Raw genomic sequence first — 72,089 nt, forward strand, 5'->3', positions numbered from 1 at the left:
CGGAAATATATGCAGTAATCTGGTCTTAGTTTAAAGTCCCCTTAGTTCCAGTACAAGATTCTGCTAAAAACTTTGCTGATTAAGATTTCTATGTTGAAACCTGTTCACGGGTCAACAATGGAAAGGAAGATAACTTGTTGGGTTGGCTGTTTCTGTTGAAACTATTTGTTTGGGGGCAGGACAACATTGTGGATAAATTTCAGTTTCCTGTTTGGAGCTTGTCAAAACTCAGCTGTTGCTCTGCTTATTTGCTTTTTGTGCCCAAATAAGTTTGATTAATTTGAGCGCAAGTCGAACTGTTGGACTGACATTCTTGCTCTATCTCTGTCGCAGATGCCAAGCGGTTGATCGGAAGGCGGTTCACCGACCCGTCCGTGCAGAGCGACATGAAGCTGTGGCCGTTCAAGGTCATCCCAGGCCCTGCTGACAAGCCGATGATCGTCGTCCAGTACAAGGGTGAGGAGAAGCAGTTCGCCGCCGAGGAGATCTCCTCGATGGTGCTCATCAAGATGAAGGAGATCGGTGAGGCCTACCTCGGCACCACCATCAAGAACGCTGTCGTCACGGTGCCGGCCTACTTCAACGACTCGCAGCGGCAGGCCACCAAGGACGCCGGGGTCATTGCCGGCCTCAATGTGATGCGCATCATCAACGAGCCCACTGCCGCCGCCATCGCCTACGGCCTGGACAAGAAGGCCAGCAGCTCCGGCGAGAAGAACGTGCTTATCTTCGACCTTGGTGGCGGCACCTTCGACGTGTCGCTGCTCACCATCGAGGAGGGCATCTTCGAGGTGAAGGCCACCGCCGGCGACACCCACCTCGGCGGCGAGGACTTCGACAACCGCATGGTGAACCACTTCGTCCAGGAGTTCAAGCGCAAGCACAAAAAGGACATCAGCGGCAACCCTCGCGCGCTGCGCCGGCTGCGCACGGCCTGCGAGCGCGCCAAGCGCACCCTTTCGTCCACCGCGCAGACCACCATCGAGATCGACTCGCTGTACGAGGGCGTCGACTTCTACTCGACCATCACCAGGGCCCGGTTCGAGGAGCTCAACATGGACCTGTTCCGGAAGTGCATGGATCCCGTGGAGAAGTGCCTGCGCGACGCCAAGATGGACAAGAGCACCGTGCACGACGTCGTGCTCGTCGGCGGCTCCACCCGCATCCCCAAGGTGCAGCAGCTGCTGCAGGACTTCTTCTACGGCAAGGAGCTGTGCAAGAGCATCAACCCCGACGAGGCCGTGGCCTACGGCGCCGCCGTCCAGGCCGCCATCCTCAGCGGCGAGGGCAACGAGAAGGTGCAGGACCTGCTCCTGCTGGACGTCACGCCGCTGTCCCTCGGCCTGGAGACCGCCGGCGGCGTGATGACGACGCTCATCCCGCGGAACACCACCATCCCGACCAAGAAGGAGCAGATCTTCTCCACCTACTCGGACAACCAGCCGGGCGTGCTGATCCAGGTCTTCGAGGGCGAGCGCGCGCGGACCAAGGACAACAACCTGCTGGGCAAGTTCGAGCTGTCCGGCATCCCCCCGGCCCCCCGAGGCGTGCCCCAGATCACCGTATGCTTCGACATCGACGCCAACGGCATCCTGAACGTGTCGGCCGAGGACAAGACCGCCGGCGTGAAGAACAAGATCACCATCACCAACGACAAGGGGCGGCTGAGCAAGGAGGACATCGAGAAGATGGTGCAGGAGGCGGAGCGGTACAAGGCCGAGGACGAGGAGCTGAAGAAGAAGGTGGAGGCCAAGAACGCGCTGGAGAACTACGCCTACAACATGAGGAACACCGTCAAGGACGACAAGATCGCGTCCAAGCTCCCCGCCGACGACAAGAAGAAGATCGAGGACGCCATCGACGGCGCCATCAGCTGGCTCGACACCAACCAGCTCGCGGAGGCGGACGAGTTCGAGGACAAGATGAAGGAACTGGAGGGCGTCTGCAACCCCATCATCGCCAAGATGTACCAGGGCGCTGGCGCCGACATGGGAGGCATGGGCGGTGCCGCCGGCATGGATGAGGATGCGCCGGCCGGGGGAAGCGGTGCGGGGCCCAAGATCGAGGAGGTCGATTAAGCTGCTGGCCGTGGTGATTTGGCGGCTGGGAGAGTACAAATGTGTGAACTCTGGAGTGTTAAGTTTGTGAAGTGTCGTCGTTTTTAGATTTTGGAGAGGGGGAACTTTGGATGGATGTCAGTGTTGATGTAATCCTGAACTTGGATCGATTTATGTAGCCGGCGTTGTATCGGTGTTTGCTTGGATCATAAGTATTATCTTTCTTTTATTTTTGCGAAATGAGTCACCGGCCGGCGGAAACGTAACACCAACTGCAGACGTGTGCAATCGCTCGCATTATCCTCTACTGCACTGTCATGTGTTGCTATAAATCCAGAAACCCCAGAAAGAAACCTAGATCGGGAGTTCCGCCGCCGCAAACCTTTGTAGCAACGAAAAAACAATCGGAAGCCCGTTCTGGCACCCTGTCGGAGGGGGAAACCATCACCGATGGTCGTCTTCATCATCCCGGCGCTCTCCATGAAGAGGAGGGAGTAGTTCACCCTCGGGGCTGAGGGTATGTACCAGTAGCTATGTGTTTGACCTCTCCCTCTCTCACTCGTATTCTTGATATGGCACGATCTTGATGTACCGGGAGCTTTGTTATTATAGTTGGATCATATGGTGTTTCTCCACCTCTACGTTCTTCTGATGAATTGAGTTTTACCTTTGAGGTTTCACTATTATCGGATTGAATACTATTGCGGATTTGAGAACACTTGATGTATGTCTTGCGTAGGATACCCGTGGTGACAATGGGGTGTTTTATTGATTCACTTGATGTATGTTTTGGCACTCAACTCGCTGATTCTCGAGGTGACATTGACGTAATCTATGCATAGGGGTTGATGCACGTTTTTGTCCTTGTTTCTCTGGTAGGAATCTTGGGGCACTCTTTGAGGTTCTTCGTGTTGGGTTGAATATTATGAATCTGAAGTTGTTTGATGCATATCGTATAATTGACCCACGGTTACTTGTGGTGACATTGGAGTATCTAGGTGATATTAGGGTTGATTGATGTGTATCATATGGTGTTATTTTACTACAAACTCTAGGGTTGTTTGTGACACTTATAGGAATAGCTCAATGGATTAACCCTACAAGCAATTTCATCTTATGTTCTCCGCGATAGGAACTGTGGAGTGACTTTTATCGCACGTTGAGGGTTTGTCATATGATCTAATTATGTTATCATTGTTGAGAAAACTTGCACTAGAGAAAGTATGAAACCTAGGCCTTGTTTTCGAGCATTGCAATACCGTTTTGCTCACTTTTGTTACTTGCTACCTTGCTGTTTTTATATTTTTAGATTACAAAAAACTATATCTACTATCCATATTTGTTGGGGAACGTTGCAGAAAATTAAAATTTTTCCTACGGTTTCATCAAGATCCATCTATGAGTTCATCTAAGCAACAAGTCTAAGGGAGTGAGTTTGCATCTACATACCACTTGTAGATCGCGTACGGAAGCGTTCGAGGGAGCGGTGATGATGGATTCGTACTCGACGTGATTCAGATCATCGATGACCAAGTGCTGAACGGACAGCACCTCCGCGTTCAACACACGTACGGTACGGGCGACGTCTCCTCCGTCTTGATCCAGCAAGAAGGAAGGAGAGGTTGAGGAAGACAGCTCCACCGGCAGCACGACGGCGTGGTATTGGTGGAGAAGCAGCATTCCGACAGGGCTTCGCCAAGCTCGTGATGGAGAAGGAGAGGTGTTGGGAAGGCGAGGGGCTGCGCCTTGGCTTGTGTATGCAGCCCTCCCCTCACCCCTCTATTTATAGGGGAAGGGGCAAGGGGGGCCGGCCCCTCTAGATGGGATCTAGAGGGGGGGCGGCAGCCAGGGAGGGGGAACTTGCCCCCCAAGCAAAGGGGGGCGCCCCCTCTAGGGTTCCCCCCCCCCCCCAACCCTAGGCGCATGGGCCCAAGGGGGGGGCGCCCAGCCCTCCAAGGGCTGGCTCCTGCCCCACGCAGCCCATGTGTCCCCCGGGAGGGGTAGCCCCTCCCGGTGGACCCCCGGAACCCTTCCGGTGGCCCCGGTACAATACCGATATGCCCCCGAAACTTTTCGGTGTCCGTTTGACAACTTTCCATATATAAATCTTTACCTCCGAACCCTTCCGGAACTCCTCGTGACGTCCGGGATCTCATCCGGGACTCCGAACAATATTCGGTATTCACATACAAGTCTTCCTAATAACCCTAGCGTCACCGAACCTTAAGTGTGTAGACCCTACGGGTTCGGGAGACATGCAGACATGACCGAGATGGCTCTCAGGTCAATAACCAACAACAGGATCTGGATACCCATGTTGGCTCCCACATGCTCCTCGATGATGTCATCGGATGAACCACGATGTCGAGGATTCAAGCAACCCCGTATACTATTCCCTTTGTCAATCGGTACGTTACATGCCCGAGACTCGATCGTCGGTATCCCAATACCTCGTTCAATCTCGTTACCGGCAAGTCACTTTACTCGTACCGTAATGCATGATCCCGTGACCAAGCACTTGGTCACTTTGAACTCATTATGATGATGCATTACCGAGTGGGCCCAGAGATACCTCTCCGTCATATGGAGTGACAAATCCCAGTCTCGATCCGTGTCAACCCAACAGACACTTTCGGAGATACATGTAGTGTACCTTTATAGTCACCCAGTTACGTTCTGACGTTTGGTACACCCAAAGCACTCCTACGGTATCTGGGAGTTACACGATCTCATGGTCTAAGGAAGAGATACTTGACATTGAAAAAAACTCTAGCAAAACGAACTACACGATCTTGTGCTATGCTTAGGATTGGGTCTTGTCTATCACATCATTCTCCTAATGATGTGATCCCGTTGTCAATGACATCCAATGTCCATAGTCAGGAAACCATGACTATCTGTTGACCAACGAGCTAGTCAACTAGAGGCTCACCAGGGACGTATTGTGGTCTATGTATTCACACATGTATTACAATTTCCGAATAATACAATTATAGCATGAATAAAAGACAATTATCATGAACAAGGAAATATAATAATGCTTTTATTATTGCCTCTAGGGCATATTTCCAACAGTCTCCCACTTGCACTGGAGTCAATAATCTAGTTACATTGTGATGAATCGAACACCCATAAGAGTTCTGGTGTTGATCATGTTTTGCTTGCGAGAGAGGTTTAGTCAACGAATCTGCGACATTCAGATCCGTATGTACTTTGCAAATATCTATGTCTCCATCTTGAACATTTTCACGGATGGAGTTGAAACGAAACTTGATGTGCCTGGTCTTCTTGTGAAACCTGGGCTCCTTGGCAAGGGCAATAGCTCCAGTGTTGTCACCGAAGAGTTTGATCGGCCCCGACGCATTGGGTATGACTCCTAGGTCGGTGATGAACTCCTTCACCCAAATAGCTACATGCGCTGCCTCCAAGGCTGCCATGTACTCCACTTCACATGTAGATCCCGCCACGACGCTCTGCTTGCAGCTGCACCAGCTTACTGCTCCACCATTCAACATATACACGTATCCGGTTTGTGACTTAGAGTCATCCAGATCTGTGTCGAAGCTAGCGTCGACGTAACCCTTTACGGCGAGCTCTTCGTCACCTCCATAAACGAGAAACATGTCCTTTGTCCTTTTCAGGTACTTCAGGATATTCTTGACCGCTGTCCAGTGTTCCTTGCCGGGATTACTTTGGTATCTTCCTACCAAACTTACGGCAAGGTTTACATCAGGTCTGGTACACAGCATGGCATACATAATAGATCCTATGGCTGAAGCATAGGGGATGACACTCATCTCTTCTTTATATTTTGCCGTGGTCGGGCATTGAGCCGAGCTCAATCTCACACCTTGCAATACAGGCAAGAATCCCTTCTTAGACTGATCCATTTTGAACTTCTTCAAAATCTTATCAAGGTATGTGATTTGTGAAAGACCTATGAGGCGTCTCGATCTATCTCTATAGATCTTGATGCATAATATATAAGTAGCTTCTCCAAGGTCCTTCATTGAAAAACACTTATTCAAGTAGGCCTTAATGTTGTCCAAAAGTTCTATATCATTTCCCATCAAAAGTATGCCATCTACATATAATATGAGAAATGCTACAGAGCTCCCACTCACTTTCTTGTAAACGCAGGCTTCTCCATAAGTTTGCATAAACCCAAACGCTTTGATCATCTCATCAAAGCGAATGTTCCAACTCCAAGATGCTTGCACCAGCCCATAAATGGATCGCTGGAGCTTGCACACTTTGTTAGCATTCTTAGGATCGACAAAACCCTCCGGCTGCATCATATACAGTTCTTCCTTAAGATGCCCGTTAAGGAATGCCGTTTTGACGTCCATCTGCCATATCTCATAATCATAGTATGCGGCAATTACTAACATGATTCGGACGGACTTAAGCTTCGCTACGGGAGAGAAAGTCTCATCGTAGTCAATCCCTTGAACTTGCCGATAACCCTTAGCGACAAGTCGAGCTTTATAGATGGTAACATTACCATCCGCGTCCGTCTTCTTCTTAAAGATCCATTTGTTTTCTATCGCTCGCCGATCATCGGGCAAGTCAGTCAAAGTCCATACTTTGTTTTCATACATGGATTCTATCTCGGATTTCATGGCTTCAAGCCATTTGTTGGAATCTGGGCCCGCCATCGCTTCTTCATAGTTCGAAGGTTCACCGTTGTCTAACAACATGATTTCCAGGACAGGGTTGCCGTACCACTCTGGTGCGGAACGTGTCCTTGTGGACCTACGAAGTTCAGTAGCAACTTGATCAGAAGTACCTTGATCATCATCATTAATTTCCTCTCCAGTTGGAGTAGGCATCACAGGAACATTCTCCTGAGCTGCACTACTGTCCTGTTCAAGAGGTAGTACTTCATCGAGTTCTACTTTCCTCCCACTTACTTCTTTCAAGAGAAACTCTTTTTCTAGAAAGGATCCGTTCTTGGCAACAAAGATCTTGCCTTCGGATCTTAAGTAGAAGGTATACCCAATGGTTTCTTTAGGGTATCCTATGAAGACGCATTTTTCCGACTTGGGTTCGAGCTTTTCAGGTTGAAGTTTCTTGACATAAGCATCGCATCCCCAAACTTTTAGAAACGACAGCTTAGGTTTCTTCCCAAACCATAATTCATATGGTGTCGTCTCAACGGATTTAGACGCTGCCCTATTTAAAGTGAATGTAGCTGTCTCTAGAGCGTATCCCCAAAATGATAGCGGTAAATCGGTAAGAGACATCATAGATCGCACCATATCCAATAAAGTGCGATTACGACGTTCGGACACACCGTTACGCTGAGGTGTTCCAGGCGGCGTGAGTTGTGAAACGATTCCATATTTTCTTAAGTGTGTACCAAATTCGTGACTTAAATATTCTCCTCCACGATCTGATCGTAAGAATTTTATCTTTCGGTCACGTTGATTCTCTACTTCATTCTGGAATTCCTTGAACTTTTCAAAGGTCTCAGATTTGTGTTTCATCAAGTAGACATACCCATATCTACTCAAGTCATCAGTGAGAGTGAGAACATAACGATATCCTCCGCGAGCCTCAACGCTCATTGGACCGCACACATCGGTATGTATGATTTCCAACAAGTTGGTTGCTCGCTCCATTGTTCCGGAGAACGGAGTCTTGGTCATCTTGCCCATGAGGCATGGTTCGCATGTGTCAAATGATTCATAATCGAGAGACTCTAAAAGTCCATCAGCATGGAGCTTCTTCATGCGCTTGACACCAATGTGACCAAGGCGGCAGTGCCACAAATATGTGGGACTATCGTTATCAACTTTACATCTTTTGGTATCCACACTATGAATATGTGTAGTATTACGTCCGAGATTCATTAAGAATAAACCATTGACCATCGGGGCATGACCATAAAACATATCTCTCATATAAATAGAACAACCATTATTCTCGGATTTAAATGAGTAGCCATCTCGCATCAAACGAGATCCAGATACAATGTTCATGCTCAAACTTGGCACTAAATAACAATTATTGAGGTTTAAAACTAATCCCGTAGGTAAATGTAGAGGTAGCGTGTCGACGACGATCACATCGACCTTGGAACCATTCCCGACTGTTGGAAATATGCCCTAGAGGCAATAATAAATTGATTATTATTATATTTCCTTGTTCATGATAATCGTTTATTATCCATGCTAGAATTGTATTGATAGGAAACTCAGATACATGTGTGGATACATAGACAACACCATGTCCCTAGTAAGCCTCTAGTTGACTAGCTCGTTGATCAATAGATGGTTACGGTTTCCTGACCATGGACATTGGATGTCGTTGATAACGGGATCACATCATTAGGAGAATGATGTGATGGACAAGACCCAATCCTAAGCCTAGCACAAGATCATGTAGTTCGTATGCTGAAGCTTTTCTAATGTCAAGTATCATTTCCTTAGACCATGAGATTGTGCAACTCCCGGATACCGTAGGAGTGCTTTGGGTGTGCCAAATGTCAGAACGTAACTGGGTGGCTATAAAGGTACACTACGGGTATCTCTGAAAGTGTCTGTTGGGTTGGCACGAATCGAGATTGGGATTTTGTCACTCCGTGTAAACGGAGAGGTATCTCTGGGCCCACTCGGTAGGACATCATCATAATGTGCACAATGTGACCAAGGAGTTGATCATGGGATGATGTGTTACGGAACGAGTAAAGAGACTTGCCGGTAACGAGATTGAACAAGGTATCGGTATACCGACGATCGAATCTCGGGCAAGTACCATACCGCTAGACAAAGGGAATTGTATACGGGATTGATTGAGTCCTTGACATCGTGGTTCATCCGATGAGATCATCGTGGAACATGTGGGAGCCAACATGGATATCCAGATCCCGCTGTTGGTTATTGACCGGAGAACATCTCGGTCATGACTACATGTCTCCCGAACCCGTAGGGTCTACACACTTAAGGTTCGATGACGCTAGGGTTATAAAGGAAGTTTGTATGTGGTTACCGAATGTTGTTCGGAGTCCCGGATGAGATCCCGGACGTCACGAGGAGTTCCGGAATGGTCCGGAGGTAAAGATTTATATATAGGAAGTCCTGTTTCGGCCATCGGGACAAGTTTCGGGGTCATCGGTATTGTACCGGGACCACCGGAAGGGTCCCGGGGGCCCACCGGGTGGGGCCACCTGCCCCGGGGGGCCACATGGGCTGTAGGGGGTGCGCCTTGTCCTACATGGGCCAAGGGCACCAGACCCAAGAGGCCCATGTGCCTAGGGAACCCTAGAGGGAAGAGTCCTCAAGGGGGAAGGCACCTCCGAGGTGCCTTGGGGAGGACGGACTCCTCCCCCCTCTTGGCCGCACCCCTTTCTTGGAGGAAGGGGCAAGGCTGCGCCTCCCCCCTCTCCCCTGCCCCTATATATAGTGGAGGGAAGGGAGGGCATCCATACCTGAGCCCTTGGCGCCTCCCTCCCTCCCGTGACACCTCCTCCTCTCCCGTAGGTGCTTGGCGAAGCCCTGCAGGATTGCCACGCTCCTCCATCACCACCACGCCATTGTGCTGCTGCTGGATGGAGTCTTCCTCAACCTCTCCCTCTCTCCTTGCTGGATCAAGGCGTGGGAGACATCGTCGAGCTGTACGTGTGTTGAACGCGGAGGTGCCGTCCGTTCGGCACTAGGATCATCGGTGATCTGAATCACGACGAGTACGACTCCATCAACCCCGTTCACTTGAACGCTTCCGCTTAGCGATCTACAAGGGTATGTAGATGCACTCTCTTTCTACTCGTTGCTGGTCTCTCCATAGATAGATCTTGGTGATTCGTAGGAAAATTTTGAATTTCTGCTACGTTCCCCATCAGTGGTATCAGAGCTAGGTCTATTGCGTAGATTCTTTGCACGAGTAGAACACAAAGTAGTTGTGGGCGTCGATATTGTTCAATATGCTTGCCGTTACTAGTCTTATCTTGATTCGGCGGCATCGTGGGATGAAGCGGCCCGGACCAACCTTACACGTACGCTTACGTGAGACCGGTTCCACCGACAAACATGCACTAGTTGCATAAGGTGGCTGGCGGGTGTCTGTCTCTCCCACTTTAGTCGGATCGGATTCGATGAAAAGGGTCCTTATGAAGGGTAAATAGCAATTGGCATATCACGTTGTGGTTCATGCGTAGGTAAGAAACGTTCTTGCTAGAAACCCATAGCAGCCACGTAAAACATGCAAACAACAATTAGAGGACGTCTAACTTGTTTTTGTAGGGTATGCTATGTGATGTGATATGGCCAAAAAGGATGTGATGAATGATATATGTGATGTATGAGATTGATCATGTTCTTGTAATAGGAATCACGACTTGCATGTCGATGAGTATGACAACCGGCAGGAGCCATAGGAGTTGTCTGTATTTATTTGTGACCTGCGTGTCAACTTAAACGTCATGTAATTACTTTACTTTATTGCTAACCGTTAGCCATAGTAGTAGAAGTAATAGTTGGTGAGGCAACTTCATGAAGACACGATGATGGAGATCATGATGATGGAGATCATGGTGTCATGCCGGTGACGATGATGATCATGGAGCCCCGAAGATGGAGATCAAAAGGAGCAAAGTGATGATGGCCATATCATGTCACTATTTGATTGCATGTGATGTTTATCATGTTTATACATCTTATTTGCTTAGAACGACGGTAGTAAATAAGATGATCCCTTACAACAATTTCAAGAAGTGTTCTCCCCTAACTGTGCACCGTTGCGACAGTTCGCTGTTTCAAAACATCACGTGATGATCGGGTGTTTTATTCAGACGTTCAAATACAACGGGTGTTGACGAGCCTAGCATGTACAGACATGGCCTCGGAACACATGCAAAACACTTAGGGTTAACTTGACGAGCCTAGCATGTACAGACATGGCCTCGGAACACGGAGACCGAAAGGTCGAACATGAGTCATATAGAAGATACGATCAACATGAAGATGTTCACCGATGATGACTAGTCCGTCTCACGTGATGATCGGACACGGCCTAGTTTGACTCGGATCATGTAATCACTTAGATGACTAGAGGGATGTCTATCTGAGTGGGAGTTCATAAGATGAACTTAATTATCCTGAACATAGTCAAAAGTTTTTTGCAAATTATGTCGTAGCTCATGCTATAGTTCTACTGTTTAGATATGTTCCTAGAGAAAAATTAGTTGAAAGTTAATAGTAGCAATTATGCGGACTAGGTCCGTAAACTGAGGATTGTCCTCATTGCTTCATAGAAGGCTTATGTCCTTAATGCACCGCTTAGTGTGCTGAACCCCAAACGTCGTTTGTACACGTTTTGATAACTACGTGATAGTTCAGTTAAACGGTTTAGAGTTGAGGCACCAAAGACGTTTTTCGAAATGTCGCGGAACATATGAGATGTTTCGAGGGCTGAAATTGGGATTTCAGGCTCGTGTCCACGTCAAGAGGTAAGAGACCTTCGACGATTTTCTTAACCTGCAAACTAAGGAGAAAAGCTCAATTGTTGAGCTTGTGCTCAGATTGTCTGAGTACAACAATCATTTGAATCAAGTGGGAGTTGATCTTCCAGATAAGACAGTGATGGTTCTCCAAAGTCATTGCCACCAAGCTGTTAGAGCTTCGTGATGAACTATAACATATCAGGGATAGATATGATGATCCTTGAGGTATTCGCGATGTTTGACACCGCGAAAGTAGAAATCAAGAAGGAGCATCAATTGTTGATGGTTGGTGAAACCACTAGTTTCAAGAAGGGCAAGGGCAAGAAGGGATACTTCATGAAACGGCAAATCAGCTGCTGCTCTAGTGAAGAAACCCAAGGTAAAACCCAAACCCGAGACTAAGTGCTTCTGTAATAAGGGGAACAACCACTAGAGCAGAATTACCCTAGATACTTGGTAGATAAGAAGGCTGGCAAGGTCGATAGAAGTATATTGGATATACATTGTGTTAATGTGTACTATGCTAGTACTCCTAGTAGCACCAGGGTATTAGATACCGGTTCGGTTGCTAAGTGTTAGTAACTCAAAACAAAAGGCTACGGAATAAACGGATACTAGCTAAAGGTGAGCTGACGATATGTGTTGGAAGTTTTTCCAAGCTTGATATGATCAAGCATCGCACGCTCCCTCTACCAAAGAGATTGGTGTTAAACCTAAATAATTGTTATTTGGTGTTTGCGTTGAGCATAGACATGATTGGATTACGTCTATCGCAATACGGTTATTCATTTAAGGAGAATAATGGTTACTCTGTTTATTTGAATAATACCTTCAATGGTCTTACACCTAAAATGAATGGTTTATTACATCTCGATCGTAGTGATACACATGTTCATGCCAAAAGATAGTAATGATAGTACCACCTACTTGTGGCACTGCCACGTAAGTCATATCGGTATAAAACGCATGAAGAAGCTCCATATTGATGGATCTTTGGGCTCACTCGTTTTTGAAAAGTTTGATACATGCGAACCATGTCTATTGGTGTACATGCATGAAGAAACTCCATGCAAATGGACCGTTTTGACTCACTTGATTTTGAATCACTTGGGACATGCAAATCATACCACATGGGCAAGATGACTGAAAAGCCTCGTTTTCAGTAAGATGGAACAAGATAGCAACTTGTTGGAAGCAACACATTTTGATGTGTGTAGTCCAATGAGTGCTGAGGCATGCAGTGAATATCGTTATGTTCTTACTTCGCAGATGATTCGAGTAGATGTTGAGAATATTTACTTGATGAAACACAAGTCTGAATTATTGAATGGTTCAAGTAATTTCAGAGTGAAGTAGAAGATCATTGTGACAAGAGGATAAAATGTCTATGATATGATCATAGAGATGAATATCTGAATCACGAGTTTGGCACAGAATTAAGACATTGTGGAAATTGTTTCACAACTGATACAGCCTGGAACACCATAGTGTGATGGTGTGTCCAAACGTCATAGTTGCACCCTATTGGATATGATGCATACCATGATGTCTCTTATCGAATTACCACGATAGTTTATGGGTTAGGCATTAGAGACAACCACATTCACTTTAAATAGGGCACCACTCAATTCCGATGAGATGACACCGTATGAATTATGGTTTAGAGAAACCTAAGTTGTCGTTTCTTAAAAGTTTGGGGCTGCGAAGCTTATGTGGAAAGGTTTCAGGCTGATAAGCTCGAACCCAAAGCGGATAAATGCATCTTCATAGGACACCCATAACAGTTGGATATACCTCCTGTCTCAGATTCGAAAGCAATAAAGGGATTGTTTCTAGAATCGGGTCCTTTCTCGAGGAAAAGTTTCTCCCGAAAAGTTGAGTGGGAGGATGGTGGAGACTTGATGAGGTTAGTGAACCGTCACTTCAACAAGTGTGTAGCAGGGCACAGGAAGTTGTTCCTGTGGCACGTACACCAACTGAAGTGGAAGCTTATGATAGTGATCATGAAACTTCGGATCGAGTCACTACCAAACCTCGTGGGCTGACAAGGATGCGTACTACTTCAGAGTGGTACGTAATCTTGTCTTGGAAGTCATGTTGCTAGACAACAATGAACCTACGAGCTATGGAGAAGCGATGGTGGGCCCGGATTCCGATAAATGGCTCAAGGCCATAAAACCCGAGAGAGGATCCATGTATGAAAACAAAGTGTAGACTTTGGAAGAACTACTTGATGGTCATAAGGCTCTTAGGTACATATGGATTTTGAAAGGAAGACAGACAATGATGGTAAGTGTCACCATTGAGAAAGCTCGACTTGTCGTTAAGATGTTTTTCGACAAGTTCAAGGAGTTGACTACGATGAGACTTTCTCACTCGTAGCGATGCTAAGAGTCTGTTGGAATTATATTAGCAATTACTGCATTATTTATGAAATCTTGCAGATAGGATGTCAAAACATTGTTTCCTCGACGATTCTTGAGGAAAGGTTGTATGTGATACAACCGGAAGGTTTTGTCCATCCTGAAATATGCTAATAAGTATGCAAAGCTCCAGCAATCCTTCTGAGGACTAGAGTGAGCATCTCGGAGTTGGAATGTATGCTTTGATGATGATCAAAGATTTTGGGTGTATACAAAGTTTATAAGAAACTTGTATTTCCAAAGAAGTGAGTGGGAGCACTATAGAATTTCTGATGAGTATATGTTGTTGACATATTAATGATCAGAAATGACGTAGAATTTCTGGAAAGCATATAGGGTTATTTGGAAAGTGTTTTCAATGGAAAACCTGGATTAAGCTACTTGAACATTGAGCATCAAGATCTATAAGGATAGATCAAAACGCTTAATAGTACTTTCAAATGAGCACATGCCTTGACGTGATCTTGAAGGTGTTCAAGATGGATCAGTCAAAGAAGGAGTTCTTGCCTGAGTTGTAAGGTATGAAGTTAAGACTTAAAGCTCGACCATGGCAGAATAGAGAGAAAGGAACGAAGGTCGTCCCCTATGCTTAAGACATAGGCTCTACAGTATGCTATGCTGTGTACCGCACCTGAAGTGTGCTTTACCATGAGTCAGTCAAGGGGTACAAGAGTGATCCAAGAATGGATCACAGGACAGCGGTCAAAGTTATCCTTAGTAACTAGTGGACTAAGGAATTTTTCTCAATTATGGAGGTGGTAAAAGAGTTCGTCGTAAAGGGTTACGTCGATGCAAGCTTAACACCTATCCGGATAGCTCTGAGTAGAGATACCGGATACGTATAATGGAGCAACAATTTAGAATAGCTCCAAGTAGAACAGTTATTTGGAATAGCTCCAAATAGAACGTGGTAGCTGCATCTAGGAGATGACATAGAGATTTGTAAAGCACACACGGATCTGAAAGGTTCAGACCCGTTGACTATAACCTCTATCACAAGCATAACATGATCAAACCCAGAACTCATCGAGTGTTAATCACATGGTAAATGTGAACTAGATTATTGACTCTAGTAAACTCTTTGGGTGTTAGTCACATGGGGATGTGACCTTGAGTGTTAATCACATATCGATGTGAACTAGATTATTGACTCTAGTGCAAGTGGGAGACTGTTGGAAATATGCCCTAGAGGCAATAATAAATTGATTATTATTATATTTCCTTGTTCATGATAATCGTTTATTATCCATGCTAGAATTGTATTGATAGGAAACTCAGATACATGTGTGGATACATAGACAACACCATGTCCCTAGTAAGCCTCTAGTTGACTAGCTCGTTGATCAATAGATGGTTACGGTTTCCTGACCATGGACATTGGATGTCGTTGATAACGGGATCACATCATTAGGAGAATGATGTGATGGACAAGACCCAATCCTAAGCCTAGCAGAAGATCATGTAGTTCGTATGCTGAAGCTTTTCTAATGTCAAGTATCATTTCCTTAGACCATGAGATTGTGCAACTCCCGGATACCGTAGGAGTGCTTTGGGTGTGCCAAACGTCACAACGTAACTGGGTGGCTATAAAGGTACACTACGGGTATCTCTGAAAGTGTCTGTTGGGTTGGCACGAATCGAGATTGGGATTTTGTCACTCCGTGTAAACGGAGAGGTATCTCTGGGCCCACTCGGTAGGACATCATCATAATGTGCACAATGTGACCAAGGAGTTGATCACGGGATGATGTGTTACGGAACGAGTAAAGAGACTTGCCGGTAACGAGATTGAACAAGGTATCGGTATACCGACGATCGAATCTCGGGCAAGTACCATACCGCTAAACAAAGGGAATTGTATACGGGATTGATTGAGTCCTTGACATCGTGGTTCATCCGATGAGATCATCGTGGAACATGTGGGAGCCAACATGGGTATCCAGATCCCGCTGTTGGTTATTGACCGGAGAACATCTCGGTCATGACTACATGTCTCCCGAACCCGTAGGGTCTACACACTTAAGGTTCGATGACGCTAGGGTTATAAAGGAAGTTTGTATGTGGTTACCGAATGTTGTTCGGAGTCCTGGATAAGATGCCGAACGTCACGAGGAGTTCCGGAATGGTCCGGAGGTAAAGATTTATATATAGGAAGTCCTGTTTCGGCCATCGGGGCAAGTTTCGGGGTCATCGGTATTGTACCGGGACCACCGGAAGGGTCCCGGGGGCCCACCGGGTGGGGCCACCTGCCCCGGGGGGCCACATGGGCTGTAGGGGGTGCGCCTTGGCCTACATGGGCCAAGGGCACCAGCCCCAAGAGGCCCATGCGCCTAGGGAACCCTAGAGGGAAGAGTCCTCAAGGGGGAAGGCACCTCCGAGGTGCCTTGGGGAGGATGGACTCCTCCCCCCCTCTTGGCTGCACCCCTTTCTTGGAGGAAGGGGCAAGGCTGCGCCTCCCCCCTCTCCCCTGCCCCTATATATAGTGGAGGGAAGGGAGGGCATCCATACCTGAGCCCTTGGCGCCTCCCTCCCTCCCGTGACACCTCCTCCTCTCCCGTAGGTGCTTGGCGAAGCCCTGCAGGATTGCCACGCTCCTCCATCACCACCACGCCGTTGTGCTGCTGCTGGATGGAGTCTTCCTCAACCTCTCCCTCTCTCCTTGCTGGATCAAGGCGTGGGAGACATCGTCGAGCTGTACGTGTGTTGAACGCGGAGGTGCCGTCCGTTCGGCACTAGGATCATCGGTGATCTGAATCACGACGAGTACGACTCCATCAACCCCGTTCACTTGAACGCTTCCGCTTAGCGATCTACAAGGGTATGTAGGGTATGTAGATGCACTCTCTTTCTACTCGTTGCTGGTCTCTCCATAGATAGATCTTGGTGATTCGTAGGAAAATTTTGAATTTCTGCTACGTTCCCCATCGTCACCTTGTCCTTTGCCAGTCTCCTCTTATTCCGCAGCTCCTGCTGTGAGTTACAAATGTGAGCAACGGCACCGGTATCAAATACCCAGGAGTTACTACGAGTACTGGTAAGGTACACATCAATTACATGTATATCAAATATACCTTTAGTGTTGCCGGCCTTCTTGTCTGCTAAGTATTTGGGGTAGTTCCGCTTCCAGTGACCCTTCCCCTTGCAATAAAAGCACTCAGTTTCAGGCTTGGGTCCATGCTTTGACTTCTTCCCGGCAACTGGCTTACCGGGCGCGGCACCATCTTTGCCGTCCTTCTTGAAGTTCTTCTTACCCTTGCCCTTCTTGAACTTAGTGGTCTTATTGACCATCAACACTTGATGTTCTTTCTTGATTTCAACCTATGCCGACTTCAACATTGAAAATACTTCAGGAATGGTCTTCACCATCCCCTGCATATTGTAGTTCATCACGAAGCTCTTGTAGCTTGGTGGGAGCGACTGAAGGATTCTGTCAATGACCGCCTCATCCGGGAGGTTAATGTCCAGCTGGGACAGGCGGTTGTGCAACCCAGACATTTTGAGTATATGCTCACTGACAGAACTATTTTCCTCCATCTTACAACTATAGAACTTGTCGGAGACTTCATATCTCTCGACCCGGGCATGAGCTTGGAAAACTAGTTTCAGCTCCTCGAACATCTCATATGCTCCGTGTTGCTCAAAACGCTTTTGGAGCCCCGGTTCTAAGTTGTAAAGCATGCCGCACTGAACGAGGGAGTAATCATCAGTACGAGACTGCCAAGCATTCATAATGTCTTGGTTCTCTGGGACGGGAGCGTCACCTAGCGGTCCTTCTAGGACATATTGTTTCCTGGCAGCTATGAGGATGATCCTCAGGTTCCGGACCCAGTCCGTATAGTTGTTGCCATCATCTTTCAACTTGGTTTTCTCTAGGAACGCGTTGAAGTTCATGTTGACATGAGCGTTGGCCATTTGATCTACAAGACATATTATGCAAAAGTTTTAGATTAAGTTCATGATAATTAAGTTCATCTAATTAAATTATTTAATGAACTCCCACTCAGATTTGACATCCCTCTAGTCATCTAAGTGTTACACGATCCGAGTCGACTAGGCCGTGTCCGATCATCACGTGAGACAGACTAGTCATCATCGGTGAACATCTCCATGTTGATCGTATCTTCCATACGACTCATGTTCGACCTTTCGGTCTCTGTGTTCCGAGACCATGTCTGTACATGATAGGCTCGTCAAGTTAACCCTAAGTGTTCTGCATGTGTAAATCTGTCTTACACCCGTTGTATGTGAACGTAAGGATCTATCACACCCGATCATCACATGGTGCTTCGAAACGACGAACTTTAGCAACGGTGCACAGTTAGGGGGAACACTTTATTATAAGGAATCATCTTATTTACTACCGTCATTCTAAGTAAACAAGATGCATAAAACATAATAAACATCACATGCAATTATATAAAGTAGTGACATGATATGGCCAATATCATATAGCTCCTTTGATCTTCATCTTCGGGGCTCCATGATCATCTTGTCACCGGCATGACACCATGATCTCCATCATCATGATCTCCATCATCATGTCTTCATGAAGTTGTCACGCCAACGACTACTTCTACTTCTATGGCTAACGCGTTTAGCAATAAAGTAAAGTAATTTACATGGCGTTCTTCAATGACACGCAGGTCATACAAAAAATAAAGACAACTCCTATGGCTCCTGCCGGTTGTCATACTCATCGACATGCAAGTCGTGATTCCTATTACAAGAACATGATCTCATACATCACAATATATCATTCATCATTCATCACAACTTCTGGCCATATCACATCACATGACAATTGCTGCAAAAACAAGTTAGACGTCCTCTAATTGTTGTTGCATCTTTTACGTGGCTGCAATTGGGTTCTAGCAAGAACGTTTTCTTACCTACGAATAACCACAACGTGATCTTGTCAACTTCTATTTACCCTTCATAAGGACCCTTTTCATCGAATCCGCTCCAACTAAAGTGGGAGAGACAGACACCCGCCAGCCACCTTATGCAACTAGTGCATGTTAGTCGGTGGAACCGGTCTCACGTAAGCGTACGTGTAAGGTTGGTCCGGGCCGCTTCATCCCACAATACCGCTGAAGCAAGATAAGACTAGTAGCGGCAAGCAAGTTGACAAGATCTACGCCCACAACAAAATTGTGTTCTACTCGTGCAATAGAGAACTACGCATAAACCTGGCTCATGATGCCACTGTTGGGGAACGTTGCAGAAAATTAAAAATTTTCCTACGGTTTCACCAAGATCCATCTATGAGTTCATCTAAGCAACGAGTCAAGGGAGTGAGTTTGCATCTACATACCACTTGTAGATCGCGTACGGAAGCGTTCGAGGGAGCGGTGATGATGGAGTTGTACTCGACGTGATTCAGATCACCGATGACCAAGTGCTGAACGAACAGCACCTCCGCGTTCAACACACGTACGGTACGGGCGACGTCTCCTCCGTCTTGATCCAGCAAGGAGGAAGGAGAGGTTGAGGAAGACAGCTCCACCGGCAGCACGACGGCGTGGTGTTGGTGGAGAAGCAGCACTCCGACAGGGCTTCGCCAAGCTCGTGACGGAGAAGGAGAGGTGTTGGGGAGGGGAGGGGCTGCGCCTTGGCTTGTGTATGCAGCCCTCCCCTCACCCCTCTATTTATAGGGGAAGGGGCAAGGGGGGCCGGCCCCTCTAGATGGGATCTAGAGGGGGGCGGCGGCCACGGAGGGGGAACTTGCCCCCCAAGCAAAGGGGGGCGCCCCCTCTAGGGTTCCCCCCCCAACCCTAGGCGCATGGGCCCAAGGGGGCGCGCCCAGCCCTCTAGGGGCTGGCTCCTGCCCCACGCAGCCCATGTGCCCCCTCGGGAGGGGTAGCCCCTCCCGGTGGACCCCCGGAACCCTTCCGGTGGCCCCGGTACAATACCGATATGCCCCCGAAACTTTCCGGTGTCCGTTTGACAACTTCCCATATATAAATCTTTACCTCCGGACCCTTCCGGAACTCCTCGTGACGTCCGGGATCTCATCCGGGACTCCAAACAACATTCGGTATTCACATACAAGTCTTCCTAATAACCCTAGCGTCACCGAACCTTAAGTGTGTAGACCCTACGGGTTCGGGAGACATGCAGACATGACCGAGACGGCTCTCAGGTCAATAACCAACAGCGGGATCTGGATACCCATGTTGGCTCCCACATGCTCCTCGATGATGTCATCGGATGAACCACGATGTCGAGGATTCAAGCAACCCCGTATACTATTCCCTTTGTCAATCGGTACGTTACATGCCCGAGACTCGATCGTCGGTATCCCAATACCTCGTTCAGTCTCGTTACCGGCAAGTCACTTTACTCGTACCGTAATGCATGATCCCGTGACCAAGCACTTGGTCACTTTGAGCTCATTATGATGATGCATTACCGAGTGGGCCCAGAGATACCTCTCCATCATACGGAGTGACAAATCCCAGTCTCGATCCGTGTCAACCCAACAGACACTTTCGGAGATACCTGTAGTGTACCTTTATAGTCACCCAGTTACGTTGTGACGTTTGGTACACCCCAAGCACTCCTACGATATCCGGGAGTTACACGATCTCATGGTCTAAGAAAGAGATACTTGACATTGAAAAAAACTCTAGCAAAACGAACTACACGATCTTGTGCTATGCTTAGGATTGGGTCTTGTCCATCACATCATTCTCCTAATGATGTGATCCCGTTGTCAACGACATCCAATGTCCATAGTCACGAGCTAGTCAACTAGAGGCTCACCAGGGACGTATTGTGGTCTATGTATTCACACATGTATTACGATTTCCGGATAGTACAATTATAGCATGAATAAAAGACAATTATCATGAACAAGGAAATATAATAATGCTTTTATTATTGCCTCTAGGGCATATTTCCAACAATATTACACTTGTATCACCATCTCTTCGTTGAACTAGTGCACCTATACAATATACCATTGTATTGGGTGTGTTGGGGACCACAAGAGACTCTTCGTTATTTGGTTGCAAGGTTGTTTGAGAGAGATCATCTTCATCCCACGCCTTCCATGGATTGATAAACCTTAGGTCATCCACTTGAGGGAAATTTGCTACTGTCCTACAAAATTCTGCGCTTGGAGGCCCAACACAAGTCTACAAGAAGAATGTTGTGTAGCAGACATCAACCGCCAAGGCTATTGATTTCTGACCCCTACCTCTGACATTGGCGTCCTATCCATGCTCACATCCACCTTTGCATCGGTGTCTCATGAGGTCACATCTGCTATGTTTTCCATAGGCACATGTCTTGAGCACTTTACCAAGTGACAAAATACCTCATTGGCGGTTCATGCTTCACATGGCATGTGCATGACTACTCACCCTTCGGCCTGGCTCTAAACGTGTGTGCATCTCGGCCCTCAACGATGCATGCTACCATGCTCCCGATGACCCAGAAGTATAGGGGATCGCAACAGTCTTTGGGAGTAGTATTTTACCCCAAATATATTGATTCGACATAAGGGAAGCCGAAGAATATTTATAAGCCTTACCAGCTGACTTATCGATTCAACCACACCCAAGAATCACTTCCTTGCACCAATTTTTTTTCCAAACGGGCCTTTCTCCCTTTCCATTAATTTCTTAACAAAAATACAAAGTTTGTTACCATAACCTAAAGTAGCGACTACACCATGACTAGGAGAATAAGGTAGAGGGGAGAAAGTGAGTTGGAGCACTAGCTGGAAACCTGCCACTTGGAGCTCACATTCGAAACTCCGATTCTAGGGCTAAAACCAGCTAACACCAATACGACAAAATAGTACAGCCAAACCCACTTCCCAGGAGACAGTTCCTCAGAGCGACAAAGAGAAAAACAAGCCAACTACTTGGCTGATACGAAAAGTTATTATTAGCATAGTGATAGCAATAGTAGTAGGGTAACAACAGTAGTAGCAACGGCAGCAGTAGCAACTCAAGCAAATGTGATAGTATCAAAGAGTAGGAATGCTTGCTAGAATCATAGTTTAAAAAATCGACCGGAAATCGAACCGGAAAAGTTGTCGGTTCAGGTTTTTACCGATAGGACCGCTGGTTCATCGGTTCGATTGTCGGGTTTTTTAAGCAATAAAATAATATATGTTGAGTAATATATGCGCTAATATAGTGTGAAACAATGGTCAAATAAAATTATTTCCATGCAGTGGACAACAAAGTAGCACATCCGAGTTGGTTATTGGGCCGTGGGGAGGTCCCGCGTACTGCTCACACGACATGGGATTGAATCCCACTTTCCCAATTTCTATTAAAACATTTTCTTGGTTTTTCGTGGTTCAATGGCCCGGTTTTTTAACCGGCTTTCTAGAAAACCAGCCGCTTCGATCGGTTTTCTCCGGTCTGATTGCAAAACAGTCTTATTAGCTTAGAAAACAGCTGAGGCCGCCGGTTCCCTTTTTTCCGGTTCGACCGCCGGTTCGGTCCGGGTTTTTTAAACTATGGCTAGAATACAAATAGTGAAGAATATCGTTGTGGCAAATGTAGGGCTGATCTACAATAATGGGCAAATGTAGGGCTGATCTACAATATCGTTCGCGCCCCCCGTTCGTCCCTCCCCACATCAGTTCCATCGCGATTCCCAACTCGCAAGCAAGCAAGCGATTTCTCTCAGATCTGTAGAGTTCTTAGCTCCGATTTCGCCTTCGAGTTTCCGTTTCCCCATTCAAGCTTAGAGAGGAGATGGCGAAGAATGGAGGAGAGGGCCCAGCGATCGGCATCGACCTGGGCACCACCTACTCGTGCGTCGGCGTGTGGCAGCACGACCGAGTGGAGATCATCGCCAATGACCAGGGCAACCGCACCACGCCCTCCTACGTTGGCTTCACCGACACCGAGCGCCTCATCGGCGACGCCGCCAAGAACCAGGTCGCCATGAACCCCACCAACACCGTCTTCGGTACGTCCTCCTGCACTGCTCCTCTTCTTCTAGCTTAGATGGATCATCTCGTGTTCGTGCTTGTACTGCTACGGTTGATGCTGTGCTCGATTATGTGCGTGTATGCGTTTTTTATGCGATTATGTACCGCAATGCAGATCATTGTAGTATGTAGTCTGAATTTTGTTTTCTAAATTTGTTTGTTCACTGAGCTTAACGAGTAGCAAAGGAATGTAGAGCCAAGTTGGCGTCGTCCAATTCTGCATTCTCATGTATTCGAAGAACCGGCGGAAATATATGCAATCAATCTGATCTAGAATTAAAATCCGCTTAGTTCCAGCGAGATTCTGTAAAAAATTGCTGATTAAGATTTCTGTGCTGAACAATGGGAAGGAAGATAACTTGCTGGGTTAGCTGAACAATTTGTTTGGGGGTAAATTTCGGTTTCTTGTTTGGGACTTTTAAACAGTTCCTTGACTTGTCAAAGCTCTACTGCTGCTCTGCTTGTTTGCTTTTGTTATGAGTTTGAGCGTCAATTATCCAGTCGAACAGTTTGACTGACATTCCTGCTCCATCTCCATCGCAGATGCCAAGCGGTTGATCGGCAGGCGGTTCACCGACCCGTCGGTGCAGAGCGACATGAAGCTGTGGCCGTTCAAGGTCATCCCCGGCCCTGCTGACAAACCGATGATCGTCGTCCAGTACAAGGGCGAGGAGAAGCAGTTCGCCGCCGAGGAGATCTCCTCGATGGTGCTCATCAAGATGAAGGAGATCGGTGAGGCCTACCTCGGCACCACCATCAAGAACGCCGTCGTCACGGTGCCGGCCTACTTCAACGACTCGCAGCGTCAGGCCACCAAGGACGCCGGGGTCATCGCCGGCCTCAATGTGATGCGCATCATCAACGAGCCCACTGCCGCCGCCATTGCCTACGGCCTTGACAAGAAGGCCAGCAGCTCTGGCGAAAAGAACGTGCTCATCTTCGACCTCGGTGGCGGCACGTTCGATGTGTCGCTGCTCACCATCGAGGAGGGCATCTTCGAGGTGAAGGCCACCGCCGGCGACACCCACCTCGGCGGCGAGGACTTCGACAACCGCATGGTGAACCACTTCGTCCAGGAGTTCAAGCGCAAGCACAAGAGGACATCAGCGGCAACCCTCGCGCGCTGCGCCGGCTGCGCACGGCCTGCGAGCGCGCCAAGCGCACCCTGTCGTCGACCGCCCAGACCACCATCGAGATCGACTCCCTGTACGAGGGCGTCGACTTCTACTCGACCATCACCAGGGCTCGGTTCGAGGAGCTCAACATGGACCTGTTCCGCAAGTGCATGGAGCCCGTGGAGAAGTGCCTGCGCGACGCCAAGATGGACAAGAGCACCGTGCACGACGTCGTGCTCGTCGGCGGATCCACCCGCATCCCCAAGGTGCAGCAGCTGCTCCAGGACTTCTTCAACGGCAAGGAGCTGTGCAAGAGCATCAACCCCGACGAGGCCGTGGCCTACGGCGCCGCCGTGCAGGCCGCCATCCTCAGCGGCGAGGGCAACGAGAAGGTGCAGGACCTGCTCCTGCTCGACGTCACGCCGCTGTCCCTCGGCCTGGAGACCGCCGGCGGCGTGATGACGACGCTCATCCCGCGGAACACCACCATCCCGACCAAGAAGGAGCAGATATTCTCCACCTACTCGGACAACCAGCCGGGCGTGCTGATCCAGGTCTTCGAGGGCGAGCGCGCGCGGACCAAGGACAACAACCTGCTGGGCAAGTTCGAGCTGTCCGGCATCCCCCCGGCCCCCCGCGGCGTGCCCCAGATCACCGTCTGCTTCGACATCGACGCCAACGGCATCCTGAACGTGTCGGCCGAGGACAAGACCGCCGGCGTGAAGAACAAGATCACCATCACCAACGACAAGGGGCGGCTGAGCAAGGAGGACATCGAGAAGATGGTGCAGGAGGCGGAGCGGTACAAGGCCGAGGACGAGGAGCTGAAGAAGAAGGTGGAGGCCAAGAACGCGCTGGAGAACTACGCCTACAACATGAGGAACACCGTCAAGGACGACAAGATCGCGTCCAAGCTCCCGGCCGCCGACAAGAAGAAGATCGAGGACGCCATCGACGGCGCCATCAGCTGGCTCGACACCAACCAGCTCGCGGAAGCGGACGAGTTCGAGGACAAGATGAAGGAGCTGGAGGGCGTCTGCAATCCTATCATCGCCAAGATGTACCAGGGCGCAGGGCCGGACATGGGTGGCATGGGCGGTGCCGCCGGCATGAATGAGGATGCGCCGGCCGGCGGAAGCGGTGCGGGGCCCAAGATCGAGGAGGTCGATTAAGCTGAGAGCGGTGGTGATTTTGGCAGCGGGAGTCTGAAGTCTCTGAACTCTGAAGAGTGATGGATTGTAGTGTTTGGCTGTTCTCAAGGCAGGTTTTTTAGTGTGGCTGAGTCGAGAGGGAGATCTTTTGGATGGATGTCAGTGTTGTTGATGTAATCCTCAACTTTCGATCGATTTAAGTAGCCAGCGTTGTACCGGGTGTTTGCTTGGATCAAGTTATCTTCCCTGTTTCGTTCTTGTATATCTGTGCAAAACGTGCCACCGCACGATCAACTGACTTGACCATGGGTTTAGGCTTCAGAGTGCAAAATCTGACGTTCACTACAGAAAGTCCTATTAGAGATTTCAACATAAACTACTCCCTCCGTCCCATCCCTCCGTCCCATAATATAAGTAGATATGAATACGGTTGTATATCGACGTATTCTAGAGTGTAGATTCACTCTTTCGTATTGAAATCTTTAAAAAGGCTTATATTTAGAAACAAAGAGAGTACTTTTTCTTTTGTTCCTCCTTCAGACAGGGTTGCTGTGCCAACGGCCAAGATCTCGGTAAACTTCCCTGAAGCGAGTACCAGCGCTGTACTGAATTTTGCTTGAATACTCGTTGACGAGGACATTCACCGCAGAGCAGGGGGGAGCAGCCTTGGTTGAGAGTGAATTTGCTCGTTCAGGGAGTGAAGATTGCAAAGCAGATTCTAGCAAATTCATGGGATCATTGTTGCTCCACTGTCTTTGGTACCATTCAAAGAGACCATATGATTCAGAATCACCAATAATCTTTTAAATCACTAAGCTCCCTGGAAGAAGAACTCGAGGAATCAATTGAAGCTCAATGTGAGCTGGTACAAATACGAATGCGTTTCGCTAAAGAAAACGAACACGAATGCGTTCCATGCCGCCATCTAGGGCCGTGCTGCTGGCCATGGAGGCTGGGATATTCGACGGTTCCCTCACTAGAGCTGGCGGTTGCGGGCTTGCAGCCACGATCAAAGAGTACGCAATGCTGGTGTTGGCCAAGATGGCCACGAAGACTCAGGACTGGAGCGACAACGATCACCTCATCGGCAGAGAGGCACCACAAGCCATGATGCCCCCTACAGCTTTTATGGATGTTCTCTTCCAGTTCAAGTGTTATTTTCTAAAAAGAATTGCGAACCAACCTGTCGTTGTTGGTTTGGTGTATAGTGGTAAGCATGCTAATTACCCACTCTTCATCAAACTTTTTTTTTCGAGAAAACGCAAAAGCTTTGCGTTTCTTTGCATTGAAAAATGAGGAGTTCAGTTACAAACGTCCCATGACGCGTGAATTACGGTGTGATTAGTGTACATCCCATGTTTGTGGCAGTACCAGCCGGAGGCCGGGTGCCCCAGCAGCCGCCTAAGAGGAGGCCTCGCCCTTGATCCTGTAGAGAAGCGTGTTCATGGATGGCGTTGCGTTGCCGAAGACGCAGCTGTTCCTGTGTTTCCAAACCATCCAGGGCACGAGCAGCGCAGCGGATTTCAGGGCTTTGTGAAGTCCTGGTGGTGTGTTCTCCTTGGCGTGCTTCCACCAGTCCATGAGGGAGGGTTCGCGGTTGGGGATCGGGGCTGGAATGCGCAGCCAAGCCAGAACCTCATGCCATGCCTAGTGGGTGAAGGGGCATTCCGGTAGCAAGTGTCGGAGCGTCTCCGGTTCTTGATCGCATAGGAGGCAGTGGGGGTGATGTTGCAGTCCATGTCGAGCCAGCCTCTCGGCCGTCCAGCACCGGTCTTGGTTGGCCAGCCAGTGAAAGAATTTCACTCTTGGTGACGCCCAACTCTTCCAGATGAGCTTCCAGGAGTAGCAAGTGGTCGATCCAGGGAAGGTGGCCTAGTAGCAGGATTGTGCGGAGTAGGTGCCGCTCGCTGTCCATTTCCAAATCAGCTGGTCCGGGGCGGCGGAGAGCATCGTGCGTGGCATGACCTGCCATAGCTGCAGATACTGCCCAATCTCGTGCAAGCCCAGGTTGCCGTGAATGTCGCATGCCCAGGAGTTGCCAATCAGCCCGTCCGCCATGGTTCTTGCCATGCGACATCGCTTGGGTATGCAATCGTAAAGATTAGGTAAGAGTTCGCGGACGGATTGGCCATTGATCCAGCGGTCCTCCCAGAGCAGGGTGGTCCGCCCATTCCCAATGGCCATGGTCGTGGATGCCCAAAATAGCGCGCGCTCCATGGGTGAGAACCGGAGATCGAGCCCTTGCCCTTCACCAAACTTGTAATTGCCTCCTTTCCTATTATTATATTACCTCCATCCCAAAAAGCTTGTCTTAGATTTGTCCAGACAAGCTTTTTGGGACGGATGAAGTAGTAAATAAACATTTGAGCGCGATAGTAAGGCGGGATTGTGTAAAATATGTCCTGCACATAAGTCGTTTGACACAACATTGGACACTTGATGAAACTTCATATATGAGGACAAACAGTTACCCAAATCATTAAGGTAGCAAAGCAGAGTACTAACACCAAGGGCAAGTATCAAGGCAGTGGTTACATTATACAATATAAACTGTTAGATATGTTGAAAGATTTATTTGCGTGTGAATTTGTCCTACAGTTAATTTTTTACATACAGAAATACAGGTGGTACATGGAAAAAAAAATAGTTGCATAATTCAAAGAAGTTTTAGATAGCAGCGGTAATCGGCATTTACATGACTATGAGCACAAATTGTTGAACAACGGTACATCACAACATTATTGAAACATACGAAAAGATTCTGAAGATAAGAATAGACTGACAACTACAGTAAATCCAAAACCCCAAATCCCCAGGACGTCGATGAAAACATCTCACCGAGAAAGTTATGTATTTGATGCATCTTCAAGGCACGAGTGCTCGTAGTTGTATCTGCTCCATTTCTAAAACTGATTCCTTGTATATGTGGCCCAAACGAAAATGAATATTATGGGCCAAAATTCCATCAACAGGCTGAAAAGGATTCTCGTTGTCACAATTACCAGTGCACGAGTTAGCCCAATTCGAGTACATAATGGTTGTACCAGAAGAGCTGACTTTAACCAAAAGTCCATTTGTTTGCATATGACAACAAGAGGGCTAATGACGCAGATAGCAACGGCAGACTTGTGAGCAACTCGTGCTAGCACGATGTACAAACCTAGTGCAAAAGTTGTTATGAAGCATGTGGCCGATGTTGACCCAAAATACAAGGCTGCGATTAAGTAAATTCTACGGGTCTGTGGGTTTAAAATGGAGTATCCAGAATACATGAGACCTACCATAGCCATCCCAGACAAGACGAAGGAGAATGTGCTGGCTATTATGAATGCATCAAATGCATAACTCCCGGCAAGTGTTGGTGTTCCTCCATTAATATGTTCATCCGCTTTGTAACCTCCAGGAAGGGCAAAAGTAACAGTAAACGTCGCAGTTGCAATTAGAGCCACACCAATGCATAGTGTTTGTGTTGATTCTTTCAACTTGTCTAATTGTTCCGTTTCATCATATTTTAACTGATGAGTGTAGTTTTCTTCAAAGGGATCACGACGACTGCCACCACTCCTAGCATTAACAACTGTCAATGCAAAGTGTATCTTTGCTTCACTGATCTGAAAAGACGAAAAAGAAAAGAAGGTGAAGCCAAACCACACAAATCTCCATTATTTGCTTTCAAATCAAAAGACTGTACCAGGCTATCTACTCCATTAAAAGTAGAGATGTAGATGCAAAAATACCTAGCTTTCGCATTTTTAAAGTCCAAAAGCCTTTCTCCTATAGATGATGTAGATGAAAAAAAAATACATCTCCGTCTTTTGAAGATGTAAAATACAACACCTTGCATTGCAAATTTACATCATGAGCCAGGAGATGTAAACCGCCGCGAATGAACGCCAACAGCGAGCATGGAAGTTCCATTGCCCGATCCTTTTTCCACCACCGCCGTCGCCGCCGCCGCCTATCGATTCCGGCTAGCTCCAGCGCCGCGCCGCCGCCCTGGCCAGCTCCGGCGCCTTCCCTACCCAGCTCCGGCGCCTTCCCTACCTATTCCAGTACGCCGCCAGCCATCCCCGCTGCTCGAACCTGTAGCTGCTCGAGGGTGCGTCGGCGAAGGTCACCGCTACTCGATCCACCATGGCAGTCGCATAAGTAAACCGCACAGGAACCGGCCGCCTTCATCGCCGTGGCCAGCTAGGACGAGCGCGGAGGCAGGGCAGAGGGCCGCTCGATCCAGCCGGTTCCGTGCGCGCGCCTCAGCGGCGACCGTCCCGTGCTCTGGCCTTTTAAATTTTCAAAAAAAACTAACGCCCACATGTGTGGCATCTTGCACATCACCCACACGCCTCCATCACCACTTATTTTGACACGTATGAACAGATGACATCAGCAGGAATCTTTTTGGATTTTGGCTTAAAAATATTTTATCTCTTAATTAAAAAATCAAATTAAAAAATATGTTTTCACCATTAAATCCGTCTCGACGAGATCTTCAAAACTAGACCCCATGTTGATATGTTGCGACAAAAAATAATTTGCCCAAAAGTTGCCATGATGTTTACACTAAGTTGCCATAGTGCTTAAACTAAAGTTGCCATGTGGCAATTTTAGTTTGTAGAGCATGGCAATATTAGTTTTTTGATGATGACAATTCCAGTACTTTGACCATAAAAATTATTTTTTGTATGAACCATGGAAATTTTAAGTGCATCTATCATGACAATTTTAGTTTATGGTTCATGGCAAGTCTAGTTTCTTAATTCTCCGTTTTATAATATATCAAAATTTACTTTTAAATGTAGAAGAAAATAGTTAAAACATATCATGACAATTTTAGTGTAAACATCATGGCAATTCATGTGCAATACACATGGCAACTTTTAACCCAAAAAAATTTCGTCGGAATATATTGATATGAGATCTAGTTTCAAAGATCTCGTCGCGATAGATTTAATGATGAAAATGGATCTTCAATTGGATTTTTCATTTAAGAGATAAAATATTTTAAAAACTAAAAATCCAAAAAGATCCCCACATACGTGCATGCGATGACATGGTGCAGTCTGTGTGTTATAGGACGTGTGTGTTACACGTGTGGGCGTTTGCGTTGTCCTAATTTTTTGACTCGCAGTACAGAATACGGCTATGCATTTTGGATTTTTGGCTGCAGTACAGGACTTTGGGTGCTGCTGCATACAGTCGTTGATTATGTGTGTGTGTGTGTGTGATGAATTTGCAAAACTAAAATTACATGTATAGTTGGAGTTTTGTTCAATACATATGCAATTGTGAAGAACAAACATGTACTAGTTGAAGTTTGTAGTTTTACATCTTCAATTTACATCTTCTATTGGAGTTGCTCTTTTATATCTTTGTTTTTGCATTATTTGTTGGAGTTGAACATTTTTTGGAGATGAAAAAACACTTTTTGGATATGTAAATTTTTAAGTAAAATTGGAGAGGGTCAGGTGGGCCTAGGCTTCCGGCCTTGCTGGGCTTCACGGGTTCCCTCTCCCAATCCTTTTTCTACTTTCTATCTCTAAACCGAAACTTTGAGAAAATAAATAGAGAGGAAATCTCATAAGGGAAACATATTTTATGGACTTAGGAAAATATTTAGTTTTTTTATGAAATTGGTTTGAGGATTTTTTTGGAAGATTTAAATTTGGACAAGTTTGAATAAAATTCAAACACATTTGAATTTAAAAAACCCTTTAGATGGAATCTAAACAGAAACTTTGAGAAAATAAATAAAGAGGAAATCTCACAAGGGAAACATATTTTCTGGACTTAGAAAAATATTTAGTTTTTTATGGAATTGGTTTGAGGATTTTTTTGGAAGATGAAAATTTGGAAAAGTTTGAATAAAATTCAAAGACGTTTGAATTTAGAAAACCCTTTAAATGGAATCCAAATGGGCTGTAATTTTGGACAAGTTTGAATAAAATTCAAAAAAAGTTGAATTTAGAAAGCCCTTTAGATGGAATCCAAATGGACTGGAAGATCAACATAAAACCACATAAGTTGCAAACCAAATAATGCATACATTTCCTATTCATTTTGTAAAGATGGTATGGCTTAAAGTATAATTATTTTCATGTTGTGAATAATTGATGCGGGTCACAGATCAAATCATCACACTGGTGTTTTAGGCCATTCTTATTCGGTAGGGGTATCTTTGGTTTTTTGTCCATCCGTTGTTTTTTCTTCCGTAAGTCGAGAATTATAAAAGGTCCACGATTATTAAATATAGACATTGCACTACCATTAAACGGGGAAGTCCCAAGAAAAGAGACTGTTGGAGGAGCAGAATAATTCGGCTTAGCTCCAAACATACCGGACAATGAAGCACATTCGTACTTCATTTTCATTAAATCCGAGTGTTCCTTAATTTTGACTCGCGTTGCAACGCACGAGTATATGCGCTAGTAGTCTAAAAACTATCTAGCCAGAATTTTCTAGACTTAGCTTTTTTTAAACTGGAACTATTTTTCTTCTACGGGTATCACAGAAGTTGGGAAGTACGACTCTGTCACGACACGTAGTATGGCGTGATCTGGTAATCAACAACAAAGAAACAAATATTGGACTCGAACTAGGACTGGTGGTGGAGATGAATCTGGTGGAACTCGGGCTAGTGGTAGATATATGTAGGTGCGGTGGAACACGGACTGGTGGCGAATCTATGATGGAGGTGAACTCGGATTGGCCTGATGGCGGCGGATATGTATGGGAGGTGGAGTCGAATTGGCGTGATGGCGGTGAATATGTATGGGAGGTGGACTCGGATTGGTGTTGGTATATGGCAGCGGTGATTCAGATGGTGCGGTGGTGGTATATGGCAGTGACGATGACGATGGCGCGGCGGCGGCATGACAACTTGTGAACAGAACTTAAAACTCTAAAAGACTAGACACTAAGATCAACAACGTGACACGATGATGCAACCGCAAATTCAACAAAGCAAACACAGAAAAGATTATGCAAATGGCTCAAATTGGTTTGGATATGATGAAGTAACCCTAATTTTGTTTTGGCTTTTTCATGGACCGTGGGTATGAAGAATAGATGCGATCTAAACTACGAAAAATAGGAAAATCTCACTGAACAACCTGGAAATCTGATACCATTTGAGAGAGACAAAGGTATCACGTCTTTCGATGAGATGGTGGCTATCATTTTTGCTAGAGTGGACTTTGATGATCCGACTACGAACGTGCGAGGACGTCGCGCCTTAGCAATCGCTAAACCAACTCCAAGAGTTATTGACAACCCCGGAGCACGATCAACCTGACCACGAGGGTCTGTTTCCTGCATGCAAACGAAGAACAAGTAAGAAATTGAAATTGCAATCTGGATATTATGAATATAAGAGAAAAGTTTTGTTAATGAAGGTGGGGTTCTGTGATGTCTTTGTCTGGTCGTAGAACACAAATGAAGTACGCGAAGTTGCAACTATGACGAACTTTTAATCTAAAAAAAACTCGAAGTCTAAACGACGCCCTAATGGAGGGGGGATGTCGTTTCCCCTTGGAGGAGGGGTCCGAAACCAAACCTAACTCTGTTCCCCACACATACAGACTCTTAAAACAGCCTATACTGAAGTATTTCAAAATTACATGGGCCTGGCCCAATAATAAAGTGACGCAGCACCTATAATAGCCTCTGGACAAGATTTATGAAGTAGCATCTTGTATATTTCGTTTAAGCCTTCATGCCATTATGGTGGCTTCAAATCCCTGAAATCATCACTTGAAACTCCATCCTTCTTCCCTTTGCGCATGCTATCATCATCATGTTTGATCTTGCTCCAATGTTCATCCTTCTTGTCCAAGCTAGGCCCTTCATTTGTAAGCAAAATAAATGTATCCGATTTAGGCAGCATCATATTCTTATGAACACTAGAATCATTACCAAGAAACGAAAGTACCTGATAATTTAATTGGCGTGCGCGAGCTCTAGTAATTAGTCCAGTATATATGTAGCTGCAGGGATTGTGGGTGTAACTGTAGTACTGATATCCTCATCACTTGGGGTGTAAGACAAATTGCTTGTATACTCAAGTTATATACTGTTCATGATCTTATAAATAAATTAGATGATAATGAACAAAAAAGACGAAAGTATATAAACCTCTCGAGACAGGCTTTCGCCCCGCTTTACAGATAAAGCAACAACCTTCTTGTGCATGGCATAACTTTTATGGTTAATAATCCCAACATCATTTAGGCAATCAAAGCATTATTGATGTTCTATTTCCTAATGCTCCATGCTTCCACAACAAAAAGAAGTAATTATTAACTTCTTTGCGAAAGGGAATGAACAACTATGATCAAAATTGTAGAACCTAATGTATTGTTAGCCCAGATCAATCTTAGAGAAACAGGTGATCTATGCATATAGCATACAGTTTGCAAAAGCTATAAAACAGGAATACATATAAGGTGATTCATCATTACATCCAAGACATAGAGTTTCCAAAAGATCTCCGATAACCAGAGGATAAGGAGAGTTGGTTTCAGGTGGCTACATACTACCAAGTCATATGTAAGATAACTACATCCTGATAACCCAACATGAGCTTACAAAATCTTGCGAGACTTAGTTGCCCTCTCAAAGATATCAACTATGACAGGAGGACAAGACCTTTTAAGGTGTGTGTAGCCTTTGCTTGCCAGCACAACATCCATTCTATTAGCCGTGAGCATAAATTGAACGCAAGCATCTTTAAGGTTGCTGCAATGATGCTGGTCAGCCAGAACTAATGTCATCGCCACAGAATCAACGTCGGGACTCCTGCAAAGAATGCCTTCGCAGATTAGCTTCAGTCTTTCCATGGCATACTTATCTGCAGCCACAAGCAAATGCTTGACCATTTCTTTCTGGTCACTGTCGCAGAGGTCAAGCATGGAAGGCAATGAATCAGTGTAGATAAACTTAAGCAACGCCTTGAAGACACCAGGCTGCATATCCTTGACGGTTATCCTCCCTGTTCTTTTGTCGCTCATCGGCCCATAAAGCTCCGCCTTGAATACCGGTGACCGCATTGCAAGCACAATCTTGTGGGCAAAAAAAGACTCCCTTTTAACCTTGAAAATTACATCTGCTTCCTCCCCTGATTCTAAGAGTTTCCCAAGTTGTCGTACAGATCAGAGGGCGGCACCTGGACCTGGAAGTCCGGCGCGGTCTCCTCCACCTGCGGTTGCCTGACGATGGTGACCTCGCACTTGATCACGAGGCGGTCATCCTCCAGGTACGGTGATGATTCCAAGACTGCCCTCTTCATGAACTTGGGAAGCCCCCAGTCGGGTTGTATGTGGCCGAAAAGCATGGGAGCCACCCGATGGATCAACCTGGTGGTGGCCGGGTCCGACGGGACGACCAGACTCATGTCGAAGCCCGCCCTTACGTCGGTCTCCAACGTCAGTAGCTCAAGAAAGACCGAGACGTATTCTTGGTGTTCATACAGTTCTCCGTCGGGGTAGAAGACGATGGACCACTCGCAGCCACCGACAGTGAAGGTGGCGGAGCGGACAGATTCGCCTATGCCAAGGCCCTTGTGCTAGCTGTACCAAGATATCTCGAACGCGTGCCCTCCTCGTGCGGTCCCTAGGCTGGACCTCGATGAAGTCATGGTGATTGTCCTCTGCGACGATGCCATTGCCGGTGTTTGCGTGGTGGAATTTAGGGCAGCGGCGGCGGCGGCGCGGCGAAGAGGAATTTCCGATTGAAAAGACGAGGCAGGGCTCGACGTTCAGAAAAATTTGTTAGAACTAGCGTTGTAACCTCAACTTCTTCCTTTATCTCATATTGTAACCAAACTCTTGTACCTCTTCTTGTACGCCAAGGCAAGGCCATCGGCCATCGGCCTCTCCTTGTACGCCAAACTCACGCGGCTCCCCTCGAGGGAGTAGGAACGCTTCCACGAAATCCTACATGGTCATGAGAGCCACCTCTTCCCAATACATCTAGCCACGTATCGAAACCCTAGATCACACATCATCGTCTCCATGTCTTCCTCAGCCGGCGTCGCCCTCAACCTCGGTTCGCCGCCATCTGAGAAGCTTGCAAGAGGGAACTATATCCTCTGGAAGACGCAGGTTCTCCCGGCCCTGCGAGGTGCGCAGGTCACGGGGCTCCTGGACAATTCTGACGCCACTCCGCCTAGGATGGTGGAGGTCACGAAGGCGGACAAGACCACGGCCCTAAAGCCGAATCCCCTGTACGGGGCCTGGATCGCCAAAGGCCAGCAGGTCCTGTCATACCTCCTCAACTCCATGTCTCCAGAGATTCTCGCACAAGTCGTCGGGAAGGATTCCACCTTCGAGCTCTGGACAACAATCACAAACCTCTTCGCCTCACAATCGCAGTCCCGGATCACCAATCTGAGAACTGCAATCACAAATACCAAGAAGGACACCATGTCAAGCTCAGTGTACATGGCAAAGATCAAGAGCCTTGGGGATGAACTAGCTGCTGCTGGGCGTCCCGTATCTGATCCAGAGATGGTGGATTATATCCTTGCAGGGCTGGACCGCGACTACAACTCTGTGGTGGCGGCGATCAGCGCTATCAAGGGCACTATCACGGCGGACGATCTCTTCGCTCAAATATCTGCCTTCGATCAAAGGATGGAGATGCTAGGTGACTCCTCCTCAGGCGGTTTTCATTCATTTGCAAACGCGGTTTACAGAGGTCATTGTCTGTCCCGCGGCAGGTCTCGCAGGCGAGGAGGCAGGGGGCGCGGCCGTGGTGATCGCGGTGACCACCAGCCCTCTCCTGCCAATGGAGGCGGCGACTTCAGGAGACGTACTCGACAGCAACAATAGCAGCAGGTGCGCGAGAAGCAACATGACTATCCTGATAGTCAGATTTGCTACAGACATCATCCAAGAGGTGCACGTGTTTGCTGGTAGTGCTATAAAGAGAACGATCAAGAAGAGAAGGAGGCGCATGCTGTCTCCTATGGCGTGGACGCCAACTAGTACGCCGCCAGTGCAACAACAAATCACATTATAGGAGAACTTGACAAGTTAACAATGTGGGAGAAATACAACGGAGGCGACCAAATTCGCACGGCAAGCGGTTCTGGTATGAATATCACACATATTGGTAGTTCAATTGTTAAAAACCCCATGAAAAATTTGCACTTGAAAGATGTCTTGCATGTTCCTCAAACATCCAAAAATCTTGTTTCCGTTCATAGATTCACTCTTGATAACAATGTTCTTATAGAATTCTATCCTTATTTTTTCTTGGTCAAGGACTTGAAAACAAGGAGAATCATTCTTAGAGGACGGTGCGTGGGAGGCCTCTACCCACTCATATCATCATCATCATCTTCCTGGTCCAATACGCAAGAAAACATTGTCACCAAGCCATCATCATCAAGGTGGCATAGTCGTTTAGGTCATCCATCTTCAGTCATAGTTAAATATGTTCTTAGCAAAAATAAACTCTCTTATGAGAATAGTATTGAGTCAGTTTGTGATCTGTGTCAACACGCAAAAAGTCGTCAATTACCTTACCCCATCTCTACTAGTGTGTCACGCCCAATATGCGATACTATCCTAAAGAGACTTGAAGGTCCAACCAAGGATAGAACCGCATATTGAAACGCTTTTGCAAGGTGGATATCATTACATCAACATTACATAATAGATGTGGATACATAAAACACGAATACAACATCACAATACATAAGAGCATCATCCGACTACAGATGAAACACAAACAGAAACTCAAACGACATCCATCCTGCTAGCCCAGGCTGCCGACCTGGAACCTATCCCCTGATTGAAGAAGCAGAAGAAGAACTCAACGCAAGCAAGCATCGCTCTCGCGTCATGATCATCGCATAACCTGTACCTGCAACTGTTGTTGTAGTAATCTGTGAGCCACGAGGACTCAGCAATCCCATTACCATGGGTATCAAGACTAGCAAAGCTTAAAGGGAAAGGAAGGGGTAAAGTGGTGAGGTTGCAGCAGCGACTAAGCATGATATGGTGGTTAACATACACAAATAAGAGCGAGAAGAGAGCAAGCGAAACGGTCGTGAAGCTAGCAATGATCAAGAAGTGATCCTGAACTCCTACTTACGTCAATCATAACCCAAAACCGTGTTCACTTCCCGGACTCCGCCGAAAAGAGACCATCACGGCTACACACGCGGTTGATGCGTTTTAATTCAGATCTGGTGTCAAGTTATCTACAAGCGGACATTAACAAATTCCAATCTGCCTATAACCGCAGGCACGACTTTCGAAAGATTATACCCTGCAGGGGTGTCCCAACTTAGCCCATGATAAGCTCTCGCGATCAACGAAGGATATACCTTCTCCCAGGAAGACCCGATCAGACTCGGAATCCCGGTTTACAAGACATTTCGACAATGGTAAAACAAGACCAGCAAAGCCGCCCGATGCGCCGACAATCCCGATAGGAGCTGCACATATCTTGTTCTCAGGGCAACACCGGATGAGCAATCCCTACAACTAAAACCAGACCTCAAGTTTCCCTGAGGGGGCGCTGCAAAGGGCTCTAGTTCGGACCAATACTTAGACAAGCACTGGCCCGGGGGGGGGGCTAAAATAAAGATGACCCTCGGGCTCCGGAAACCAAGGGAAAAAGGGGTAGGTGAGGCAAATTGTAAAACCAAGGTTGGGCCTTGCTGGAGGAGTTTTATTCAAAGCGAACTGTCAAGGGGGTCCCATAAATCACCCAACCGCGTAAGGAACGCAAAATCCGGGAACATAACACCAGTATGACAGAAACTAGGGCGGCAAGAGTGGAACAAAACACCAGGCATAAGGCCGAGTCTTCCACCCTTTACCAAGTATATAGATGTATTAATAATATAAGAGATATTGTGATATCCCAACAAAAACCTGTCCACCATGGGGCAATCTTCAGCTTCACCTGCAACTAGCAACGCTATAAGAGGGCTGAGCAAAGCGGTAACATAGTCAAGCAATGGTTTGCTAGGAAGGGTGTCAAAGGTTAGAGGCTGACATGGCAATTTGGGAGGCTTGAAGAGCAAATGATAGGTAGCGCAGCATAGCGATAGAACGAAGCAACTAGCATAGCAATGATAGTACTGAGATCCAGGGTAGCGGTCATCTTGCCTGAAATCCCGCTAGGAAGAAGAACGAGTCCATGAAGAAGACAACCGGACGTAGTCGAACGAATCCTCACAACTCCGGAACGAAACCGAAGCTACCGAGAGAAGCAAACCGGAAAGAAGAAAACAACATGGTAAACCAACAAGCATAAGCATGGCATGATGCACAATCAAGTATGATGCATGTCCGGTTTAATGAGGCATGGCATGGCAAAGTGCAACAAACAATACTACAAGTTAAGTGGAGCTCAATATGCAACGAGTTGCATATTGACGAAACACCACATCAATTATTTAGTTCTCTCTCGTTTAGGTACACAACAATATTAAATGTTGTTAAACATGGCAAGAGGTGGAACAAAAGTAATCTAACTATTTAGGCAAGTTTAAATGAGGCCGGAACAACAAACAACAATTCTGGAAAATCCCCATATGCATATTTTAGATTCGGTACTGTTCTGCCCTAAACCATATTTTAAGGTTGTTAAACAGGAAAATAAAGTGGACCATGTTAAACTAGGCATTTTTCCACCCCATTTACATATAAATTTTATTAAAATTGGAGCTACGGTTATTTAGTTATGAATTAAAGCATTTTAGCATGGCATTTATGCAAATTAATTCAAACAACACATTTACACAATTTTAACATGGGTGAAAGTTGCAAATTATTAATCTACACAAAATTCTAAGCATTTTACATGTATAAATTATTTACAAAAGATGCATGGTTTGTGAGTAATTATATGCATGAAGTTCAAGGGTTTTTCTGTAAAATTTGTTAAACACTGGAATAATGCTAAATTCGCAGGACCAGGAAAAAAAACATATCAGGCCGAATTAGAGCTACAGGCCGAAACAGGACATGGGCGCGGGGGCTGCTCACCAGGCCTCATGGGCCGGCTCGGTGGGGAGAAGGCCAGGCAGGGGCGCTGGGCCTTGGAGGCTGCTGGCCCAGGCGCTGCAGGCGCGGTCAACGAAGGGGCGAGGCGGTCGTCGCTCGATCCCGAACTGCGCACGAAGCAGGGGAAGGAGAGGCTGGGCTCTGTCCTTGGCGCGGGCGGGACAGTAAGCAGGGCGAGGCGGTGCTGCTTGATCCCAGGATCGACGAGATGGGGACTGCAGGTGGCGGACGGCGGCGGGGAACAACGGGATGGGCGCGGGGAGGCGCCTGGTTCCAGATCCGGCTAGGGGAGGTGCGGATCGGATCTCCGAGCTGGGGGGGAACGAGCTACAAGGCCATGGCTGCAACTGTTGCCTGAAGAAAAAAGACAGAGAAGAAATCAGAGGGGAAACGCGGACGGGAAGAAGGGAGAGATGACAGGGAGATGGCAGGGGCACGACGGCCTGAGGCGAACCTGCTGGTCGCCAGCAGGAGTAGGCAACGCTGGAAACGGCGGGGAGGTCTACAGGGTAGAGGTCGTCGAGCTCGGAAGGGGTAGCGCCCATGGCCTCCTGGTGTTCCTACTGGAGCTGCTCGCCTGCGGGACGACGGCAAGGGCGGAGCAAGGCGAGGGCGTGGGCGACGAGGGACTGAAGCTGGAGGTCCAACGGGGCGGCACACGAAGTCAACCGAGGAGGCTGTCCATGGAGGCGCTGCGAAGACAACAGAGAGAGCGAGAGCAGCGTGAGAGAGAGAGAAACAGAAGCAGGAGGGAAAAGGGAGCAAGGCTCTCGGGGCACTCATCTGCTGGTTGGATTGGCCGACGACGGGGCTGTCGAGGCGCAGGCATGGGAGCTGCTGCTCCGACGGTGATGGACGGGAGGGGTGGCTCGGGAGGAGAGGTGGAGGTTGATTGGGTGGATCGGGCAGCGGAGATCCCGAGGGGGATTCAGCTAGCGGTGGCGTGAGACCGGAGGGATGGGACATCTCCCTAGATTTTAGGGTTAGTCTAGATTAGGTATGAGGTTGGGCTATAAATAGACAAAGGGGGGAAATTTGGGTCAACCGATCGGGATCAGACGGTCGAGAAAGAATAGACTAGGGGAGTCCAAAAGAGAAAACGAAGATATTTTGTAGATGTTAGGGGATGATCCGGACTCATTGGTCATGACCGCTCAGGTGGGGTTCAGGGGAGTTTCGGACGCGCGCACGAGGGGGCTGCGAGCTGGCAAGAGAGGCTAGGTGGTCACGGTCAAGAGGGAAGCGAAACCCTAATTGGTCTGGAACGGCCAAAAAAAGGAAGGGGGGACACGGCAACTACGAGCGGATACAAGTTTTATGAAAACGATGTCGATGCAATGCGAATGAGATGAGATGCATGACATGAATAAAATGCAAAACAAAAGACAAAAATCCAACCACGAAGGAAATATCATATCGCATCTCTGGAAAATGCAAGAGTCGGAGTTACGAATATGGAAAGTTGTATCCGGGGCGTTACAACACTCCACCACTACGAGAGGATCTCGTCCCGAGATCTAGGATGGCACCGGAGAGAAACGGAAGAGGAAGAGAATAGGTAAAACTAAGTTGCTTCTTCGACCAATGAGTGAAACCACGAACCTTGAGAGGTTGAACAAATTGAAAGAAACAAAACAATGGATATGACCAAGATTGCAAACAGTCCGTTAGAAAAGAGGAACAAGGAACATTACGAGAACTTGAAGGTTGCAAAGACATGAATGACGAGCACAATGGACAAGAAGGAATTGAAACCACTCTGGTTGAAACGAGATAAGAATGAATAAGAATGATATAATTTTGACAGCACTCCGACTGTAAATGGAAGAAATTGAACATGAACTTGACAAGATGAGAGGATACTTGATGAAATCAACAACACACTGCCTCCGGAACTATTGAAAAAATGGCACAAGGGGTAAGAAAATTTCAGATAGCACTCCGGTTGTGAAGGGGGGCAAAACTTGATAAGAAGAAAGAACTTGGATAAGCAAGAAAATAACATGATCTTGACAAAACGAGATGATGGGTCAACGAGAGCAACCTCACAAAGCCTCCGGAAGAAAGAATAGAAGATAGATCATTGGAATAACAGAATGGAGAAGGAAATGCCAACTTCTGCCACAAATGAGCTTGGAAAGCATCCTTGCAAAGAAGAATTGAACAGAGTTGTTGGAAAACCAACAACAAAAGGATATGATCCTCGTGGGCTTATGTAGACATCTCAAAACTTGAGGTGAAATTCTGCCACTACGGAACAAATAATATAATTGATAACACCGACGAGATGAATTTTTTTTCCACCAAGATGATAGAGAGATAACTTGAATCATTGATAAGCACCACAAAAGCAACAATCCTTAGGGAAGGCTTTAGGTGAAATATGACACAAGATAACTCCAACAATGAGGTTGATGGATTTAAAATACCTCATTCTTGACAACATGTGAATCACGAAACATGAATGGAAATCGTCAAGAATGATATAACACCATCTCACAAGATAAGGTAGGAATACTTGCACTTCGGATGCAAGATGAAGAATGCTTGAACTCCTCAAAACAAAACATGTGTTGGGCACCATGTTTATTTAGAGTATAGCTTGGCGGGTCATAACTTCATGAGAAATGTTGAAGAACAATAGAAGAATGAAAAGAATCCTTGATGAACCACCATGTAGAGCCTCAATGAAGAACTCCGGTAATAAAAGGATGATAAAAAGAAAGAGAAGTTGAAAAACACAAGGTGAAGCCTTGCAATGATTTAGATGGAGCTTCGCGATGATATAACCGAGAAAACTTGGAACTCCGGAAAAGGAAAAGATGAAACACTAGAACCGAGAATTACTTCATAATGAACAATCTCTGGAAGAAAAGAATTGAATCACCTCGAGGAAATAAGAATAAGATTTATTGTATGCTTATCCTTCATCAAATTAAATTGATGACAAGCAATGGATTTGGCATACTACTTATTCCCGTAGAAAGGATTTAGAGAGATATAGCGCAAACTTGAGAAGGTATTGATGGAACCACCGATGGGATTGGAAACAACGAATGAAATGATAACGAAGGAAGTGAAATCTTGAACGAACCACCGTAAGAATTAAAAATGAGAGTAGCAAAGGCACAATTCACCGGGAAGAATTGGAAAACGAATGAAGATACTTGAGGGGATTTAGATACAAGTGAACGAAGAGATCATGAGCTTATTAGAGAATACTTGAATGATGCACTGGTAGAATATGGAGAAGGAGAGTTAAAAGCTGAGAATGAATAAACCCGAAATGATGGCCTTCATAGGAATAAAATGGAAAGAACTCACGAAATGCCCTGGGTGGTAAGAAAAGAATTGTCACAATCAACAATAATTATGAGGATGGAATGAAGCTAGAACCATGAATCTTGAAGAGAATGGAGCAAGATTTAAGAGAAATCCTTCTTCGGTCTTCAAATGTTGAGAATGATGATGAGAACCACCATGACAATTGTTGAGGCACTCCGGAATGAAAATAGGAAAGGTTGAACCAGCGATGAAAAGAATTTGAAAGATCTTGGAGAAAGACATATGACTGATGATAACCCATTATTATGTCAAACTTTGAAAAGAATTTTAGAAGCTCCGGGAAAATTAGAAGAGTCAGGTAAGATCCTGGGAAAAGACCTATGGGTTAGGGCCCACTCAAGAGAAACACCGTTGAAACAATTTTAAAGAGAGATTGCACCGGTAGAATAAAATGACTAGAATGAGATAATAATCTCCAAATAGCTTGAACGGATTAAGAATGGAAACACAAATCTTCTGAGATATCTTCAACACTCTGGAACAAATGAATAGCAAGAGGTGAGTGATTGAGAGGTGCACCGGCATGAGAAAGCATTAGAAACGAGGAAATGAATATGATGAATATCGAAAGCTTGAATTAGATCCACCGGAGAAGAAACAACAATGAAGGATGATGAACTTGAAACTATTGAGCATCTTCATGGGAAATCACCAGATAAGAACATTGACGGAAAAGAATGGAGAGTCTTCCCATCAATAAAATGGATACCCGATTAAGAAATCTGAGTCCTTGAAGAAAAGGGTGGGAGGGTGCGGAAAAACAAAGACAACTTGGGATGAACAAAACAAACACCGTTGAGAAAACTTAGAATTGATCTTGCGGATGGGGAGAATGATGGGATCATCTCGAAGAGAAGCGCACCGGTTGGAAAAAAATTAACATGACAACCTCAATGATCAAGAAGGATCAGTATTCACATAGCAATATGAGAACACCGCTTGAAAGGTATGAAATCAACACTTGACATTGAAGCAACTCGAATACCACAACTCAAAACAAAACAAAGGATTGGCTTGTTGAATAAGCCAGAACAAATACATAGATAGAGATTTACCCAATCCCATATCATGCATCTGTCGGAAAGATATTCTAGGAGCTACTTGAATTCCCACCTATAAAACTCCCGAAACTTTCTGGTTATGCAATCTGGTGTTGGGGATACAGGGGAAGCAATATATCTCACCCAAACTAACAATCCCTACATCCAGCTGTATCCATCCGTCAACACATAACCAAGAAAACTTCGGAAATCGTGTACCTCAGCCTTCAAAAATCATCTGTTATATGAGTTATGGCAATACTCCCGAACTCCCCAATACTGGGTGACGTCGAGGTTATCTCACCAACAACTGCATAAAAGAGATTTTCGATGTCGGCAAAACTCAGGTATTCCAGAACTGCAACGATAAAATTGTGACGACAACACCTCGGAGCTCAACTTCCCGGGTCAATGCCACATAATAGACAGGAGGCACCAAGAACAATGTTCTCGTCACAAGAATATCGGAACGATCCCAAGAAACCCGTGTGATCCTAATTTTTTAGTGAAATTTGTGGAGAGGAAAGACAAAACATCTACGTCAGGAGTCCTCGCCAGAGCGACGAAGGGGGTTGAGGAGTAAAAAGAATCCTACTCTCCGATATAAATATAATCCTAAGACTCAAAACAGTTTTCTTCTAGACTCAACAACGACCAACAATCAAGGGGGCTCCTATGGTCGGTCGAGGCTCTGATTACCAACTTGTCACGCCCAATATGCGATACTATCCTAAAGAGACTCGAAGGTCCCACCAAGCATAGAACCGCATATTGAAACGCTTTTGCAAGGTGGATATAATTACATGAACATTACATAATAGATGGGGATACATACAAGAGGCATACAATGCCACACGAATACAACATCACAATACATAAGAGCATCATCTGACTACGGATGAAACACAAACAGAAACTCAAACGACATCCACCCTGCTAGCCCAGGCTGCCGACCTGGAACCTATCCCCTGATCGAAGAAGCAGAAGAAGAACTCAACGCAAGCAAGCATCGCTCTCGCGTCATGATCATCGCATAACCTGTACCTGAAACTGTTGTTGTAGTAATCTGTGAGCCACGAGGACTCAGCAATCCCATTACCATGGGTATCAAGACTAGCAAAGCTTAAAGGGAAAGGAAGGGGTAAAGTGGTGAGGTTGCAGCAGCGACTAAGCATGATATGGTGGCTAACATACGCAAATAAGAGCGAGAAGAGAGCAAGCAGAACGGTCGTGAAGCTAGCAATGATCAAGAAGTGATCCTGAACTCCTACTTACGTCAATCATAACCCAAAACCGTGTTCACTTCCCGGACTCCACCGAAAAGAGACCATCACGGCTACACACGCGGTTGATGCATTTTAATTCAGATCTGGTGTCAAGTTATCTACAACCGGACATTAACAAATTCCCATCTGCCTATAACCGCAGGCACGACTTTCGAAAGATTATACCCTGCAGGGGTGTCCCAACTTAGCCCATGATAAGCTCTCGCGATCAACGAAGGATATAGCTTCTCCCAGGAAGACCTGATCAGACTCGGAATCCCGGTTTACAAGACATTTCGACAATGGTAAAACAAGACCAGCAAAGCCGCCCGATGCGCCGACAATCCCGATAGGAGCTGCACATATCTTGTTGTCAGGGCAACACCGGATGAGCAATCCGTACAACTAAAACCAGACCTCAAGTTTCCCTGAGGAGGCGCTGCAAAGGGCTCTGGTTCGGACCAACACTCAGACAAGCACTGGCCCGGGGGGGGGGCTAAAATAAAGATGACCCTCGGGCTCCAGAAACCCAAGGGAAAAAAGGGGTAGGTGAGGCAAATGGTAAAACCAAGGTTGGGCCTTGCTGGAAGAGTTTTATTCAAAGCAAACTGTCAAGGGGGTCCCATAAATCACCCAACCGCGTAAGGAACGCAAAATCCAGGAACATAACACCGGTATGACGGAAACTAGGGTGGCAAGAGTGGAACAAAACACCAGGCATAAGGCCGAGTCTTCCACCCTTTACCAAGTATATAGATGCATTAGTAATATAAGAGATATTGTGATATCCCAACAAAAACATGTCCACCATGGAGCAATCTTCAACTTCACCTGCAACTAGCAATGCTATAAGAGGGCTGAGCAAAGCGGTAACATAGCCAAGCAATGGTTTGCTAGGAAGGGTGTCAAAGGTTAGAGGCTGACATGGCAATTTGGGAGGCTTGAAGAGCAAATGATAGGTAGCGCAGCATAGCGATAGAACGAAGCAACTAGCATAGCAATGATAGTACTGAGATCCAGGGTAGCAGTCATCTTGCCTGAAATCCCGCTAGGAAGAAGAACGAGTCCATGAAGAAGACAACCGGACATAGTCGAACGAATCCTCACAACTCCGGAACGAAACCGAAGCTACCGAGAGAAGCAAACCGGAAAGAAGCAAACAACATGGTAAACCAACAAGCATAAGCATGGCATGATGCACAATCAAGTATGATGCATGTCCGTTTAACGAGGCATGGCATGGCAAAGTGCAACAAACAATACTACAAGTTAAGTGGAGCTCAATATGCAACGAGTTGCATATTGACGAAACACCACATCAATTATTTAGTTCTCTCTCGTTTAGGTACACAACAATATTAAATGTTGTTAAACATGGCAAGAGGTGGAACAAAAGTAATCTAACTATTTAGGCAAGTTTAAATGAGGCCGGAACAACAAACAATAATTCCGGAAAATCCCCATATGCATATTTTAGATTCGGTACTTTTCTGCCCTAAACCATATTTTAAGGTTGTTAAACAGGAAAATAAAGTGGACCATGTTAAACTAGGCATTTTTCACCCAATTTACATATAAAGTTTATTAAAATTGGAGCTACGGTTATTTAGTTATGAATTAAAGCATTTTAGCATGGCATTTATGCAAATTAATTCAAACAACACATTTACACAATTTTAACATGGGTGAAAGTTGCAAATTATTAATCTACACAAAATTCTAAGCATTTTACATGTATAAATTATTTACAAAAGATGCATGGTTTGTGAGTAATTATATGCATGAAGTTCAAGGGTTTTTCTGTAAAATCTGTTACACACTGGAATAATGCTAAATTCGCAGGACCAGGAAAAAAAAACATATCGGGCCGAATTAGAGCTACAGGCCAAAACAGGACATGGGCGCGGGGGCTGCTCACCAGGCCTCATGGGCCGGCTCGGTGGGGAGAAGGCCAGGCAGGGGCGCTGGGCCTTGGAGGCTGCTGGCCCAGGCGCTGCAGGCGCGGTCAACGAAGGGGCGAGGCGGTCATCGCTCGATCCCGAACTGCACACGAAGCAGGGGAAGGAGAGGCCGGGCTCTGTCCTTGGCGCGGGCCGGACAGTAAGCAGGGCGAGGCGGCGCTGCTTGATCCCAGGATCGACGAGATGGGGCCTGCAGGCGGCGGACGGCGGCGGGGAACAACGGGATGGGCGCGGGGAGGCGCCTGGTTCCAGATCCGGCTAGGGGAGGTGCGGATCGGATCTCCGAGCCGGGGGGGAACGAGCTACAAGGCCATGGCTGCAACTGTTGCCTGAAGAAAAAAGACAGAGAAGAAATCAGAGGGGAAACGCGGACGGGAAGAAGGAAGAGACGACAGGGAGATGGCAGGGGCACGACGGCCTGAGGCGAACCTACTGGTCACCAGCGGGATTAGGCAACGCTGGAAACGGTGGGGAGGTCTACAGGGTAGAGGTCGTCGAGCTCGAAAGGGGCAGCGCCCATGGCCTCCTGGTGTTCCTGCTGGAGCTGCTCGCCTGCGGGACGACGGTGAGGGCGGAGAAAGGCGAGGGCGTGGGCGACGAGGGACTGAAGCTGGAGGTCCAACGGGGCGGCGCACGAAGTCAACCGAGGAGGCTGTCCATGGAGGCGCTGCGAAGACAACAGAGAGAGCGAGAGCAGTGTGAGAGAGAGAGAAATAGAAGTAGGAGGGAAAAGGGAGCAAGGCTCTCGGGGCACTCATCTGCTGGTTGGATTGGCCGACGGCGGGGCTGTCGAGGCGCAGGCACGGGAGCTGCTGCTCCGACGGTGATGGACGGGAGGGGTGGCTCAGGGGGAGAGGTGGAGGTTGATTGGGTGGATTGGGCAGCGGAGATCCCGAGGGGGATTCAGCTGGCGGCGGCGCGAGACCGGAGGGATGGGACATCTCCCTAGATTTTAGGGTTAGTCTAGATTAGGTATGAGGCTGGGCTATAAATAGACAAAGGGGGGAAATTTGGGTCAACCGATCGGGATCGGACGGTCGAGAAAGAATAGACTAGGGGAGTCCAAAAGAGAAAACGAAGATATTTTGTAGATGTTAGGGGATGATCCGGACTCATTGGTCATGACCGCTCAGGTCGGGTTCGGGGGAGTTTCGAACGCGCGCGTGAGGGGGCTGCGAGCTGGCAAGAGAGGATAGGTGGTCACAGTCAAGAGGGAACCGAAACCCTAATTGGTCTTGAACAGCCAACAAAAGCAAGGGGGGACACGGCAACTACGAGTGGATACAAGTTTTATGAAAACGATGCCGATGCAATGCGAATGAGATGAGATGCATGACATGAATAAAATGCAAAACAAAAGACAAAAACCCAACCACGAAGGAAATATCATATCGCATCTCCGGAAAAGGCAAGAGTCGAAGTTACGAATATGGAAAGTTGTATCCGGGGCGTTACGTAGTGTGTCTACTGCTCCCCTCCAACTTATATTTTCAGATGTATGGGGGGCAGCTCCAACTTCAGTTGGTAGATTTTCTTACTATGTAAGCTTTATTGATGATTTTAGTAAATTTACTTGGATTTACTTATTGAAGAAAAGGTCTGATGTATTTCATGTCTTTATCAATTTCCAAAATCTTGTTGAACGCAAACTGAACTCCAAGATCATTGCTATGCAAACTGACTCGGGTGGTGAGTATGAAAAACTAAACTCTTTCTTCCAAAAGCTTGGTGTATCCCATCATGTCTCGTGTCCTCACGTTCACCAACAAAATGGATCTGCTTAAAGAAAGCATCGTCACATAGTTGATATGGAGCTAGCACTACTAGCCAATGCATCCATGCCACTTAAATTCTGGGATGAAGCGTTTTTAACTGCCACATACCTTATCAATTTGCTTCCGAGTAAAGTTATCAAATTTGAAACACCCATTACACGACTCCTTGGTGTCACACCCAATTACACATCTCTTCGTATGTTTGGCTGCGCATGTTGGCCAAATCTTAGACCCTACAACACACGCAAACTCGCTTTCCGCTCCAAAAAGTGTGTCTTTTTAGGCTATAGCCCCATGCATAAAGGTGTCAAATGTCTTGATGTTCCTACTGGTAGGGTCTACATCTCCAGAGATGTTGTTTTTGATGAGTCTGTGTTTCCCTTTGCCTCTCTTCATCTCAATGCCGGTGCACTTCTCCGCAAAGAAATTCTTCTTCTCCCTTCACATCTTCGGTCTTTTGATCATGGGGGCGAAGATTGTACTAATCAATGTGATGATATTTCTGCTGGTTCTGGTTCATCTCTATTGCATGTGCAGGTCCCTGGAGAAAACGGTGCTCAAAATGATCAAAATCTCGAAAATATAGCTCAATTTGATCCTATATTGCATGCTGGAGAAGAAGACGAACCTGGCGCAAATAACGAAGACGATCCGCGGCGCGTGGAACTCCTGTGCGCGTTTAGTCCTTGGATCGCGCGAGAAAATCTCCCTCGGATCACGATCCTGCCAGCTCCAGCGCGGACTCGCGGTCGGGCCACTCCCGCGCCTCCACATCAGCGTCAGGTGGTACCAGCAGCGGGGCTGAATCCCCCTCGCCCCACGTGCGCCTGCAGCCACGGTCGGGCAGAGGATCTGCTACACTGGCTCGGTCTGTCGGCACCCGTGTGTGCACAGAGGAGGCGTCCACACCAGCGACTACATGATCTCTTGTGCATGATATGACAGATTCGCCAGCTGTGTCACATGCAGATTCTGGTGGATCTTCTATGGCGAGTATCCCAGCAGTCCAGCCAGCAGCTTCTTCACGGGTTATGACTCGACTACAGAAAGGTATACGAAATTCTAAAATAAGAAAAGATGGGACTATACCATATGGGATGTTGTGTATTTCAGGAGAACCAACAACATTGAGCAGTGCACTTGATGATCCTAAATGGAAGAAAGCAATGGATGAGGAATATTCAGCACTCATGAGGAACAAAACCTGGCATCTTGTACCAGATCAGAAAGGTAAAAATTGTTGGGGAACGTGGTAATTTCAAAAAAATTCCTACGATCACGCAAGATCTATCTATGTGATGCATAGCAACGAGAGGGGAGAGTGTGTCCATGTACCCTCGTAGACCGAAAGCGGAAGCATTAGTTAACGCGGTTGATGTATTCGAATGTCTTCGCGATCCAACGGATCCAAGTACCAAACGTACGTCACCTCAGCGTTCAGCACACGTTCAACTCGATGACGTCCCTCGTAGTCTTGATCCAGTTGAGGCCGAGGGAGAGTTTCATCAGCATGACGGCGTGATGACGGTGATGATGAAGCTACCGGCGCAGGGCTTCTCCTGAGCATTACGACGATAAGACGGAGATGTGTAACTGTGGAGGGGGGCACCGCACACGGCTAAAAGATCAACTAGATCAACTTGTGTGTCTATGGGGTGCCCCCCTCCCACGTATATAAAGGAAGGAGGGAGGAGGAGGCCGACCAAGGGGTGGCGCGCCCAAGGGGGGGTGTCCTACTCCAAGTAGGTTTGGCTCCCCCCTTTCCTATTCCTATTAGGAGAAGGAGGAAGGAGGAGGAGAGAAGAAGGAAAGGGGGGACCGGCCCCCAAACCCTAAACCAATTCGGTTTGGGCCTAGGGGGAGCGCCCCACCGCTTGCCCGCTGCCTCCTATCTCCACTAGGGCTCATTAAGGCCCATTGACTCCTCGGGGGGGGGGGGGTCCGGTAACCTCCCAGTGCTCCGAAAAATACCTGATACACTTCGGAACCCTTCCGGTGTCCGAATATAACCTTACAATCTTTCAATCTTTATGTCTCGGCCATTTCGAGACTCCTCGTCATATCCATGATCTCAGCTGGGACTCCGAACAACCTTCGCTCATCAAATCACATTAACTCATAATACAAATCGTCATCGAACTTTAAGCATGCGGACCCTACGGGTTCGAGAACTATGTAGACATGACCGAGACACGTCTTCGATCAATAACCAATAGCGGAACCTGGATGCTCATATTGTTTCCTACATATTCTATGAAGATCTTTATCGATCAAACCGCATAACAACATACGTTGTTCCCTTTGTCATCGGTATGTTACTTGCCCGAGATTCGATTGTCGGTATCATCATACCTAGTTCAATCTCGTTACCGGCAAGTCTCTTTACTCGTTCTGTAATACTTCATCCTGCAACTAACTCATTAGTTACAATGCTTGCAAGGCTTATAGTGATGAGTATTACCGAGAGGGCCCAGAGATACCTCTCCGAAACACGGAGTGACAAATCCTAGTCTCAATATATGCCAACCCAACAAACACCTTCGGAGACACCTGTAGAGCACCTTTATAATCACCCTTTTACGTTGTGACATTTGGTAGCACACAAAGTGTTCCTCCGGTATTCGGGAGTTGCATAATCTCATAGTCTGAGGAACTATAAGTCATGAAGAAAGCAGTAGCAATGAAACTAACACGATCATAATGCTAAGCTAACGAATGGGTCTTGCCCATCACATCATTCTCCTAATGATGTGATCCCATTCATCAAATGACAACACATGTCTATGGTTAGGAAACATAACCATCTTTGATAAACGAGCTAGTCAAGTAGAGCATACTGGGGACACTTTGTTTTGTCTATGTATTCACACATGTACTAAGTTTCTGGTTAATACAATTCTAGCATGAATAATAAACATTTATCATGAAATAAGGAAATAAATAATAACTTTATTATTGCCTATAGGGCATATTTCCTTCAGTCTCCCAGTTGCACTAGAGTCAATAATCTAGTTCACATCGTCATGTGATTTAACACCAATAGTTCACATCTTTATGTCATTAGTTCACATCGCCATGGGACTAACACCCAAAGGGTTTGCTAGAGTCAATAATCTAGTTCACATCGCAATGTGATTAACACCCAAAGAGTACTAAGGTGTGATCATGTTTTGCTTATGAGAGAAGTTTAGTCAACGGGTCTGTCACATTCAGAGCCGTATGTATTTTGCAAATATTCTATGTCTACAATGCTCTGCATAGAGCTACTCTAGCTAGTTGCTCCCACTTTCAATATGTATCCAGATTGGGACTTAGAGTCATGTGGATTGGTGTAAAAGCTTGCATCGATGTAACTCTTTGCGATGAACTCTTTATCACCCCCATCACAGAGAAACATTTCATTAGTCCTCACTATGGATAATTTTGACCACTATTGTACCCCCTTGCCAAACTCATGGGAAGGTACACAATAGGTCGGGTACACAACACAGCATACTTTATAGAACCTATGACTGTGGCATAGGGAATGGCTTTCATTCTCTTTCTATCTTCTGCCGTGGTCGGGCTTTGAGTCTTACTCAACTTCACACCTTGTAATACAGACAAGAACTCCTTCTTTGATTGATCCATTTTGAACTCTTTCAAAAACTTGTCAAGGTATTTACTCATTGAAAAATCTTATCAAGCGTCTCGATCTATCTCTATAGATCTTGATGCCCAATATGTAAGCAGCTTCACCGAGGTCTGTCATTGAAAAACTCTTATTCAAGTATCCCTTTATGCTATCCAGAAATTCTATATCATTTCCAATCAACAATACGTCATCCACATATAATATTAGAAATGCTACAGAGCTCCCACTCACTTTCTTGTAAATACAGGCTTCTCCAAAAGTCTGTATAAAACCATATGCTTTGATCAATTCATCAAAGTGTATGTTCCAACTCCGAGATGCTTGCACCAGTCCATAGATGGATCGCTGGAGCTTGCACACCTTGTTAGTACCTTTAGGATTGACAAAACCTTCTAGTTGCATCATATACAACTCTTTTTTTAAGAAATATCCATTTAAGGAATGCAGTTTTGACATCCATTTGCCAGATTTCATAAAATATGGCAACTGCTAACATGATTCGGACGGATTTAAGCATCGCTATAGTTAAGAAAATCTCATTGTAGTCAACACCTTGAACTTGTCGAAAACCTTTTTGCGACAAGTCGAGCTTTGTAGATAGTAACACTACTATCAGTGTCCGTCTTCCTCTTGAAGATCCATTTATTTAATATGGCTTGCCGATCATCGGGCAAGTCCACCAAAGTCCACACTTTGTTCTCATACATAGATCCCATCTTAGATTTCATGGCCTCAAGCCATTTCACGGAATCTGGGCTCATCATTGCTTCCTCATAGTTCATAGGTTCATCATGGTCTAGTAACATGACTTCCAGAATGGGATTACCATACCACTCTGGTGCGGACCGTACTCTGGAAGACCTACGAGGTTCTATAGTAACTTGATCTGAAGTTTCATGATCATCATCATTAGCTTCCTCACTAATTGGTGTAGGAATCACTGAAACTGATTTCTGTGATGAACTACTTTCCAATTCGGGAGAAGGTGCAATTACCTCATCAAGCTCTACTTTCCTCGCACTCACTTCTTTCTAGAGAAACTCCTTCTCTAGAAAGGATCCATTCTTAGCAATGAATATCTTGCCTTCGTATCTGTGATAGAAGGTGTGCCCAACAGTTTCTTTTGGGTATCCTATGAAGAAGCAGTTCTCCGATTTGGGTTTGAGCTTATCAGGTTGAAGCTTTTTCACATAAGCATCGCAGCCCCAAACTTTAAGAAATGACAACTTTCGTTTCTTGCCAAACCATAGTTCCATAAGGCGTCATCTCAACGGATTTTGATGGTGCCCTGTTTAACGTGAATGTAGCTGTCTCTAATGCGTAACCCCAAAACAATATTGGTAACCTGGTAATAGACATCATAGATCGCACCATATCCAATAAAGCGCGGTTACGACGTTCGGGGCCAAACCATTATTTTAAATTCAGGGCCAATCCAATAAAGCGTGGAATATTATGTTGTGGTGTTCCAGGTGGCATGTGTTGTGAAACTATTCCACATTGTTTTAAATGAAGGCCAAACTCGTAACTCAAATATTCTCCTCCACGATCAGATCGTAGAAAATTTTATTTTCTTGTTACGATGATTCTCCACTTCACTCCAAAATTCTTTGAACTTTTCAAATGTTTCAGACTTGTGTTTCATTAAGTAGATATACCCATATCTGCTCAAATCATTTGTGAAGGTCAGAAAATAACGATACCCGCCATGAGCATCAATACTCATTGGACCGCATACATTGGTATGTATTATTTCCAATAAGTCACTATCTCGTTCCATTGTTCCGGAGAACGGAGTTTTAGTCATCTTGCCCATAAGGCACGGTTCGCAAGTATCAAATGATTCATAATCAAGTGATTCCAAAAGTCTATCTTTATGGAGTTTCTTCATGCGCTTTACACTGATATGACCCAAACAGCAGTGCCACAAATAAGTTGCACTATCATTATCAACTTTGCATCTTTTGGCATCAATATTATGTGTATCGTTACGATCAAGATTCAATAAACCATCAACATTGGGTGTATGACCATAGAAGGTTTTATTCATGTAAACAGAATAACAATTATCCTTTGTCTTACATGAATAACCGTATTGCAATAAACATGATCTAATCATATTCATGCTCAACACATACACCAAATAACATTTATTTAGGTTCAACACTAATCTCGAAAATATAGGGAGTGTGTGATGATGATCATATCAATCTTGGAACCACTTCCAACACACATCATCACTTCACCCTCAACTAGTCTCTGTTTATTCTATAACTCCTATTTCGAGTTACTAATCTTAGCAACCAAACAAGTATCAAATACCCTAGGGGCTACTATAAACACTAGTAATGTACACATCAATAACATGTATATCAAATATACCCTTGTTCACTTTGCCATCCTTCTTATCCACCAAATATTCAGGGCATTTCCGCTTCTAGTGACCATTTCCTTTGCAGTAGAAGCACTCAGTTTCAGGCTTTGGTCCAGCTTTGGGCTTCTTCACGGGAGTGACAACTTGCTTGCCATTCTAATTGAAGTTCCCTTTCTTTCCCTTTGCCTTTTTCTTAAACCAGTGGTCTTGTCAATCATCAACACTTGATGCTCTTTCTTGATTTCTACCTTCGTTGATTTCAGCATCATGAAGAGCTCGGGAATTGTTTTCATCATCGCTTGCATACTATAGTTCATCACAAAGTTCCAGTAACTTGGTGATGGTGACTAGAGAACTCTGTCAATCACTATCTTATCTGGAAGATTAACTCCCACTTGATTCAAGTGATTGTAGTACCCAGACATTCTAAGCATATGCTCACTAGTTGAGCTATTCTCCTCCATCTTTTAGGCGAAGTACTTATCAGATGTCTCATACCTCTTGACACGGGCATGAATCTGAAATACCAATTTCAGCTTCTTGGAACATCTCATATGCTCCATGAAGTTTCAAAAACGTTTCTGAAGTCCCGGTTCTAAGCCATAAAGCATGGTGCACTAAACTATTAAGTAGTCATCATATTGAGCTAGCCAAACATTCATAACATCTGCATCTGCTCCTGCAATAGGTCTATCACCTAGCGGTGCATCAAGGACAAAATTCTTCGGTGCAGCAATGAGGATACACCTTAGATCACAGACCTAGTCCGCATCATTGCTACTATCATATTTCAACTTAGTTTTCTCTAGGAACATATAAAAAACATATGGGAAGCTATAACGCGAGCTATTGATCTACAACATAATTTGCAAAATACTATCAAGACTAAGTTCATGATAAATTAAAGTTCAATTAATCATATTACTTAAGAACTCCCACTTAGATGGACATCCATCTAATAATCTAAGTGATCACGTGATCCAAATCAACTAATTAAACCATGTCCGATCATCACGTGAGATGGAGTAGTTTTCAATGGTGAACATCACTATGTTGATTATATCTACTATATGATGCACGCTCGACCTTTCGGTCTCAGTGTTCCGAGGCCATATCTGCATATCACTAGTAGAAAAGGGGGCAAAGGTCCAGGCCGGGTCAGCCCATTAGTCCCGGTTCAGTCCAGAACCGGGACCCATGGGGGCATTGGACCCGGTTCGTGAGCCCCGGGGGCCAGCCAGGTCACGTGGGCCATTGGTCCCGGTTCGTCTGGAACTTTTGGTCCCGGTTGGTGGGACGAACCGAGACCAATGGGCCTCGCTCCTGGCCCACCACCGTTGGTCCCGGTTGGTGGCTTGAACCGGGACCAAAGGCTGCCCTTTAGTCCCGGTTCATGCCACCAACCGGGACCAATGAGGTGCCTATATATACCCCCTCGCTTAAGAGCAGAGCACACTGCTCTATTTTTTCTGGCCGCCGAGGGGGAGAGGGCTTGGTGGTGCTCTAGCTCACCTCCTATGCACACAAGGTGTTCGATGGAATGCCCGAGACACACTACTTAAGCTTTCTCCTCTCCAAGCTCGACCTCCAAGCTCCATTTTCCTCAATATTTGTCTAGGTTTAGCGGTCCATCACACCCCGTCTCCGTCTTCACCGCCATCGATCACTCACGCCGATCTCATCGCCGGCACCACCGTGGTGAGCCTCTTGTTATTATCTTCTTTCTGAAAGGAAAAATATTCTTACTTGTATGTTTAGATAGATACCTGTATTATTTTCTTACTTTTATTATTGCATCTTATATAGTGCGATGGTTTTGGTATCCGCCCCCGTCGGCCCTCGTCCTGTCTATGATTCGGATGTGGTATATATTATCTTTTCATAACTATTGGTTCATTTATTGTTTATGACAATTATGCCGACCAACATGACATAGATTTTATTTATCTAGGAGGTTGTTGAACCGGAAATTCCAACCGACCCTATTGTCGAGAGGTTAAATTTAGTTGAAGAAGAAACCAATTTCTTGAAGGAAAAAATAAGAAAAATTGAGGAGGAGAAGATGATATTGGAGTTGCATGTTGCGGATGTCGTCGATGATCACAAGATCAAGATGGATGCAATGCGCTTGAAGATTAGAAAGATTAGAAAATATGCCATTCATACCGAGGCTTGGTATCATTATGCCGTTGGATCAGTTGTTACCTTGGTTGCGATTATGATCACATTTGTTTTTGCATTGAAATGTTTTACATAGTTTCAATGTATGGTTTAATTAATTTAGATGCTCTGCAGAGCTTTATGTTGTTAGATGAGAACTATGTATGTACTTTGGTTTTAATGTGATGATGAACTTCTATTAATTTGGTCACTTAATTATCTATTCATGATGTTCTGTAATGATTTTTGACACACTTAATTATATATAATGCACACAGATGAACCGGCAATGGATGTACGGTGACAGACACACCTCCGAGTACATTAAGGGCGTGCATGATTTTCTCGAAGTGGCTGAGGCAAACAAGCAGAATGGTTTTATGTGTTGTCCATGCCCTATATGTGGGAATACAAAGTCTTACTCTGACCGGAAAATCCTTCACACCCACCTGCTTTACAAGGGTTTCATGTCACACTATAATGTTTGGACGAGGCACGGAGAAATAGGGGTTATGATGGAAGACGGCGAAGAAGAAGAGTACGATGACAACTATGTGCCCCCTGAATACGGTGATGCTACTGAACATCAAGAGGAACTAGACGATGTGCAGGATGATGCTGCAACGGGCGAAGCTGCTGAAGATCAAGAGGAACCAGACGATGCGCCCGATGATGATGATCTCCGCCGGATCATTGTCGATGCAAGGACGCAATGCGAAAGTCAAAAGGAGAAGCTGAAGTTCAATCGCATGTTAGAGGATCACAAAAAAGGGTTGTACCCCAATTGCGAAGATGGCAACACAAAGCTCGGTACCGTACTGGAATTGCTGCAGTGGAAGGCAGAGAATGCTGTGCCTGACAAAGGATCTGAGAAGCTACTGAAAATATTGAAGAAGAAGCTTCCAAAGGATAACGAATTGCCCGACAGTACATACGCAGCAAAGAAGGTCGTATGCCCTCTAGGATTGGAGGTGCAGAAGATACATGCATGCCCTAATGACTGCATCGTCTACCACGGTGCGTACAAGGATCTGAACGCATGCCCGGTATGCGGTGCATTATGGTATATGATCAGACGAGATGACCCTGGTGATGTTGATGGCGAGCCCCCCAGGAAGAGGGTTCCTGTGAAGGTGATGTGGTATGCTCCTATAATACCACGGTTGAAACGTCTGTTCAGAAATAGAGAGCATGCCAAGTTGATGCGATGGCACGGTGAGGACCGTAAGAAAGACAGGAAGTTGAGAGCACCGGCTGATGGGTCGCAGTGGAGAAAAATCGAGAGAAAGTACTGGGATGAGTTTGCAAGTGACCCAAGGAACATATGGTTTGCTTTAAGCGCGGATGGCATTAATCCTTTCGGGGAGCAGAGCAGCAATCACAACACCTGGACCATGACTCTATGTATGTATAACCTTCCTCCTTGGATGTGCATGAAGCGGAAGTTCATTATGATGCCAGTTCTCATCCAAGGCCCTAAGCAACCCGACAACGACATTGATGTGTACCTAAGGCCATTAGTTGAAGAACTTTTACATCTGTTGAATGGAAGCGGTGTACGTACGTGGGATGAGCACAAACAGGAGGAATTTGACCTAAAGGCGTTGCTGTTCATGACCATCAACGATTGGCCCGCTCTCAGTAACCTTTCAGGACAGACAAACAAGGGATACCACGCATGCACGCACTGTTTACTTGACACCGATAGTATATACCTGGGAAGCTGCAGGAAGAATGTGTACCTGGGCCATCATCGATTTCTTCCGACCAACCATCAATGTCGAAAGAAAGGCAAGCATTTCAAAGGCGAGGCAGATCACCGGAAGAAGCCCGCCATGGGTACCGGTGATCACGTACTTGCTATGGTCAATGATTTACACGTAATCTTTGGAAAGGGTTGTCGGTGTCAAAACTGGCGGATCTCGGGTAGGGGGTCCCAATCTGTGCGTCTTAGGATGATGGTAACAGGAAGCAAGGGACACAATGTTTACCCAGGTTCAGGCCCTCTCGATGGAGGTAAAACCCTACTTCCTGCTTGATTAATATTGAAGATACGTGTAGTACAAGAGTAGATCTACCACGAGATCGTAGAGGCTAAACCCTAAGAGCTAGCCTATGATGGTATGATTGTAATTGTGATCGGCCTTCTAAGGACCATCCTCTTCGGTTTATATAGACACCGGAGAGCTAGGGTTTACATGTAGTCGGTTACAAGGAAGGAAACATAATATCCAGATCGCCAAGCTTGTCTTCCACGCAAAGGAGAGTCCCATCCGGACACGAGCCGAAGTCTTGAGTCTTGTATCTTGACGCTTCTATAGTCCGGACGATGTATACAGTCCGGCTGTCCGGATACCCCCTTATCCAGGACTCCCTCAGTAGCCCCTGAACCAGGCTTCAATGACGATGAGTCCGGCGCACAGTCTTGTCTTCGGCATTGCAAGGCGGGTTCCTCCTCCGAATACTCCAAGATGGTTATCGAACACGTAGACCGTGTCCGGATCTGCAAGATGATCTTCACACACCATAGTAGGGAACACAACATAAATCTGTTCTACTGGCAATTTTGTACGTCGTGCCCTTGCATCGTGGCCTGGTCCAACATGGACCGGCGTCTCCTGCTCCACCTCGACTCGCGTTGCGAGGCGGTTTTATTGGCACATCCTACCTAAGCAGAGATCGTGTTCCTCCTAATACGTGATCTTCATCAATGTGGGCATATGTGATCCCATGGTGACCGTTGGTATGGCTCCGTGTATTTTAGATAAGTCCCAAGCGGTCACGGTGAGGACTCTTGGTATTTGTCCCTTTTATAAAGGGGTCAAGGCCTACGCCTCTTCTCCACCTCTCCTGCCCCTTCTCGCACCTCGAGCTCCAGCACTCAAGACCTAAGCTCCAACACTCCATATCCCCAGTATGTCCGGATCTGACGCAACAGGCCGGTGGGCGGCCTCCTCGATTCAAGAGGAGGACATTGCGAAGCTTAGGGAGGTCGGATACCTGACCGCCGATATCCAGCACATGCTTCCTGCTCCAGGGCAAGTTATCCCCACGCCGGAGCCCAACGAGAGCATCGTGTTTGTCCCACACTTCCTCCGAGGCCTAGGCCTCACCCTCGACCCTTTTGTGAGAGGGCTCATGTTCTACTATGGCCTGGATTTCCATGACCTGGCTCCAAACGCCGTCCTCCATATCTCGTTGTTCATTATCGTGTGCGAGGCCTTTCTCCATGTCAACCCACACTTTGGCTTATGGCTCAAGACCTTCAATGTGAAGCCGAAGATGATCGAGGGGCGACATGCGGAGTGCGGAGGTACTATAATAAGCAAGAACGCCGATGCCCCATGGCCAGAGGGTTCCTTTCCGGAAGTATCTGATGTGTGGCAACGGAGGTGGTTTTATGTCACAGCTCCCAAAGGCACAAAGTGGGTAGCTGCCCCTGAGTTCCGCTCGGGCCCTCCGTCACAGTTAGCGTCTTATACCAACGTAGGACGGAGTTATGGGCCTGCTGGCGATGTACCAGAACTGCAGAATCGTATCCGGGAGCTTATTGAGAGGGACATAAATCTTGTCAGCATAATGCAAGTGATGCTAGTCCGGCAGATGTTGCCGTGCAAACGTCGACCTCTCTGGATGTGGGAGTTTAATCCGAAGGGTCCGCGGACTATTAAGCACTCTTCGGCCTGAAGCTCGAAGGAATGTGTAAATTATTCTTCGGACCCCAAGTAAAGTGTCCGGACACCACTGAGGATGCGGGCCTAAGCTACAATCGCATAGATGCCCAAGTAATTAACCTTAAAGCCGGACACTTCATTATATTTATTATAACTATTATTCTAACAATCCCTCCGCGACCAGGAATGGCTCGACAAGGCGAAGAGAATCAGGTGTCCGGCGCCACTTCCTGAAGGTTCACCTGGGCCAACCATTGCAAAGATGCTAGACCGAGCGCTCAGCAAAATCCCTTCAGGGAAAGGCGAAGGAAAGGGCAGTGAAGCTGAACTTCACGCACTGCGCATCTAGACCAGGGAAATCGCTAACCCTCCTATGGAGGATATCTGGGAAGGGAAGGTCAAAGCCTCCTCCCCGCGCGGGAGGAAGAGGGCCGCCTCCGAAGATTTGGAGGCGGAGATGCCCAAGCAAGGGAAGAAAGCATCACCAAGGGGCTCTGCCGCGACAGGCTCCCTCACCATGCCGTGCCCACCAACGGGCCAGCCCTCCACCGAGCCGTAAGTTATTCATTAATTCGAAGGTGTGATGTTACTTCAAGATCCATAACCAGGACTTCGTCTTTTGCAGTCCGGCGAGCAGCTCTCCTCAACAGAGTTCGTCTTCGGGGGACCTTCGTCCGGAGATGATGGAGAGTGAGACTCCACCCACCTCTCCGCCTCATGAAGCGGGCGACATAGAGGTATGGTCACGAAGGAGTCCGGATCTGCCGAAGCCGGCAGCGAACACGTCAGTCACCCTGAGCCCGGAGCGTTTGGCTCCCACGAGGGGCGATGAGAAGGGTCCGGCACAGTTCAGTGTCCGGCCGGACGCACTGACGGGCCTTCTGGAGCCAGCCGCGCTCTTGGAGGAGCACCGCTCTTTAATGAGCACGGTGCTCATGAAGATTTCGTCCGCCACCAGCGGTTTGAATGAGGCATTTACAAGCCTGCTCAAAGGCTTTGAGGTATGTAGTGAAAAATGCACAATTTTTTGGTTATGAAGCGCGCGCTAGGTGTGCTCCCTATAGATAGTAGCCCCTGAGACTCTGGTTGCCCGCCATAGGCGGCAAATGGAGGATCATATACTAATGGCTGCGCCGTACATGTGCGTAGGTATACAAGGATCCGGCAGCCGACCAGTCTATTGAAGTTGCCGAACTAAGGAGGCAGATCAGATCCATTGATGCCGATATCACGCTGGTAAATAAACGGCTGGAGGAGTCACAGGGTATGTGCTTGGATTCCCTTATTATGATGTATAGGAAAATGCAAGAGGTGCATAATATTAATGCAATGTGTTTGCACTACAGATGGTGCTGCTGCTGTGGAGGCCCTGAGGGCGGAACTTGCTCAAGCCAAGGAACAAGCTCGGGCTAGCAATGTGTCTGCCCTAAAGGCGGCCAAAGAATTGAGAGCCGAACAGGCTGCTCATTGCCGAAGCGAGGAAAAGATAGCCGAAATGGTTGGGGAGTTAAAAAATGCTGCCGACTAGTACGCCCTCCTCGAAAAGGAGAAGAAGGCTAGTTCGGCCGAGCTGGACAAGGAACTGAATGCCACCAAGGAGATGCGGACCAAGATCCGCAGTATGCAGGAGGAGCTCCAACAGGCCGACAAAATCGTGGCTGGGGGCTCATACTTGCTGCGGACGAAGTTCTTGGATCCGAAGTATGCTCCTCTAGCTGGGCGCTTGAGTCCTGCAGACGCATATGCGGACTTGGCGAATAGTACAGCTGACGCTGTCAAATTCTTCGAGGGTCAAGGCGATGAAGAATTGGAGAAGCTTTTCTGGTCACAGTTCAATGCTCCCACTCGCCCGCTGCCGCTGAATGAGAAGGTGGCTGCTATGGTGGAGCTCCATAGGCTGTCCGGGCTTGCAATGCGGTCTAAATAGACCATCTTTGGCCGAAGGGGCCTAAGCCGGACAGCTATTTTGGTTTGGTGCAGCAATCCTTGGAGCCGTGTCTCGGATTGATGCAATGAGGAGGTCGGCATGCATAGAAGGTGCGCGGATGGCTCTTGCCCGCGTTAAAGCCTATTGGACGGAAATGGAGGCCACTGTAATAGCGACCCAGGATCCGGCGGGAGGCCAATATCCGACCGAGCACTACTTGGCGCAAGTCACGGAAGGTGCCCGCCTAATAGAGGCGCAATGCTCGAAGAATGTTTTATTCGAGTAATAAGTCGAATCATTGTAGAAAACAATGTTTTAGTTTAATTATGAGGCTATGTTTATACTTTTGCCCGAAAGAATGATTGTATCCCCTTTGCGGCCGTTTTTATATGTATAAGTAGTCCGCAAGATAGCAGTCGTTGGCTTCAGCCCCCACGCATATAATGCGGGGGTGTTCGCAAAAAATATGCTTAATCACACTTGATCCAACGTCTTGGTCCATTAAGGAGGTGATTGAAGGAAATATGCCCTAGAGGCAATAATAAAGTTATTATTTGTTTCCTTATATCATGATAAATGTTTATTATTCATGCTAGAATTATATTAACCGGAAACATAATACATGTGTGAATACATAGACAAACAGATTGTCACTAGTATGCCTCTACTTGACTAGCTCATTAATCAAAGATGGTTATGTTTCCTAGCCATGGACAAAGAGTTGTCATTTTATTAACGGGATCACATCATTAGGAGAATGATGTGATTGACTTTGACCCATTCTGTTAGCTTAGCACACGATCGTTTAGTATGTTGCTGTTGCTTTCTTCATGACTTATACATGTTCCTATGACTATGAGATTATGCAACTCCCGTTTACCGGAGGAACACTTTGTGTGCTACCAAATGTCACAACATAACTGGGTGATTATAAAGGTGCTCTACAGGTGTCTCCAAAGGTACTTGTTGGGTTGGCGTATTTCGAGATTAGGATTTGTCACTCTGATTGTCGGAGAGGTATCTCTGGGCCTACTCAGTAATGCACATCACTATAAGCCTTGTAAGCATTGTAACTAATGAGTTAGTTGCGGGATGATGTATTATGGAACGAGTAAAGAGACTTGCTTGTAACGAGATTGAACTAGGTATTGAGATACCGACGATCGAATCTCGGGCAAGTAACATACCGATGACAAAGGGAACAACGTATGTTGTTATGCGGTTTGACCGATAAAGATCTTCGTAGAATATGTGGGAGCCAATATGAGCATCCAGGTTCCGCTATTGGTTATTGACCGGAAAAGTGTTTCGGTCATGTCTACATTGTTCTTGAACCCGTAGGGTCCGCACGCTTAAGGTTTCGATGACAGTTATATTATGAGTTTATATATTTTGATGTACCGAAAGAGTTCGGAGTCACTGGATGAGATCGGGGACATGACGAGGAGTCTCGAAATGGTCGAGACGTAAAGATTCATATATTGGATGATATGGTTAGGCCAAGGGGTCAAGCCCATGAGGCTTTAGGTTGGTGCAAAAGGAGTTTTGCGGAGGCCAGGGGGCCAAACGCCAGAGACCCTGGCGTCTGGCCCTGGGCCAGACGCCGAGGCCCATGGCGTCTGGGCCAGACGCCAAGGATTGTGGCGTTTGGTCCTGGAGTCTGAGTGGGACTCTTGCCTTTCAGGCAAAACCGACTTTGAGGAGGCTTTTGCTCCAAGTTTCGACCCCGGGGCTCAACATATAAATAGAGGGGCAGGGCTAGCACCAAAGACACAACAATTGATCCCTTCGATCTCTTAGCCGTGTGCGGTGCCCCCCTCCACCATAGTGCACCTCGATAATATTGTAGCGGTGCTTAGGCGAAGGCCTGCGATGGTAGAACATCAAGATCGTCACCATGCCGTCGTGCCAACGGAACTCTCCCTCAACACTCGGCTGGATCGGAGTTCGAGGGACGTCATCGAGCTGAACGTGTGCTAGAACTCAGAGGTGCCGTAGTTTCGGTGCTTGATCGGTCGGGCCATGAAGACGTACGACTACATCAACCGTGTTGTGCTAACGCTTCCGCTTACGGTCTACAAGGGTATGTAGACAAACTCTCCCCTCTCGTTGCTATGCATCACCATGATCTTGCGTGTGCATAGGAATTTTTTTGAAATTACTACGTTCCCCAACAGTGGCATCCGAGCCTGGTTTTATGCGTAGATGTCATATGCACGAGTAGAACACAAGTGAGTTGTGGGTGATATAAGTCATACTGCTTACCAGCATGTCATACTTTGGTTCAACGGTATTGTGAGATGAAGCGGCCCGGACCGACATTACGCGTACGCTTACGCGAGACTGGTTTCACCACCACGAGCACTAGTTGCTTAAAGGTGACCGGCGGGTGTCTGTCTCTCTCACTTTAGTTGAACCAAGTGTGGCTACGCCCGGTCCTTGCGAAGGTTAAAACATCACCAACTTGACAAACTATCGTTGTGGTTTTCATGCGTAGGTAAGAACGGTTCTTGCTAAGCCCGTAGCAGCCACATAAAATTTGCAACAACAAAGTAGAGGACGTCTAACTTGTTTTTGTAGGGCAGGTTGTGATGTGATATGGTCAAGACGTGATGCTATATTTTATTGTATGAGATGATCATGTTTTGTAACCGAGTTATCGGCAATTGGCAGGAGCCATATGGTTGTCGCTTTATTGTATGCAATGCAATCGCCCTGTAATGCTTTACTTTATCACTAAGCGGTAGCGATAGTCGTAGAACATAAGATTGGTGAGACGACAACGATGCTACGATGGAGATCAAGGTGTCGCGCCGGTGACGATGGTGATCATGGAGGTGCTTCAGAGATGGAGATCACAAGCACAAGATGATGATGGCCATATCATATCACTTATATTGATTGCATGTGATGTTTATCTTTTATGCATCTTATCTTGCTTTGATTGATGGTAGCATTATAAGATGATCTCTCACTAAATTTCAAGATAAAAGTGTTCTCCCTGAGTATGCAGCGTTGCCAAAGTTCGTCGTGCCCAGACACCACGTGATGATTAGGTGTGATAAGCTCTACGTCCATCTACAACGGGTGCAAGCCAGTTTTTGCACACGCAGAATACTCAGGTTAAACTTGACGAGCCTAGCATATGCAGATATGGCCTTGGAACACTGAGACCGAAAGGTCGAGCGTGAATCATATAGTAGATATGATCAACATAGTGATGTTCACCATTGAAAACTACTCCATTTCACGTGATGATCGGTTATGGCTTAGTTGATTTGGATCACGTGATCACTTAGATGATTAGAGAGATGTCTATCTAAGTGGGAGTTCTTAAGTAATATGATTAATTGAACTTTAATTTATCATGAACTTAGTCCTGGTAGTATTTTGCAAATTATGTTGTAGATCAATAGCTCGCGTTGTTGCTTCCCTATGTTTTATATGTGTTCCTAGAGAAAATTGTGTTGAAAAATATTAGTAGCAATGATGCGGATTGGATCCGTGATCTGAGGATTGTCCTCATTGTTGCACAAAAGAATTATGTCCTTGATGCACCGCTAGGTGACGGACCTATTGCAGGAGCAGATGCAGATGTTATGAACGTTTGGCTAGCTCAAAATGATGACTACTTGATAGTTTAGTGCACCATGCTTAACGGCTTAGAATCGGGACTTCAAAGACGTTTTGAACGTCATGGACCATATGAGATGTTCCAGGAGTTGAAGTTAATATTTCAAGCAAATACCCGAGTTGAGAGAATATGAAATATTCAACAAGTTCTATAGCTAAAAGATGAAGGAGAATTGCTCAACTAGTGAGCAAGTGCTTAGATTGTCTGAGTACTAACAATTGCTTGAATCAAGTGGGAGTTAATCTTCCACATAAGATAGTGATTGGCAGAGTTCTCTAGTCACCATCACCAAGTTACTGGAACTTCGTGATGAACTATAGTATGCAAGGGATGACGTAAACAATTCCCGAGCTCTTCGTGATATTGAAATCGACAAAGGTAGAAATCAAGAAAAGAGCATCAAGTGTTGATGATTGATAAGGTCACTAGTTTCAAGAAAAGGGCAAAGGGAAAGAAAGGGAACTTTAAGCAGCATGGCAAGCAAGTTGTCACTCCCGTGAAGAAGCCCAAAACTGGACCAAAGCCTGAAACTAAGTGCTTCTACTGCAAAGGAAATGGTCACTGGAAGCGGAAATGCCCTGAATATTTGGTGGATAAAAAGGATGGCAAAGTGAACAAGGGTATATTTGATATACAGGTTATTGATGTGTACCTTACTAGTGTTTATAGTAGCTCCTGAGTATTTGATACTTGTTCGGTTGCTAAGATTAGTAACTCGAAACAGGAGTTACAGAATAAACAGAAACTAGTTGAGGATGAAGTGATGATGTGTGTTGGAAGTGGTTCCAAGATTGATATGATCATCATCGCACACTCCCTATACTTTCGGGATTAGTGTTAAACCTAAATAAATGTTATTTGGCGTTTGCGTTGAGCATAACTATGATTTGATCATGTTTATTGCAATACGGTTATTTATTTAAAGTCAGAGAATAATTGTTGTTCTGTTTACATGAATAAAACCTTCGATGGTCATACACCCAATGAAAATAGTTTATTGGATCTCGATCATAGTGATACACATAATCATAATATTGATGCCAAAAGATGCAAAGTTGATAATGATAGTGCAACTTATTTGTGGCACTGCCGTTTGGGTCATATCGGTGTAAAGCGCGTGAAGAAACTCCATGCTGATGGGTTTTTGGAATCACTTGATTATGAATCATTTGATGCTTGCGAACTGTGCCTTTTGGGCAAGATGACTGAAACTCCGTTCTCCGGAACAATGGAATGAGCTACTGACTTATTGAAAATAATACATACCGGTGTATGCGATCCAATAAGTGTTGATGCTCGTGGCAAGTATCATTATTTTCTAACCTTCACAGATGATTTGAGCAGATATGGGTATATCTACTTAATGAAACACAAGTCTGAAACATTTAAAATGTTCAAAGAAATTCAGAGTGAAGTGAAGAATCATCGTAACAAGAAAATAAAGTTTCTACGATCTGATCGTGGAGAAGAATATTAGTTACGAGTTTGGCCTTCATATAAAACAATGTGGAATAGTTTCACAGTTCACACCTCCTGGAACACTATAGCGTTATGGTGTGTCCGAACGTCGTAACTGCACTTTATTGGATATTGTGCAATCTATGATCTCTCTTATCGGTTTACCACTATCATTTTGGGGTTATGCATTAGAGACAACTGCATTCACATTGAATAGGGCAACATCAAAATCCGTTGAGGCGACGCCTTATGAAATGTGGGTTGGCAAGAAACCAAAGTTGTCGTTTCTTAAAGTTTGGGACTGCGATGCTTATGTGGAAAAAATTCAGCCTGATAAGCTCGAACCCAAATCGGAGAAGTGCGTCTTCATAGAATACCCAAAGGAAACTATTGGGTACACCTTCTATCACAGATCCGAAGGCAAGTTATTCATTGCTAAGATGGATCCTTTCTAGAGAAGAAGTTTCTCTCGAAAGAAGTGAGTGGGAGGAAAGTAGAGCTTGATAAGGTAATTGTACCTTCTCCCAAATTGGAAAGTAGTTAATCACAAAAATCGGTTCCAGTGATTCCTACACCAATTAGGGAGGAAGCTGATGATGATGATCATGAAACTACAGATCAAGTTACTACCGAACCTCGTAGGTCTTCCAGAGTAAGATCCGCACCAGAGTGGTACGGTAATCATGTTCTGGAAGTCATGTTACTAGACCATGATGAACCTACGAACTATGAGGAAGCGATGATGAGCCCAGATTCCGCGAAATGGCTTGAGGCCATAAAATCTGAGATAGGATCCATGTATGAGAACAAAGTATGGACTTTGGTTGACTTGCTCGATGATTAGCAAGCCATGTTAAATAAATGGATCTTCAAGAGGAAGACAGACACAGATAGTTGTGTTACTATCTACAAAGCTCGACTTGTTGCGAAAGGTTTTCGATAAGTTCAAGGTGTTGAATATGATGAGATTTTCTCACTCGTAATGATGCTTAAGTCTGTCCGAATCATGTTAGCAATTGCCACATTTTATGAAATCTGGCAAATGGATATCAAAACTGTGTTCCTGAATGGATTTCTGGAAGAAGAGTTGGATATGATGCAACCAGAAGGTTTTGTCAACCCGAAAGGTGCTAACAAAATATGCAAGCTCGAGCGATCCATCACTGGACTGGTGCAAGCATCCCGGAGTTGGAATATATGCTTTGATGAGTTGATCAAAGCATATGGTTTTATATAGACTTTTGGAAAGGCATGTATTTACAAGAAAGTGAGTGGGAGCACTACAGCCTTTCTGATAAGTATATGTGAATGACATATTGTTGATCGGAAATGATGTAGAATTTTCTGGAAAGCATAAAGAAGTGTTTGAAAGGAGTTTTTCAAAGAAAGACCTCAGTAAAGCTACTTACATATTGAGCATAAAGATCTATTGAGATAGATCAAGACGCCTGATAAGATTTTCAATTAGTACATACCTTGACAAGATTTTGAAGTAGTTCAAAATGGAACAGTCAAAGAAAGAGTTCTTGCCTATGATGCAAAGGTATGAAGTTGAGTAAGACTCAAAATCCGACCATGGCAGAAAATAGAAAGAGAATGAAAAGTCATTCCCTGTGCCTCAGTCATAGGTTCTATAAAGTATGCTATGCTGTGTACCAGACCTATTGTATACCTTGCTCTGAGTTTGGCAAAGGAATACAATTTTGATCTAAGAGTAGATCACTGGACAGCGGTCAAGAATATCCTTAGTGAGGACTAAGGAGATGTTTCTCGATTATGGAGGTGATAAAAGAGTTCGTCGTAAAGAGTTACATCGATGCAAACTTTTACACTAATCCAGATGACTCTAAGTCTCAATCTGGATACATATTGAAAGTGAGAGCAATTAGCTAGAGTATCTCCGTACAGAGCATTATACACATAGAATATTTGCAAAATACATACGGCTCTGAATGTGACAGACCCGTTGACTAAACTTCTCTCACGAGCAAAACATGATCATACCTTAGTACTCTTTGGGTGTTAATCACATAGAGATGTGAACTAGATTGTTGACTCTAGTAAATCCTTCGGGTGTTGGCCACATGACGATGTGAACTATGGGTATTAATCACATACAGATGTGAATATTGGTGTTAAATCACATGGCGATGTGAACTATATTATTGACTCTAGTGCAAGTGGGAGACTGAAGGAAATATGCCCTAGAGGCAATAATAAAGTTATTATTTATTTCCTTATATCATGATAAATGTTTATTATTCATGCTAGAATTGTATTAACCGGAAAGATAATACATGTCTGAATACATAGACAAACAGATTGTCACTAGTATGCCTCTACTTGACTAGCTCATTAATCAAAGATGGTTATGTTTCCTAGCCATGGACAAAGAGTTGTCATTTGATTAACGGGATCACATCATTAGGAGAATGATGTGATTGACTTTGACCCATTCCGTTAGCTTAGCATACAATCGTTTATTATGTTGCTGTTGCTTTCTTCATGACTTATACATGTTCCTATGACTACGAGATTATGCAACTCCCGTTTACCGGAGGAACACTTTGTGTGCTACCAAACATCACAACGTAACTGGGTGATTATAAAGGTGCTCTACAGGTGTCTCCAAAGGTACTTGTTGGGTTGGCGTATTTCGAGATTAGGATTTGTCACTCCGATTTTCGGAGAGGTATCTCTGGGCCCACTCAGTAATGCACATCACTATAAGCCTTGCAAGCATTGTAACTAATGAGTTAGTTGCGGGATGATGTATTAAGGAACGAGTAAAGAGACTTGCCTGTAACGAGATTGAACTAGGTATTGAGATATCGACGATCGAATCTCGGGCAAGTAACATACGGATGACAAAGGGAACAACGTATGTTGTTATGCGATTTGACCGATAAAGATCTTCGTAGAATATGTGGGAGCCAATATGAGCATCCAGGTTCCGCTATTGGTTATTGACCGGAAACGTGTTTCGGTCATGTCTACATTGTTCTCGAACCCGTAGGGTCCGCATGCTTAAGGTTTCGATGACAGTTATATTATGAGTTTATATATTTTGATGTACCGAAGGAGTTCGGAGTCCCGGATGAGATCGGGGACATGACGTGGAGTCTCGAAATGGTCGAGACGTAAAGATTCATATATTGGATGATATGGTTAGGCCAAGGGGTCAAGCCCATGAGGCTTTAGGTCGGTGCAAAAGGAGTTTTGCGGAGGCCAGGGGGCCAAACACCGGAGACCCTGGCGTCTGGCCCTGGGCCAGACGCCGAGGCCCATGGTGTCTGGGCCAGACGCCAAGTATTGTGGCGTTTGGTCCTGGAGTCCGAGTGGGACTCTTGCCTTTCGGGCAAAACCGACTTTGAGGAGGCTTTTGCTCCAACTTTCGACCCCAGGGCTCAACATATAAATAGAGGGGCAGGGCTAGCACCAAAGACACAACAATTGATCCCTTGGATCTCTTAGCTGTGTGCGGTGCCCCCTCCACCATAGTCCACCTCGATAATATTGTAGCGGTGCTTAGGCGAAGCCTTGCGACGGTAGAACATCAAGATCGTCACCACGCCGTTGTGCTGACGTCACTCTCCCTCGACACTCGGCTGGATAGGAGTTCGAGGGACGTCATCGAGCTGAACGTGTGCTAGAACTCGGAGGTGTCGTAGTTTTGGTGCTTGATCAGTCGGGCCGTGAAGACGTACAACTACATCAACTGCGTTGTGCTAACGCTTCCGCTTACGGTCTACAAGGGTATGTAGAGAAACTCTCCCCTCTCGTTGCTATGCATCACCATGATCTTGCGTGTGCGTAGGAACTTTTTTGAAATTACTATGTTCCCCAACAGTGATCACACGTCGAACTAGGCAACTGGACTATATAGCTGTAACACTTTTGCTTAGCCATGTGTGTATAATGGTGGGGCTACTATTTAGCCCCTAGTACCTTCGCGTGCATCCGAATACGGGCGCGTGTGTATGTGGCCGGGAAATGGCCCTTCGTTAATGCAGAGGAATCTTTAGGGATTCCGGTGAGTCTTCGAGTGGTTGAACAGTCTCTCGTTGTATCATGAGAGTCAGTTTTCGGCTTTCTCTACTGAAGCGCTCATCCGGAATAACCAGGGCACAATCGCAGTAGTTCTCCTTTGGCCTACCTTAGCCGGTGATAATGGAACATAAGGCGGCAAACCCAACATTTGACCAAAGACATGATTCGGAGTTGATGCATATACGGCCAAACTCGTGACACCGAACACTCCCGAGGGTATTCGGTCTTTGTAAAGGAAAAGAGGCTGATAAGAGCCTATTATAAGTCCTTAATTCCTAGGTACGTGCAATTTAGTCTGCTGTGGCCAAATGCCAATAACGGCAGTATCCTCTGTGGGTATAGAACCCATGGGATGGTTAAACAACAAGAGGCAGTAGAAAAGGTTTACACAGGGGCTTAATCTAAAAAGAAACCTGTTGAACGGGGCCCTGCTGCACGTCTGCGCCTTTGTCTCTGTTGTGTCGTATCCTAGAAGGGTCTCGCACGAACATTGTCTGTCAAAAAAAGAAAAACTCGTAGGAGAGTGCAACGTAAGTATGCGATTAATAATAAAAGTGTAAGATGTTGGCCTGCCAATAAGGTCGAGCCAAGTGTGGGGCTGTATTAAATATATACAGCCCTTGG

General features: G+C 46.1%; 2 protein-coding genes and 2 pseudogenes across 2 annotated transcripts in view; 2 read left to right on the forward strand and 2 right to left on the reverse strand.

Annotated features, from left to right (window-relative positions):
• The window catches only part of LOC123071367 (heat shock cognate 70 kDa protein), a 2,993-nt gene extending 707 nt beyond the window's left edge, over positions 1-2,286 (forward strand). Inside the window, exon 2 of the mRNA XM_044494907.1 lies at positions 334-2,286. Coding sequence (XP_044350842.1) covers positions 334-2,078 — 1,745 coding nt within the window. The 3' untranslated portion in view covers positions 2,079-2,286. The remainder of the gene's footprint in view (positions 1-333) is intronic.
• Positions 2,287-22,521: 20,235 nt separating this feature from the next.
• LOC123071368 (heat shock cognate 70 kDa protein-like) lies at positions 22,522-25,364 on the forward strand (annotated as a pseudogene).
• An 8,362-nt stretch (positions 25,365-33,726) lies between these two features.
• Positions 33,727-34,805, reverse strand: LOC123065908 (BTB/POZ and MATH domain-containing protein 1-like; annotated as a pseudogene).
• A 3,463-nt stretch (positions 34,806-38,268) lies between these two features.
• Positions 38,269-40,135, reverse strand: LOC123065909 (proline-rich protein 36). The gene is made up of 3 exons (XM_044489102.1): positions 39,623-40,135; positions 39,151-39,522; positions 38,269-38,359 (listed from the first exon to the last, which is right to left on the reverse strand). The coding sequence occupies exons 1-3, from the start codon at positions 40,132-40,134 to the stop codon at positions 38,335-38,337; spliced, it is 909 nt and encodes a 302-aa protein (XP_044345037.1). The 5' UTR covers position 40,135; the 3' UTR covers positions 38,269-38,334.
• Between the last annotated feature and the right edge of the window lie 31,954 nt (positions 40,136-72,089).

Source organism: Triticum aestivum, chromosome 3B, assembly GCF_018294505.1.
Source record: "Triticum aestivum cultivar Chinese Spring chromosome 3B, IWGSC CS RefSeq v2.1, whole genome shotgun sequence".
NCBI lineage: Eukaryota > Viridiplantae > Streptophyta > Magnoliopsida > Poales > Poaceae > Triticum > Triticum aestivum.

What these genes read in the sequence shown, in the direction of transcription:
- LOC123065909 (XM_044489102.1), bottom strand. Translation starts at nt 40,134, where the DNA reads ATGTCCCATCCCTCCGGTCTCACGCCACCGCTAGCTGAATCCCCCTCG. An exon ending in CTCCTGCTGGCGACCAGCAG is followed by an intron (nt 39,523 to 39,622) that starts GTTCGCCTCAGG and finishes TTTTTTCTTCAG; the next exon opens with GCAACAGTTGCAGCCATGGC. An exon ending in GAGCCGGCCCATGAGGCCTG is followed by an intron (nt 38,360 to 39,150) that starts GTGAGCAGCCCC and finishes TTCTCTCGGTAG; the next exon opens with CTTCGGTTTCGTTCCGGAGT.